This window comes from Leptosomus discolor, chromosome Z, assembly GCF_034619465.1.
Source record: "Leptosomus discolor isolate bLepDis1 chromosome Z, bLepDis1.hap2, whole genome shotgun sequence".
Taxonomy (NCBI): domain Eukaryota; kingdom Metazoa; phylum Chordata; class Aves; order Leptosomiformes; family Leptosomidae; genus Leptosomus; species Leptosomus discolor.
The window spans coordinates 48,236,407-48,308,495 of NC_141419.1; the positions used below are offsets into that span (position 1 = coordinate 48,236,407).

General features: G+C 41.3%; 1 protein-coding gene across 3 annotated transcripts; it reads right to left on the reverse strand.

Annotated features, from left to right (window-relative positions):
* Positions 1-6,019: 6,019 nt before the first annotated feature.
* Positions 6,020-58,274, reverse strand: ZNF462 (zinc finger protein 462). 3 transcript variants are annotated; one of them, XM_086479605.1, is made up of 12 exons: positions 58,055-58,274; positions 54,556-57,476; positions 50,936-51,100; positions 48,245-48,348; positions 45,004-45,122; positions 40,545-40,736; positions 25,087-25,351; positions 20,673-20,809; positions 14,954-15,177; positions 12,437-12,569; positions 7,479-7,593; positions 6,020-6,246 (listed from the first exon to the last, which is right to left on the reverse strand). In XM_086479605.1, the coding sequence occupies exons 1-12, from the start codon at positions 58,272-58,274 to the stop codon at positions 6,045-6,047; spliced, it is 4,797 nt and encodes a 1,598-aa protein (XP_086335731.1). In that variant the 3' UTR covers positions 6,020-6,044. The 3 variants fall into 3 exon arrangements, with proteins under 3 accessions (XP_086335731.1, XP_086335730.1, XP_086335729.1); XM_086479604.1 differs by having other exon boundaries at positions 51,979-57,476; XM_086479603.1 differs by having other exon boundaries at positions 48,245-48,519; positions 51,979-57,476.
* Positions 58,275-72,089: the final 13,815 nt, after the last annotated feature.

The window sequence follows — 72,089 nt, forward strand, 5'->3', positions numbered from 1 at the left end:
CTCTTGCTTCTGAGCATAAAGGTATCATCAAAACAGATTAAGATGGGGCTTTCATTAGGGACAGATTATTCCCTTCCTGGTCACTATGGGATTTCCTGCTTTTTCCTTCAGGAGTCAAGACACTGAACTAGGCAGGGAACAGACCTGATCTGATCAATTCTCACATTCTGCTAGAACAAAATAGATCTCAAACACAGTGAAAGAAAAGCCAATAGTGCTACCTGACACTTAGCTGCACGTGCCGTCTGTTGCTACACAATGGAGTGCGTTGCATGAGAAGTTATTTTATTTTGCTTGATTTTCATGCTGATTTCCTCATTTTTTTCCAAGTTGACAGAACTTTGGATTTGGTTCCTCCAGTTGTAAAAAGTAAGAATACTGGCTCAATTGCAAAGCAAAAGCAAAACCAAAAACCACCACACTGACGCTATTTTGTGGCGTATTTCACTTGATTTGTAGCATATTGTGGCAGTGCTGCAGAAAGGGAATTGTAGGATTCAAGTCAGAACTTATTAAATAGTTTGGGCCAAGATGAAACACAGAAATATAGATTGACATCTTCTCCCACATGATAGCGTTTTTCTACATCTAAGGGCTGTTAGGTGCTGTCCCCTGCTAATGATGCATAAAAACCCACAGAGAAAGTCTGATAAAATTTGCTTTGATCCTGCTAAGAGATCATTGCTTCAGGTACATCATGTGTCACTGAGCATACATTTAGATGGAAGGCATGCCTTTTGGTCAAAAATGTTTGGACACAGGACAGACAGAAATGCTGGTCAGAGAAGAGTCTATGAGTCATTGAGCACATCCTTAAAGTAGTTTACACTTCACCAAAAATATGGGCTTGTAAAAAGTCAGAGACAGAAATCAAAGGTTAAGAGAACACCTAAGAAACAGGAAAACAGGAAATTGAAATAGGAAATGGGCCTAGGAGGGAGTTCTGGAGGTCTCTGGTCCAACCTCTTGCCAAAAGCAGGATTATTGTCAACACTAGAGCAGGTCAGTCGTGGCTTTGTCTGTCTAAGTCCAAAAAAACACCAACAGTGCAAAATATGGACTATATTTCCACACAGAGGTAAGTAACTGCAAACACAGCAGGAAAGACAATGCCTTCAGCTAGGCTTTCCAAACACCAGTTGATCCAAATAGGCATCAACCTCCTTTATCAAGACTTTGGCCAGGATGCTTGCTCTGTGACATGACACCCAGCCCCACCTTTAGTAGACAGAGTGTTTGCACCCATCCGTTTGTCTGAGAACAGTTTGGTACATGACAGATGAGAAAACAGTAAAAGGTTTACAAGCTGCATGCTGGAAGGACTGTAGCCTTCAAGGCTAAACTTTGTACTCCAGACTGCTCAAACTGAAAACCCCTGTTTCCAGAAGTGGCTGGCATGGAGGGCGTGGAATTAACCATGCTGCAAACAAAGAAATGTTTCTCTAACATCTTAAGCGTATCTTGAAATAAAACACTCCCTTTTCCAAAATCTTCTTACCCAGAATAATTTCCTGTTCAGTAATCTTGCTGCTTTGGAGCCAGACAGCTGGCTTTCATGGTGGAAAAGTCCTCTGTTATCAGAAAAATATTGAAGAAAGACTTCAGGGTGAGGAAGAGTGGAGAAACTTGGGGCAGTTTTCATTGAAATGTACTTAACATCTGCTTAGATATTTTCTTGAAGCCCAGAGACTGACTTTTGCTGCTTACATTCACATGAAGTCTTCTGTGCAGCACCAGTTTCCAAGCTAACTGAACCACAAGTACCAACATTTCATGAAGAGCAGACATTCCACTGGAAACCTTACAGTTCTGGACCTATAATCCTTACTTACCGTGACCCTGCCAATCCTCAGTGTTGACCCATGAGTCTCAGGGTAACCTCAGCTGCTCAGGTCTTTTCCAGGGAGGTTGCATGTTTGCAAGGGAGGGAGATAGCGGTCTCCCTTCCCATAGCAACTCCTGAAAAATCTTTGCATGAGTGTGAACACGAAGGCAAGATCTTTGCATGGAGAGTGTTCAGGCACTGTACCTCTAGACCAAAAGAAAATGCCAGCAGTCAACTAGCAATAATGTAGCAAACATTTACCCAGACTTCTTAAGAAAAGGAAGGACAATGAGCCGCGGAATACAGTGTGTGCAGAACACCAGTTGTCCCACGGCACAAATGCTCCCTGTGAAGCCCAGGGCTCCCAGTTACAAGAAAGGGAATTATCTGGCAAGGCAGAGAAGTAATGTGAGTAAAGTTAGTATAGTTAGTAACTATTTCCTCTGCCTCTTCCCTCCCACCCCCTTGTTGTATTTCGGTTCAGCACAGGAGTCTCAAGGCAGGTGATCGAGTCATGTTCAGCCAGAAACCTAAAACTGGGAAGATTGAGGGCTTTGTTTCAAGCTCATACAATCTTGCCACTGAAGCAAATGGGATAATGTGACTGTAATACTCTAGAAACCATCCCAAGGTCTTTCATTATATCAGTTACGTAATTCTTGTTAGTGACGTACCACTGAGCAATCCTTTCTCTTTTTAAATTGGTGGAAGTGCAGGTTAGCTCTGGGCTAGAACACACAATGTGCAAATTAGTTGTATGTCTCCCTCATGGACAAATGTTTCCAGACATCACTGAGAAGAGCCAATGCCTAACAGCCTAAACCACATCCTTTTCTTTTCTTTTCTTTTCTTTTTTCTTTTTTTTTTCTATGTAAACAGAGGATAAGGAAATAAGTATTTTAACAGACAAGTATTTTGACTTCTAGGGAGAAAGGTGGAAGCATGTAAAGCCATCAGGTGTTCAAAGCTTTCATACTGTTTAACATCATACACATTCAGTTGAGATCCAGTTGAAGCACAAACAAAAACCTACTTAAAATTGGAAACAGGATCTGATTAAAACACACAGAGAAAAAAACCTGACATCTTCTGAATGTGTATTTGAAAATTTATATTTAGCAAGGAAAGGTTCCAAGACAACACCACAAGCATAATTTTAAGTTTTCAATAGAGAAAGAGGAAAAAATAATGCCTCCTGCACCATCTTACTAGCTATATATTTAACTTCAGTTAAGCACAGGGTCAGTGCTGGATCCCGTAAGTCATCAGATACTGGAGCATACAGTATCCCAACTTACGAAGAGACCAAGTTGATAATCCAAATACCAGCCTGTCTCCATCTATTTTGATCTTTCATGACAGCCTGCAGAATTTCTTCATTTCTGTTTGGGTTCAGGAGGAATCAGCAGGCCGTGGCAGCATGCCCTTGACCTCTAATGCATGTTGGGCTGGTGGATATTCAGGGATGTGGTAGACCCTAGACCTGTGTGAGCTAGGGGAAGTCACCTCCCCCTGCCTGTAAATCCAAAATTCCCAGTGAAATAGGGGAGGAAAAGGTGCAGAGGGGAAAAAGGGTGCTTTGCTCCCTCCCAGGCCTGTCAGCTGCAGAACCAGTGAGTCATTTGTACAGACCTATCATCAGAGTAGCCAATACAAAACTACACAGACACAAGCACACACTCTTAAAAAGTTTTTATTAATTTTCATTGTTTTTTTTTTTTAAAAAAAAACAAACCCGTCAGTGCAACAGTTCAGTATCCCCTTCCTATCCCCCATCAGTAAGCAGTAATTTTAAAATCAGGAAATACCGAGTGCTGAAGCCAATGGGTTAGCATTTTGCTATTATTTCCTTCTGTCAAACTCTGAAAAAGTCCTCTGTATAAATTAAACAATGAAAAAAATGTTATTTTCAATTCTATGTCATTACAGTCAACAGAATCATAATAATGCATCTAAAATGTGTGTCCACAATACATCAGGTATACATTTTTGGGAAAAGAAAAAAAATGAAAAAAAAAATATGACATTCTAGGCTTGTTAAAAGGATAATGGTCCCATATTCTTTATTAACAGGTTAGCAAAACAAAATCCAATGGATTACAATATTTACATGTTATTTGAAAAATAAAGTAGTGATAAAAGCATGTCACAATCATTATTTTTTTTTTTTCTTTTTAATTTTTGGTAACCATTACAAACACCCAATCCAGGTATGGAACTGTTTAAATACATTTGAAATGAGGCCAATTAAAAAAACAAATACAGACACAAAATGTGTATTTATACTTGTCCCTCCAATGTGTTTTTCCATGACATTCCCTCCCTACTTCAAAAAACAAAACAAAACAAACCCAACAAAAGAATCAAAGGAATCCCCCTAACACACAACTGATGAATCCCCAAAAGCAAAACACCATGCTTCTCAAGTAGCACTTATCACAAATGCAACATTTTTGCCATCAATTTTATGTGAAGCTCTCTAGGACACCATTTCCTCAGCAGCTTCCTATTTTCCCCCCTCCCCCTCCCACAGTTTCCCCCCAAAACAAAAAAAAACAAACAAAGACACATGCATTTCTAAAACTAGGTTTCAGTCAAGTACTTTCTACTTTTTGGAAAGAAACTCTTTTTTTTTTTTTTTTTTTTTTTTTTTGTTGTTCACAATCAGGACATACCATGGGCACCAGATCCTGTATTTGTGGCTCAGGCAAAACGCCTGTTGCGTTCGGTAGGCTTTCCACCCAAGAAGTAGTGCAGGATCAGCCACTTAGGTATGCAGGTTCCTATTCATCCTACGCTGCTCCCCTCATGCTAAAAGCTAAGGAGGAGGGGAAAAAACTTAGCAACTCCATCTTGAATCGAGTAAAAGTAGTTCTCCAGGCTCAGTGTTGTATGTAACTATTTCACCTTCGCTTGCAAAAAGATGTGTTAACAGACACCCCTCCCTCCCACCACACCAAAACAAAAAGAAAACACACACACCACAGACAGAAGAAAAAAAGGCAGCCAATCTTAACGAAAAGTTACTGGTGTGAGACTGATAGATGTTAATATGACAAGCAACAGAATGGTTATGAGGACCTATATGTTTGGCCCGCGAGCTGCATAGCTGTGCTGTAAGTTTGGTTCTTTAGTTTTTTTTTTAAAAAAAAGTTAAAACTTCTTTGTTATTTCCATATGTTTAAAATTAACAACAACAACAACAACAACAAAAAGTTCTATTCACAAGATCTAGTCTCCTTTCCCTGGCCTCCCCTCAAAAAAAAAAAAAAAAACACCTCATTTTACATGAGAAACTTAATTGTGCTGTATTTGTAACACCTCAGGCTGACAGAAAATAAACATGTGGCAAACAAAACCGCACAATCAGTCACATGAAATCTATCAAATCCTAAAATTATAACTGAATACTAACAAACAGCTTACCTGGAATAAAGGATGACGATTCACAAACAGTTATCTAGGAATTAAAGTCTCTCTCTCTTTTTTTTTGTTTTTTTTTTACTAAAATAATTAAAAAAATCACAGTATTTTAAGAAATAAAACCCACACTGGGATTTTAAGCACAATTTGTTTTCCTTTCTTTAAAACTTTTTTTCTTCCTCCATTCACCACCTTGCCCAGCAGTCTCTCCACATTTAACCACAACAACAACAGGTAGTACTGACAAATGCAGAGATCTCCCTTGGTTAATTCTGAGGTACTAGGAAACAGGTGACTGTTTTAAGCAAAGCAGTTTCTGTTTTGTTTTTGTTTTTTTTTTTTTTTTCCTCTTTTTTTTTCTTTTCTAAAGCAGTTGCATTCAGTCTGGAAAAGCGTTACGTATTAAAACTAGAAAAACGCACACAAATTTGTGCGTCGAGAAGTTATCCCCCCCCACTTCTTCCATGCTCACGACGCTTCCATTCACAAACAATCCAAGTCTCCACTGCAAAGCACGATGTGTAATGTAGGAATACGGGAGTTGCTTCATTAGTCCAAGACGAATGTAACTTCCCATTGTCAAGATCCAGAAGAAAAGATGCAGTGATGTAATGGAGCCACTTATTCCATCACTTAAATAACTTTAATATACACACACTCACACAGGTACCAGTGCTTTGAAAATAGATCATTCAGTCCTAAAAGCAGCTTTATTTCTTCCTTCTGCCCACCCCACCACCCCACCCCACCCTATTCATCACTGTTCAAGTAGGTTGATTAGAATCACACCAAATGCTTATTCGTTTTTGGCCTCTGAGTTGTCTTGGAGAGGTTTGTCAGCAGCTACCACACTGACTGCTGTTTCACTGTTGTGGGAGTAGTCCACCACTGTTTTCTCCATGCCTTCTTTTTCTTCTGGCAGTGTGCTAACAGTTTCTTCCACATCCTCCTTTGGCTGGCTGTCCTCACTGGTTCTGTGCTTGCTTTCATTCAGTGCCCTGGAAAGCCAAGCGGCAGAAAACAGAAATGCCTACAGTCAATATAGAGAACAATAAAGCCAATCTGTGGTATCACACGAGGGAAAAAAACAGATCACCTTCTAAAAAGGTAGATGCAAGCAGCCACACCATTGCCACCTCACACTCAAAAGAGAAGGCAGTGGAATGAAGCTGCCAGCGGGACCCAAGACATTGTAGCTTTGAAACCAAATCTTTATTTGGTCTTTATTTGCTCTACACTGGGACAGATATGAGACAGAAGAACCCCAATTCCGACTTTTAAAAGTTTATTTCCCCTTCCCTAGCCCCTTTCAAACAAGACTTACAAGGCACCAAAGGCACAGAAAAAAAAAAGGAGTACTTTTCCCAAAGAGTTAATGATCCAATAAAACTTTTTATAGGTTGCAACATTTCAAATACTCATATTTAGGCAGACAAGATTAAGATGAAAGAACCAGTATTTCTCATTCACTACAGTTAACCTACAATACTGTATTCAAGTATCTTCCACATGTCAGGAACCTTGAATGGTATCCACTCTTTGAAGAAACTCTGGTCAGCAAAGAGATCTCTGCTACCAACAAGATCTTCATCAAAAGAAGGAAAATGATTGTTCCAGAGATCCCTATCTTACCTGTGATGCGTATCATCCCACAGTGTGCAAACTGCTACAGAAAGGCAAAGATCTTCACTACAAAGAGGAACTAATGAACTTCACTATGCACATTTTAGGAGGAGTTTCATTCAGATTGATTCTACTTCCCTTGAAGGTCTTGACATTTCTTTGCACATAATTCGTTGCAATGCTATGCAAGTTTAGCTGCAAGCATTCGAAAGAGATATAAAAGGGGAAAAAAACTCAGTTCCTTCCTAGAACATTCTGTATAATTTTCTGTCATTTTTATACTGCTCTGCTGGCAGGCAAAATCAACAGCACACACAGGTGAAGTTAAGCCTGGCCAAGTGGTATTCACCTTTGGACAATCTTAAGTTTTAGAATCACAGTTAAACCCTACAGTCTACAGCCATCCTGGGCAGCAGAGTTAAAAAGGATGAACACAAACTTCCCATGCAGAGACATCTGATGACTGCATCCTCACTTATGATGGACAGAATTGCTCTTCATAGAACTGTGTTTGCCTTCATCACAGGTGAGACGAGGGGGTGGGGGGAATGCACCGAGATCTACTGTTACCTTTGGCTGTTTGGCAAAGGAATGTCAACAAACTTACATGCCATGTCTCAGCACGTGTCGCTCCCACTCAGAGCCTTCTGTAAATGATCGGCCACAAAACTCGCATGGGAAGCGTTTCTCTGGAGCACCACTGTCAGGAAACATCATGGGATCTGGAAAAAGACAGCATAGCCCATGAACTCAGAAGTGCCAGGGCAAGAAAGGACCACTGTGATTCTACTATGATCCCCTCTGCTGTACCTTCTCATCCCTGAGAAGCAAAAGGACTTACCTATCAAACAACTGTGTATGTGAAAATGCAAGTCCCTCAAAGCAAAGAGGCACTGCAAGTGACAAATCCCATCCTAAGACTAAAATCATCTCTGCAAATAAGGCTAAAGAGTTGCTACTCCTGTTCCTTTATTTCAACAAATGAAGCGACTGCAGAATCCTAATTCAAAACCAAAACTGAGAAGTTTAGAGCTGAAATGGCTTGAAAGTAGTATCAAAAAACCCACCAAAGTCCATCTATAATTTTTGAATTGGTAGTACAAATTTTAGGACACAAGGATTTGGTATATTTAACATGCGATCTTCATAATAAGTAGACATCCCTTCCTCATGAAGTCTCATGGGTTAAATCCTGCATCTTAACCACATAGGTGTTTCATCCCATCCTAATCTTTTATACGAAGTGCTGGGGCCTCATTTGCAGAAATGTCAAGCACCTAGTAATACAAGTGAAGTCACTGGCAGATCAGGGAGCAGTATTTCTGAAAGCCAAGCTCCATGTGAACACAGGTGGCTTTAACAAAAGATGAAACATTTTCTCACAAATTAAGAAGATCACCACACAAGCCATTAAAAATAATTGCATGGACTATCTCACTTGATTTTTTTGCTGGAAATGAGACAGCACCATCTGCTCAGAGCATTAATTCTTTAGCAGGGATTATCTTAAGCAAGAAATCAACAGAATGTTTTTCTGACTCCTCCCAAACCCCATAACACAAGAAAAGAGATTTTGCTTCATTTTGTTTCTGATCTCTGCTCACTTGATTTCTTCATACTCAGATTTACTCTGTTCAGGATCAGCCTATGAACTTAAAATTGCCCACACACTCCCTACTATGCATATGCAAGTCCTGCAAATGTATTTTTGTGACACACTTCCCACTAGTTAGCCTTTACTAAAGTGGTATATGGAATGGTTCTTAACAGCATTTTTTGCCTCTTACCCCTGAAAGAAAAAAAATATTTTGTATTTCTTACTCTCAGTGACCTGTTATGTGGTTAAATGTGGCAAAGCAAGGTGCTGTGTTAAGATGAACACCAGAAATTGTCAATGCCACTGGTTCAGTTTACATCTGGATTTTAATACCTTATGTGTAGTACAAATTTATGAACACACCACAACACACAGACTCCTCGTGGTACAGGGACAAATATTTATGGAGTGTAAAAGTTTTAGACACAAATACTGCTGTTCTGTACAAGAACATACCTACCATATAGTACACAATGGGAAGCTGCTTCTGGGCTTCTGCAGAGAGGAGATAGGCAATATAGAGGATGTTTTGCTCAAATAGGGAGGAGTTGGGGTTGTTCAGACTGGAGAAGAGAAGTCTCTGGGGAGACCTCGTTGCAGCCTTTCAATTGATAAAGGGGGCTTATGAGGAACATGGAAAGAGACCTTTTACCAGGGCCTGTAGTGACAGGACAAGGAGAAATGGTTTTAAACTGAAAGTGGGTAGGTTTAGACTGGACATTAGGAAGAATTTTTTCAAGTTTTTCCGGTGTTAAGACACTGGAACAGTTTGCCCAGAGGTGGTGTGGATGCCCCATGATTAAAAGTGTTCAAGCTCAGGTTCGATGGGGCTTCATGTGACCTGGTCTAGTGAAGGATGTCTCTGCTTGTGCCAGGGGGGTTGGACTGTGTGACCTTTAAAAGGCCCTTCCAACCCAAACCAGTCCTTGGTTTATACTTGCAAGTCCCACTAAGACTAGCAAGTGCTACTCTAGTAAATCAGTTTTGCTTCTAGGGCTGTGAATCTGGACTGCTTCCCTTGAGGAATATCAGAAGCTGCTCTTCTCTGGGGCCTGCAGAAGAGAGGTAACAGACCGCACAGACACCTGACCTCTTTGTGGTTTTCCTGCATCACACATACAAGCAGTCATGGACATTTATTTTAATCTACTGTGGAAAAACACTTCTTGATTCCAGTTTCTAAGACCAAAACATAAAGGTCAGTAAAGACAGACAGTCCCTCTGGGATGCAGTCCCTACCAGGGGAGCTGTTCTTCCCATGGTGTACGTCAGAGACCCTCTTTCCCTTCCCTCATCTTCTTCCACCCAGGTCAATGTATTTTCTACTATCCTTTACCAGCAGCCAACAAATCCCTTCCTTTCCCATCCAAGACAGCAGTTCAGCTCTGCTGCTCAGCTCTGCTTGTTCACATGGGCAATAGCCCTTCTTTGGTCCACTGTCCAACAGCCCATTTAGAGAAGCAACACACTCTTCTTTGCACCTTCAGTACTGCACATCCCAGCCTGAAGTCAAAGTGTCAAATCTAGGCAGCTGTTTGACTCATGGGAAGAAAACCTGGTTCTGCCAAAGTCACAAACTTCAGAGGGTTCAGACAGCATTTGCTTCCAGATATTCAGAGCACACAGAGGCACTCTCAGCAAATCCCACTTCCTGCTAACACCACAAAGGCTAGAACTGTCAAAAGCACCCGAGTAGCATACAGGATTACACAGTTTGATGTGGTTTGAAAGCTGTGACAGCTTTAGCTGCTGTAACAAGCTATATTTAAAACCATAGGTCTGGTCCTCTGCTAACATGGCAAACCATTTCTGTGTAAGAACTATCTTCTGAAAATCCATAGGCAGATGTCAGTATGCAACTCAGCATCCAACCACACCTTCAGGTCCTGTCTCACTTGGACATTTTCTGAAAATATACCTTGTATCTTGTACCTTTTAGTGGTAATACACAACTTGTCCAGAAAATTATAGTCAATACAACTAGATCTTTTCTAAATACCTTTGCTGTAGTACACATAAGGGTTTCCTGCATTTTCTACCTATTTTAGTATAGTATATTACAAATGGTAACAGATTAAAAAGGAGAAAAAATAACAACAGTGAAACATTGACCCTGCAGGCCAGTCAAGAAAGAACAGCTGCAAAACAAACTTGGAAATACGCACGATTTTTTTTAGACTGGTCATCTGAAAAAGCATGCAGAAATCATTTTAGCGAGTCACAGATTGAGAAATCAAAGACACGGGTGAAAAAAAGTAGACAACAAAAATTAGAATTATTGAGACACTATCGCTTGCTTAACTACTGATCACACGAAACATGGGGATAACACTTGCTTAGCAGATAGCACCTTCTTCTCCTTGGTCTAGATACCATGGCTTCCAAGGTCACTTCAGCACCTGTGCTTGGATGTGATGCTAAGGTAGTCCTCACAAGGACAGCATGAGCCTTCATCCCCTGCTAGGTATGGGCCTATACAAAACATTAATAAGCCTGCTACATCTGCAACTGAAGTGAGATGGTCCTTTAGTCAAATTATTACACAATCATTGTTCAAGCCTTGAAGCTCTGAGGGTCGAAGCTGTCCTTGAACAGACACCCAAGCATGTTTCCACATGAGTTACTAATGTTGGAACTTCGAAATGCATATAGAACAAACATCCCTTTTGATCCTTTCCTGATTTTTCTACTGCTTTACCTAAGATCTTGTGAGGGATCTTTTTCATTAAAACATAAATTGTTTCCTACCCAATTCGCTTCCTTTCTCATTTAAATAAAAGCTATCACTAACCACACTTGAAGTGAAATGCTGGTGATAAGCGGAGACTGAATTTATGCTGCAGGGATAGTAAGCAAAAGCCAAGATGCTGGGGTCTTGCTATTAAAAGCTAAGAAGCATGATCTGAGCTGTAAACAACAGCTCCTGTTCTGTAAACAATCTGTGAATCCTGAAATCAGAATTTTTCAACATCTGAAAAGATGTAGGGAGTCATATTTTCTTTTGTGAACAACTCCTGAGTGAGTTTGAAAGCTGAACATTCAGGAGCAAAAAGGTAAACATGGTGGCATACCTTCAGGTAAAGTACATACAACTCGGCTAACTGAGGTCATCAACATGAAGAGGGTATGTGACCCCAGGAACCTGACATTCAGAGGTCACAGGGCTAAAGAGTTGCAAACATACTGCATTTGACTGATGAACTGTGTATCAGGGCAGACAAGACAACACATAGGTTACACTAGCTACTGCAATAACCTGGTTTTCATGGGAGAAGGTTGTTGGAAGGAAAAGACAAGAAACCCGTAGTTCAATATATAAAGAACTTACTTTTTCTCTGCTGACCTAATTGCAACCAAATCGAAAGTATTAGCAAGCACATGGCCTAGCCTTGCTGAAGTCAGTGGGATTAGTCTTAGATACGAACCTAGGCACATATTTAAATACCCAGTAGTACAGGTGAGGCATGGACCTACCCTGGCCCCAGAGCTGCAGCAACTGCAACAGGACTGACGCCATCTGACAATGAATGCTGGGCACAGAGTTAATAACAGCCCACAAAAAAGTTTGGCCACAACCCCTTCAGCCCTCTCTTGAATGATACTGAGTGAAAAGCTGAAAATTGCTTACCAAAACAGAAAATCTGACAGACCACTAAAATACTCCACTTATGTAGTTTTCCAAGTCCTTATAGATGTTATCTGCATGGTCAGATAAGTCACAGATGCTATCTGTGTTTTCTCATAGTATGTATTTTTTTAACAGACAGAAAACTTGTAATAAGGATTAGAAACACGAGATTCCCCCAGGAGCAGTGTCTTCACAAAAGCCCCATTCTGCTTCTGCTGGCATGCCTTTACAGGAATGTGCTGTAGAGTCAACAGCTGACCTTGCTTGGTGGGACATGTTACAGTCCCAGAAAGAGAGAGAGGAAAAAAAAAAAAAAAAAAAAAAAATGAGCAGCACTGACCTCTCTCTTCAGTCTTGGGGCTTAACTCTTCTTCTTTTTCTTCTTCATCACTGCTGGAGCTCTCTGTTTTCCCCTTCATTTGTTCCAGCTGGTCCAAGTTAACCCGTCCAACCAGCTCAAAATTACGACTCACCTTTGAAAGAAACACTCGTGTCAGCAATCAGCACAATCATCAGTTAAACATAAAAATCATCACATAGAGTACACCTCAGCTAGAGGCGACATGCAGTCACCTAATCATATCAACACTCATTTCTTTTCAATGATAGTGATTCTTCTTTTGCTGTTTATCCTGCATTTCTCATTTTTTGTTTTTCAAAAATTAAAGACATACAGTAAATCCCCTCATTTCTTCCTGGTTTTGATGTATTAAAATAAAACAAACAAACAAAAAATTCAAGAAATGCAAACCACTTGCAATTGTATCCTCTTTTTATGGTACCATTCAACCGCTGTGATCAAACACTGCTACTGCACACCCACACTGAAGGAAACTTCTTTGTGACTTGGTTCATTCAGCTTCATTCATGAAAGGATGGGCCTTTTACTAAACACAAGTCTGCTGTATGCCACATACACTTCCACTCATTAATAACAGATTAATTTTCATTACGAAGGGCTCCAAAGCAGTTTGCAAACTGATACACAGACTATAATGGGAACACTTCAAATTCAGCTAACCCTAGGGTGAAATGCACCAGCTATTTAACAGCTCACAACAGCAGTATGAAAGGAGCAGCTCAGGGCATGGAAGTCAGGAACTCCACCACATCCAACAAAACCAGCAGAGAGCAGGCCAGATTTACAGTAGAGGCAGAGAGCATGGAGCATGACCAGAACACTAGGGCTAATACTTTTTGGATGACAAGCGCCCTCTGAGCTCATTGATCACTGCTGGGAAGGATTTTGGATCCATCTTTCATGCAAAGAGACAGCCCTCCAGCAGCACAGGCACTGAGCCACAGAGGCAGAGAGGATGGAGATGGAGGAATGAGTGCGGTACAACATCTTCTGCAAGATGCTGAATGAAGTATCAACACCCACTGACCATTTTTTATCCCTCTGTGGGAAAGGGAACGTGAATCAACCTAAGGAGTATGTGAATTAGACTGCAGTACATCTCCAAATAGAAAACTACCCTGAATGTGGTAGTGTGCAGACTCCTAGCACCACTCTGTACAGACAGCTGTGATGAGGTTCTCTGACTTAACACATTACTCGCTGAGATTTAAACAAACAAGAACATATGCAAAGCACTTAATTCAACTCAGCCTATGCACAGGAACTCTTTAAGGTGCAACATATCACTCGGGTATCTGAGCCTGCAACTTGGACAAAAATGAGCGAGACATAAATTACCAAGGAGAAATGGAAAAAGATACCCTAAACCACTGGCACCATCACTGCAGGTCCAGCTTGGAAGGGAGAGCTAAGTAAGGGAATAATCTTCCCAGCCTGATGCACTATGTCAAAAGAATGAGGAATACTGCCTCCTGGATATGCCAGGCACCTTGCTGTGATGACTAGGAGGTGTGGAGCACCTCACTTACCGTGTGAATTGAAGAAGAGTCTCCAGAAGTAAAAAAGAAGAGGCCAGATAAGCATAGCAGGCCAACATAAGTTTACAGAGTTTGTTTTTATAAGACAGCCAAGTATTTTTAAGCATGAAAGGTTTTGCTGGGACTTCTGCTGCTAACACTGCAATTTAAATGTATTTGCCTGTATGGAAAGTGACAGTCAATGAAGTAGAAGTGAGCTTTTAGTGAGGACCTGGGGAACTCAGCTTTAACAAGTGGAGGCATATAGCTGCCTCCCCTGGAAAGGTGATGAGAAAGTGCTCTAACAAATACTCCTGAACGCATCTCAGTTCTAGAACTTAAGTGTCTCTCAGCTACATAGCTCTCAGTTACAGAAATTGACAGCTAACAGTCTGTGGAAAGCGTCTAACGACTTCTCAAAGACTGGATCAGGTCTGCTCGAAGGCACTCCACAAAAACTCCAAAGCAGTCTTAACTTAGGACCTGGTTATACTTGCTGTTTATCTTTCCCTTGTTAAATGTAAACGGCCATGTATTGTCCTCTTTGTTATTAAAATACGCATGGCATGTCGTGCTGCTGAAGTTGCCAGAGCAATCTTAGGTTTGGAATCTCCTGCCTTTTAGAGAGGCTGGATCACACAGCCTTAATATTGTTTCATAACCCTTATTTTTCCCCCTCTTTAAATAAACCTAGCATAGACAAGTGCCTTTTCCAGATAACCATACCTTGAATCAACAGCCTGCTAATGCTGATCAATCTGAGCAGCTTTAGAAACCCTCAATTCTGAGTTTCTAAAGAAAAAAAGAAATAATAATAAACAGAAGAAGTGAAGGCCAACATGGGATTAGTTTTCAGATTTGAGGAGGGAGAGAAAAAAAGCCCAATGACAAGCTGGCCACTCAGAGTTGACATACAAGTAAACTAACACAGTATTTGCAAAGAGTATATTGCTACAAATTAAAACTATTTGGATGTTACCTTGTGCTCATCTCGAAGGTGAGCGTCCAGCTCTTCTGTGTGTTTGGTCTCATAGTAGCAGAGTTGGCATTTGTAAGGTTTCAGTTCATTGTGCTTCTCTATGTGCTGCTGCAAGCTCTCATCACTGGAGCAGGTAAAGGTACACTTATCACAGCGGAAAACAACTCCCTGCAAGTACTTTGACAGTTTGGAACGGCAGACTTCAATGGGAACGACCCGCTCTTCTGTAGGGACAGGACAATATTCACTTAACAAATTTTATGAAGTACCAGGCTCACATGTCAACAGTTTGGGCACTACCACCCACACAAGGAGTAGGATAGGATATGCTGTTATCAGTAAGCAGTCCATCTATAAAGCAATGGGAGCTGAGCTGGACCGACAAAAAAAACCCAAGACAATAATTCTTCCTGCAATGACAGGGTTAATCCTCCAAGACTACAAGTGCAGGTGTCCTCACGATGTAACTGCTTATTGGGTGAAGAAGATGGGAATGAAAATTTTGGGGCAAATGAGATTCCATCTGTGCATCAGAGTAGTTGAGCCTGGGAACAAGAAACCAGCCATAAATCAGCCAGACCAAAAGTCCATATTGGTTCAGCATTTGACAGCAACCAGAACGGCTGCTAGAAATGTAATAAACAGGGAAGCTGCAGGGTGCTTCCCAAAGCATTACCCTGCTGGCTCTATAAAAATCGGAACTGATATCCTCACCATCACATCTAAAGCTACTCTCTGGGGACTGAGAAGCTAAGCAAGGCAGCACCTTTTCCTGGAAGAGGCTGTGCAGTTCAGCCAGGAGCAGAAACTGCTCAACACACCCACAACTTCCAGGAAGTTCAGATTAAAAATCTGCACACGTGTCATGTCATCATGACATCATGAACATTTCACAGTTCAGATCATGGACACAGGCATGTACTGAAAATGCGCTTGCTGAGTTTTTAAACTCTCCACTTCTCAAATAAAGCATTGACATTTAACAGAGTGGCAATTAATTTCAGTCATTTGACACAGCCAGAATCCAATGTGCATAACACTCATCCACTGTGGTTCCTGGAGTTGTGCGCAGAAGGGACACCCCAAATTTGACCCTTCAGCTGAGGGTCACCAAAAGATCCTCATTATGGGCTTTTGTTACTTAACTGTCCTTTTGAACTAGAACATTGAAATTTAGTATTGTTAGTCCTTAGGGACCACAGATTAGAGAAGGAGTTTGATCCTCCTTGTGCAGGTTCATTCCTAATGAGAGATTAAAAAAAACGAACAAAAAATACAGGCCTGAATCTCAGATGGTAGACATGAAGGCTAGGGGAATGCGAAATGTGGGAATGCGAGATGTGGCAATCCACATATGGATCTGAGACAATGGGCCCTTTTCTTTAGTGAGGAGGGTAATATCACATCCAAAGATAACTACAGAAATAAAACTCCCTTAGGGTTTCTGGAAGGTGGCAAAAGCTCCACTGTTCACTTTTGGCCAATCCACATGCTACTGCTGTTCACAAGACTTCTTCTACAGCCTAACAAAATATCCCATCCTGCTTAGCTTCTCCCTGAACAGTTATCCTATTTCATAACTTCCTCTTTGGCCACTTCAAAAAATTGACGTTTTCCCCAAAGCCGTGTCTTAAAAAAAAGCCCCGTGGACTTGTAATTCTTTTCTACACCAACAACAGCTTCTCCAGCAATAAAGACACCAAATTGTGGCCATTCAGGGTGGGAAAAGGGGAGGGTAGAATAGGGTCTAAGAGACAACAGAATTTAAAGCTGTGATTCTGGGGTCATAAGAAGACTTTTTACAAGGTTGTTACAGCTGTGCTTTTGAACTCACTGAAGTAAGTGATGAAACTGGTTTCAAAAGTGTAAAAGTGAAGTTTTCAAAAACAGAAAGAAATAGTAACTAAAACACTTGAAAATTCACTTTTCCTCTAGTACCAGGCACACATTAAAAAAGCTAAAACATGTTTTTATCTACCAGTTTGCAGTAACACAGCATTCCCTAATTCACATTAGCAAACCCTGTTATCTCACAATCATACACACACTCCCCAAATCAAAGGCAGCACAATAACACAAGAAGAGCAAAATAAACATAAACATAAATTCTAGCTGGTAGGATTTCACTTTCAGGGGATGATTTAAAACTTTTACTTGATGTAGTCACGTCAGTGAGCTTCCTCTAAGCAATGATTTTGGAACTTGCAGGGTTATATGGATCCAGAACCTCACATTTTGTAAGGTGATGCTCTCACCTCCAGCTTCTCCCTACAAAGCTCTGTAAACTTAATTACTGATTTAGAATGAACTTATATCTCTACAACTGACAAAATCAGAGCAAATTATAAAGCCCCAAACACAAAATGAAAGAGGTGGCTTCTTTATCCATTTGAAAACTTCTTCAAAGTTCAGCAGGGTCTCAATAAAGCCTACTGTATATGCCTCACAAAAAGATGTCCTGGATTGTGAACAATTTAGCAAGAGGTTTAATTAAAAAAACAACAACAAAATAAAACCTGGAAATCACCATTTTGGTTTAAGAAATCCAATCGTTCTATTAGACTGAAATATTCAGGCTAATTGTAATGCAGATCAGAGATTAAATTGAAAGGCCAATAATGCACTAGGTATTTGCAGTACAGTAACTCAAAGCAGACGTACATTTTTTTCCTCAAGGCATAAAAGAGCCCATAACTCTATCAGTCCTTAGTTGTAAGGAAAAATCTTTACCCAGCAATATATCACAGCATACACACATTATTTCCTTCCCTTAAAGGTAAACCACATACAAACAAAACAGTCCTACTATCTAGACACAGACCAATTATTTGCTCATGTTGGATGTTTGAAAATACGCATTTTTGCCTGCAAATCCAAGCTACAGTCACACAATATGTAGCATTTACATTCCAGTAGCCAAAAGCAAGCACAGCACGAGGATTCTGCATGTATCAATGAAGCTGTGTGTACAAGGTATAATGCCAGAAACAACCACGTGCAAGGAATCAGGATATGTAGCAATGAAGCCTTTGGGGAGTAGATGAATTTGAAATCTGACTTTTTAATCTTAAAGTTACTATTCAAGAGAAATGCGTGTGATTTCTATTAAATGGAAGAACAAAATCACTATTTGTACCAGGAAGAGAATAAAATGATCACTAAAAAAAAAAGAGAAAAAAATGCCTCAAAGATTTTAAAGCAGATCCAAAAGCAATCTTGTTAAGTTGCATTCAGCCCTGGAAAATACCAATGTGTTTCAAAATGTGTGATAGGAACAGGATAATGAAAACTAATTGCATTGTCCAGACTAAATTAAAGGTCAGCACCTGTGCTGGCTGCAGAGCAAGAGTTCACTGTCTCCTCTGTGTCTCCTTTCCCCAGACCTGCCTGTCACAAAGGCCAGGAAGAAGTTGAAAGCCAAACTTCTTTTCACCTACCTCCATAGCAGCCTCTAGCTCTGTCAGTTCCCTGCTACAGGCCACCTGTAATGTATCTGTGCTCCATCTGTACCCACGGAAGTGATGGTGAACCACTTTCACACTGATGAGGAATAGGCAATACATGGAAGAGGGCTCTTGGAAGCTTCCCATTTGACCTCATTCTTAATGGGAAGCAAATTCCTTGCCTAGTTTTCTTCTCACTAGGTATTCAGGCTTCTAGCTAATAACGCTTTAGGCCTGTAAAACGCAGCTTCCGTAGCCACTCAGTAGAGGCAAATACACTCTCCATTTCAAGCACATGCTGTTTCACCAAGGATTAGGGGAGCACCAACTTGGAAGTAATGTTAAGTCAGACATCTGTAAACATGTCTTTTTACACAGGAGGAACATTAACTACGGATGGACCAAATCCTTCACTCTTGATTTTACACACTGCACCACTCCACCTACTCAAAACCTAATTTTCCTGGACCACAGCTCCAGGCTATGCCCTTGTTTTACCAATGCAATGCCTACAAAAAAAGAAAGGCTATCTCAGACTATATTCACCACCCACCTGTTTCTCCTTCATTGCATGTTGAATCTTGTCAAAAGTGTCTGCCTCAGCTGCCACATAAACACAATGTCAGAGGTCTTTTTAGCTGGATATATGCACGAGTAAGAACTTTAAGGAAGGACCCTTCTTCCTTTATTACCTGGATGCTTGATGCCAGAGAAAATCCTTGTCCTTTCCTCAGTGGCCTCTGAGATTCTTTATCAGCTATAATCCCATTTGCATTAAAACTTCTTTCACTCTGTTTTACCTCTCACAGTACTCTAATGGGTATACCATTATGTCCTTTGCTATCAGCTTTGTTTCAGCAGCACAAAGGCTAGGGGTTGTTTTTGTGCCGCTGAAGCAATAGCTCTACAAAAGAACAGATCCACTGTGTCACTTACAGAGGAGGTAACCACCTCCTTGCAACGGGTCAGAAACAGGTCTGCACAGGCAGTACAGCTGCCTGAGCTCATGAAGTGCTCTTCCACTTCTGCAACTGGACATTCCCAGTGTTAAGTCTATGTACGATGGAAAGTATCCTAACTAAGCCCATCCAGTTCTCCCTCAGCCTGTCCATCTGTATTGTAAAGGTCTGGCAGTGTCCACTGGAGGCCTGGCACAGCCACCAAAAAGAGCACACCTCAGCAGCACCTGGAACCACACGGTCCCCTGCACAGGGTTTAACTAAAGCCTCCTCTCCTCTCTAATTCTGGATTATGCCCTGAAGCTGGGCAAAATCTAACAAAGCAAAACCTTCAAAGACAGGAAGTAAAAGCTAAAGCATCTAACACTTACAACCAAATATGGCAGCTTTGTAATGTACTTTCTGAATCAATGACAGGTCATTTTCCCCAGATATTCCCTCAGAATAGCTCTGCTAGCAAACAGAAATTTGTATGAACACTGCCAACCTCATTGCTTTGGTACAAGAAGGACTTTAAGCTACTAACACTGAAAAGTAGTATGTTACAAGGAATCACGATAGCACTTGTCACACCAGGATCTCCTCCAAGAAAAAGACGGCATGCAAAACTTGTGTTTGCTCACCACCAGTACCCTACTGTGAAACTGCCCAACCTGCAAGCAGGCAGAATGCCACCTCAACACATGGGTTTGCATTTCGGCAGCCAACAGACCATCTACAATCATCAAGTGTGATAGCTATGGGCAGGAATCCCATTCCAGAGAGCCCAAACAGCTGTTTCTTCTGGGCTACCAAGCCTGCAGTTAATAGAATATAGAAATCCCTAATCCCACTTTTAGCTGGCTTAAAAAAAAAAAGGGAGAGGTGCAGACAGAAAAGGAGTCTTAAAGAAAAACAAAAATATAGTAATTCAAGAGAAAAAATTCAAGCAACTAATTAAGGGATATTTTAGGGCCTCTATGGCAAGTTGATACACCTTGTCACAGAGTTTATGACAGCAAGGCCTTTATGGAAACAAGGACATATGCAAGTCTTGCTAAACAGGTGTTTGATGACTGTTAATCTCTCTACAGGAAAAAGCTTAAAAACAATTTTAAATCTGCTCTGTTTCAGCTCTGGCTAACTTTGAATTTTACAAGAAATAAATAAGAGGCACCATTTATAAATGAAACAAACGATACTAAGGGCTGATGACTTATTCAACATACTTGTTCTCATGGACAGAGAGTGGAAAATTTAATGAAACCAGTCTGAAAGACAAGGGCGTTGTGCAGCATTCCCCTCATCAGATACAGTCACATACAGGGATATTGTTACCTCTGTGCAGAACTATATGGTCAATCATGTTGCGTTTATATTTGGTGTGATATAGGCAAAGAGGACAGCGAAGGTCTTTGGGTCCTTCCTCAGGAACTGCCGAATGCCCAGCTTCCACGTGCATAGTAAAAGCAGATCTGTGAAACAGGAGGGAGAGATGGAAGCAGTCAGAAGAGGTGTGCAGGGAATGATGAAGTGTCACAGCTCTGTAAGGGACGTGTCATGTACAATGGTACAGATACCACTCAGCCTTGTCTTCACAGTGCCACATGGCATTTCAGTGGGGCTACTCACATGAGTAACACATGAGCAGAGGTATTTGCAGGCTTGTATCCTCAAGTAACAAACACTCATTCTGACACGATATTCTTTCGCACGGGTTGCTCTATAGTCACATTGCTGTAGTTCAGACAGCAAAAGAAATCTCATCTTTCATGCTCATTATTTGTCTTCAGGCTGAAATAGTCAGTGTACTTTCTCTGGCAAAGATTAAATTTTTAGCAAGTTGAACAAAATCTGTGAACTGTTATGGACTTGCAGAGGTGAAGACAGACTTATTTCTGGAGGCAGGTAGCATCCTTAATCACCTATGCCTTTTTAGGACAAAGCCAAAACCAGCTAAAATGTTTAGACTGAGGATACAAAAAAAAAGACTTGCGTTCACAGTGAGTTTAGCACCGAGTAGTTCAGTTTTATAGCACCAGCTATAAGGATCTGAAAACCCAACACTAAGAATACTCTGCTTATTAATGTGGAGGAATAAATGAATACTCCACAGTACTTTTGAATAAAAAATTTCATGCTGGCATTAAATTGGCTGCATACTTAAAAGTTGCAAGAGACATGCATACAGAGGAATTTAACTGTACATCTACCTAACCACAAGCTCAACTACTGAAATGAGAGGTGTCAACTTGGGGCACTTGGTCATTTTTTGCCTAAAGCAGTGGTAAGGCTTGCAACAGCTAAGGAGATGGCCACATTGAACTAGAGTTAGAAGTCTCTTTGAAGTTCTTCAAAACTGCTAGCTTGAACACAAAGCAACTTACCAACACTATTGGCTTTGGGCCTTATCCAGCGATCGCTGAATTCTACAGGTGTATTTCTATCAACTTCAGTGACTGCCTTACTGCATCTAAGTTTCTATGGTGAGTTGAAGAGGGGATTGGTATGGGGTGTCCCCCCTCTGCTTTTTTTAAAGACAGAAAACATGCTGCACTTCTAAAAGAAGCAACACTTAATCCCCAAATGTTTGAGACACCATATGAAAGAACACTACTCCCTTATGCAACTACGGATGTGCTTAAATGCTGCTTGATATAAGATTAATTCATCTAGGTAGAAGAAAATGGCACTCGCAAGACAAGAACAGATTGAACAGACCTGGCAATTGATGGTAATCTCTAAGACAGATAGCAATCAGGATATATAGCACAAGCAGCAAACTTTACCATAGAGGCAGCAAGGGACTGAAGCAACAGAGGCTAGAGACATGTAACTGGAGGTTGTTCTTGTGTGGATTCTCTCAGGTTTGTGCTCAGTATTTTCTTCAACAGAACTCCTCCCCTTTATCCAGTCACACTGCTTACTGTCACCAGTCTCCCAAGAATTTAACAAGTTTGAGACCTCAAATGCCAGCTGAGGAACAGCACAAGTGCATAGGCCTTTTTTTTCCTTACAGAACAGCAGCTAAAAATACACACACAGCACCGAGTTTTTAAATTTTGTACATCTAATTGGATATTCTGAAATATTTCTATATGCTATCAGATACGCTAGAGAACGCTTCACTTCAGCTACACAGATGGTGGGAGAAATAAAATTACATGAGAGCAGTTTCTTCAGAAAAGTGATATAAAGTTTCCCTAGGACACTTGATTGTCCCATGCTTCATGCAGGTTGCACCAGGAAATTACCTTTTTTTTTTTTTGTAGAGAATATTTTCACACTTGAGGAGAAGGACAGCTCTCTAATTGCCTATGCTGCAGAAAAAGTACTACCTGTACCATTTCCTCTAGTGAGTAAACTGGCGTCCCGCTGGATCTGTTGTTTGCAAACAGAGAAGGACTTGTGGGTAATCTGATGGGTGGAGGCCATCTTGGACACAGTGATCATGAAATGATGTGGTTTTCATTCTTGGAGAAGTAAGGAGTGGGGCCAGCAGAACTGCTATCTTGGACTTCTGGAGAGCAGACTTTGGCCTCTTTAGGAGCCCAATTGACAAAGTCCCCTGGGAGGCAGTCCTGAAGGGTGATGGAGTCCAGGAAGGCTGGACATTCTCCAAGAAGAATGGGCCTTCAAGAAGATCTGCACCTTAAAGGTGCACAAGCAGGCCATCCACATGTGCCAAAAGACAATCCAGCAGGGAAGACTACCAGCGTGGCTGAACAGAGAGCTTTGGCTGGAACTCAACGAAAAAAAGAGAGTTTACAACCTTTGGAAGAAGGGGCAGGGCCCTCAGGAGGACTACATGGATGTCGTGAGTTTATGCAGGGAGAAAATCAGAAGGGCCAAAATCCAACTAGAACTTAATCTGGCTACTGCCATAAAAGACAAAAAAAAATGTTTCTATAAATACATTAGCAACAAAAGGAGAGCTAAGGAGAATCTCCATCCTTCACTGGATGCAGGGGCAAACACGGTGACAAAGGGTGAGGAAAAGGCTGAGGTACTTGATGCCTTCTTTGCCTCAGTCTGTAATAGTAAGACCAGCTGTTCTCTGGGTACCCAGCCCCCTGAGCTGGGAGACAGAATGAAGCAGAATGAAGTCCCCATAATACAAGGGGAAATGGTCAGCAAGCTGCTGCTTAGACACACAGAAGCCTATGGGGCCAGATGGGATCCACCCAAGGGTACTGAAGGAGCTGGTAGAAGTGCTCACCAAGCCACTTTTCATCATTTACCAGCAGTCCTGGCTAACCAGGGAGGTCCTAGCTGACACGAAGGGCAGATCCTGCCTGACTAACCTGATCTCCTTCTATGACAAGGTGACCTGCTTAGTGGATGACAGAAAGGCTTTCTACCTTGACTTTAGCAAAGCCTTTGAAACTGTTTCCTACAGCATTCTCCTAGACAAACTGGCTTGTGGCTTGGACAAGTGCACTCTTCACTGGGTTAAAACCTGGCTGGATGGCCAGGCCCAAAGAGTCGTGGTGAAGGGAGTTAAAACTAGTTGGGGGCCAGTCACAACCGGTGTTCCCCAGGGCTCAGTACTGGGGCCAGTTCTGTTTAGTATCTTCACCAACAACTTGGATGAGGGGGATTGAGCGCACCCTCAGTAAGTTCGCAGACAACGCTAAGCTGGGTGGGAGTGTTGATATGGTTGAGGGTAGAAAGGCTCTGCAAAGGGATCTGGACAGGCTGGATCGAGGGGCTGAGGCTAATTGTACGAGGTTCAACAAGGCCAAGTGCCAGGTCCTGCATTTGGGCCAGCCCCGTGCAACACTACAGGCTTGGGGATGAGTGCCTGGAAAGCTGCCCAGCGGAAAAGGACCTGGGGCTGTTGGTCTACAGTCAGATGAATATGAGCCAGCAGTGTGCCCAGGTGGCCAAGAAGGCCAACAGCATCCTGGCCTGTAACAGAATTAGTGTGACCAGCAGGAGCAGGGAAGTGATCGTCCCTCTGTACTCAGTGCTGGTGAGGCCACACCTCGAATAGTGTATGCGGTTTTGGGCCCCTCACTACAAGAAAGACATTAAGGTGCTGGACCGCGTTCAAAGAAGAGCAATGAAGCTGATGAAGGGTCTAGAGAACAAGTCTTATTGAGGAGCAGCTGAGGGAACTGGGGTTGTTTAGCCTGGACAAAAGGAGGCTCAGGGGAGACCTTATTGCTCTCTACAACTACCTGAAAGGAGGCTGTAGTGAGGTGGGGGTCCCTCTCTTCTCCCAATTAACAAGCGATAGGACAAGAGCAAATGGCCTCAAGTTGCACCAGGGGAGGTTTAGATTGGATATTAGGAAGAATTTATTCAATTTACAGAAAGGGTTGTTAAGCATTGGAACAGGCTACCCTGGGAAGTGGTTGAGTCACCATTCCTGGAGGTATTTAGAAGACATGTAGATGTGGTGCTTAGGGACATGGTTTAGTGGTGGGCTTGGCACTGCTAGGTTAACATTGGACTTGATGATCTTAAAGGTCTTTTCCAACCTAAATGATTCTATGATTCTGAAACCTAATGCAAGGACTTACTGTGCTTTTGTCTGCAGCAGATGGTACCGGCTGTTGTAGGAGAGAGGAAAATGGATTACATGGATGCTGCTGTGATCTGGCATGGCATTTCCTATCTTCCTCTCCCTGGTCAGCAGTGGCCATGTTTCTGTTAGCTACAGCCAGCTCTCAAAGATCTCAGAAGTCTTTTCAAGTGTTAAAAAACCCCTACCGAGTTCAGTTTATCTGTTTTGCACAGTACTTACTTAAAGCCTGTGTAAAAGGAACAATCTTTGCACTTGAAGAGTTTTTTCCCTCCGTGCTTGTCACGGTAGTGACGTCGAATGCTCTGTATATAACCCGAGGAGAATTCACAAAATTCACAGTTAAGGATGGCTTCCATTTTTTCAACTCCTGCAGCATTCCCAGAAAGTGGGATTGGGCTGATGTTGTTGTTGTTCCTGGCCAAAGCTGCAGACTGGTAGTGGTTCAACTGCTGCTGAACATCAGGAGGCTCAGAGTATGAAGAGTCTGTAGAGAAAAAGAGGGAAGCTGTTATTCTAGGTGGATCAACAAATCTAAAAAAGTTTTGGGTCTGCTCCAGCACCTATTGGCTTTTAGAGGGAGTTGATCAAGATGTTGGTTATGAAATCCACTGACAGCTTTCTGAAGGTATTAGGAAAAAGAGGTGTAGCACTACTTAAGCTAATCTAATGTGTATTATACAATTTAAAAGCTGATCAGCACAAATTACGCTTTTTAGATCTGATTTGGGGAGGAAAGAAGTGACAGATTTAAATTAAAAATAGTCTAAAAAGAAGTCTGATTTTAAGACACTTTTAATTTGTGAAGGTAAAGCATATTAATCATACTGCAAAGTATTTATGTGTTTGGTGTGTGTATCAGGCCAGATCCTCTCAAATATCTTACGCCAGTATACACCAGATGAAGATCTGGCATAGGATACATGGAAATAGCCTGGCCAAAAGGAAAAAAAAAAAAAGAAATGAAAAATAAATGGATACTCTTCCCTACTCATTCATGGAACTATTTAGGAAACCCACACCAAACTTAACTTCAGCAAAAATTATACTATTTTACTTTGTCACATTTGAAGCAGTCTTCACAAAAGGTAAACTCAAGTTTTCCTAGTTGATGATGTCTGAAATGAAGTCATCAATAGAAAAAAATGTAATCAGGTTTCAGTAAAGCAAACTTCAAAACCACATTTCCTTAGAAGCTGCTACGTTTTCCTATACTGAGAAAGAGACCTAACTTTATATAGATATGTCTATATAGACGCAACCCTTCTACAACCCAGCAGAACTCTGTCACATCATTTTAATGGCATGTGGAGAAACACAGTCCACAGACATGTCTCAGTACTGAAACAGAAAGCTGTAATACTTCAGTTGGAGGGGGGGACTGTGGTGTTGAACCTTTCCCAACGCAGTGCTTGAATGTGGAGGTTAGGAATTCATCTGCTTTGTCCTATATAACCCACAGCTGCCCATGAATGGCATGAATGAAAGTAGACAACTAAAGCACAGATGAATTTCAGTGTAACTTTCCTGAAAGGAAGACAAAAGGCTCTTTTCTCAAGCTTTCTGGAAGAAGGAAAAAAAAAAAAAAAAAGGCAAGGGGAGGGTCGGATACAAGCTGTACCAGCCATCTCCTGCTTTGATAGGTACTTCATTCTCCAAAGCTTAATTCCCTGAGGCTAGATATGTAGGAATTCTCTAACAGGCAAATTTGTGGGAACTTAACACCATCTATTCTAACCAATTAGTATAGAGAAACAAAAGGGAAACAGGCCTATACAGCACTCAAGTGTGGGGACTTCTCCACCTGTCTTCAAAAGAGTAAAACACTTGCTCTCTTTTCTCACTACCACAGAAGGGGGTTATACATGCCCAAGAAACAAAAACCAAACTAACAACAACAAAAAAACCCCAAACACACAAACGAAACACAAGCAGGAGATAAATGTCTCCGAGCTCCCCTGGCTTCATCACCAGGTGTGATAGAGACAGGAAAGCTTCTGGTAAAATGAACGAAATAATTTTTGGTTTTCCTGCCTAGGCCTCATGAACTGAGGCTGGATTACAACGCAGCATTTATCACCTCTTGTTTCCACCACTTCTACAGCAGGTTTGCTCACCATGAGGGCTCACAGTGAGCTCCTCCCTGGGCAGTGTTCAAGGCCAGGTTGGACGGGGCTTTGAGCAACCTGGTCTAGTGGGAGGTGTCCCTGCCATGGCAGGGTGTTTGGAACTAGATGGTCTTTAAGGTCCCTTCCTACCCAAACCATTCTGTGATTCTATGAAATGTCAAGGCTTTCTTTTCCTTGTGTTTGAAACAGGCTCCCTCTTCCTTTACTTTGGCACAGCACAGGCCCGAGGAACTGCAAACCTCTGCAGAAGTCTCTTCTGTTCAAAGGCAGAAACCATGCACTCACCCTCTTTTGGAAGATGACCTTGAGGCCCCAAACGATGCATGGTTCAAAGCAGATTTGCTGACTTGCATATCTGCAGTCTGGTGTCTAGGCTACTGGGTTCAAAGCTTCTAAAAGCTCAAAACACAATTAGACTGATTTCCTGACAAGGATATGACAGGCTAAAAAAAGTTCATATACTGGAAAAAGTTCTTTTTGTATGTGTACTAGTCAAATTACTTGTACAGTACTGATTAAATTCTAGTTTGTGGCTTACTGTTCCCTTCGTTAGGAAGAAGGCATCAAAAATTTCCATCACATCATCAATGTTCCTAGCCAAAGCCTCTGAGAAAGTTACAGGTTTAAAAACCATTTTCAGAACAAGTAAATTTCATTGCTGTTTGGAAAAGTTACTATACTTCAGATGTTTTTACTTCCCCTATCATCTGGTGTCCATTATTCCAGCTTTCTAACTTTCAAACAGATATTTACATACTTCTGTGGAATCTCGTATGTTAAAAAACTGCAAAAGTAGACAGCTACGTGCCTAAACCCACAGGAAAAAAGTACACAAAGTAGCTTGCCTTGTCATCAGGAATAGCCAAAAGCAAATTCTACCTTTAAAATTTGAATTCTTACTTTCTTTCAACCAGGATTCATGCTGGCCACCTTACAATTTTCAGTATATTGCTCCATTAGTTACGATGTTCACAGAAAAAAAAAAAAAAACCATCTGAAGAACTTATACAGAGAATCTTTACACTTAAACAATGGTAGCATGCATGTCCCTAGCTCTGCTTGTGTATTCTTCCCCTTTTCCCTTGCCAAATGCTTTCATTATTTTGCAATCCTTCTTGAGTGCAAGATTTAGCACTTCTTGAAGAAAAACACCCAGGATTACAGATGTGTGCAGGGCTTCTGTTGGTTTCTGAGAATCAGCTTGCCAGACAGCTATCCTAGTGTGCAGGTGCAACCCAGCTCCACCAGGAACACTTTGGACAAGAGTCCAAAGCCGACTAAAGGCATGGGAGGTTTTCCACCAACTTCAGTGAACCACACTTTGTCATGCCCACTCCAAAACCAGTGAAGGCAGTGGAAAGACCGCAACTGACTTGAGTTTGCTTCCAAACATGCGTTTTAGCACACAGCACAGAATGAACTGCGAGCACATAAGAAACAGATGAAGGGGTTGAGGGTTTGGATTTTTTTTATTTATTATTTATAGGCAAATCCACTAGTGAGGTCAAATCCAAAGCACTGCCTTAAACTGGCAGAGCAGTTCTACATGGGCACCTCCTCTATTCCTACTGGAAAAGCAGGCTGATATTCCATTTGGAATACAATACACTTAAGTACAGCTCTGCAGGTACTTCAGTGCTGGGCTGACTTAAGATGTTGACCAAGCATTTACACAAGCCTCAAGCTGCTGTGCACCAAACTGCTGTATACCTTTTGTCAGTGTTGCTGCAACAACAGGATGCCTGGATGTAAGAGCGGACAACAAAGGAGGAAGAGAGCAGAGCTTTTCCCTCAGAACTGACCAACAACTGAGTCATGGTTGTACACAATGCAAGTTCCACCTCAGTCTTTTTCCTGCACCCCAAGCACAAAGGGTTGGGAGCACTCTGGGAAAATGTTAACAACCTTAGCCTGGAGCAGGAAGATGGTTTAGCCATCAATGTCTGAAACAAGTAAAACTGCCTTAGAAGCCTACATCAAAGTCAGCAAGCAGAAGAGAGACATTAAAATAAGCAAAGGGAAGAGTCAAGAGAATTTGTATTAAGTAATGTAAAACACGAAGGCAAAAAGAAAACACGAAGGGGAAGAAAAGGAAGAAAAATTAAACACCAGGAAGTACTGATTACATATGAAGGAAAAAATGGCATTTTCTTCTCTGAACAGCCTTGAGGCAGCACAAGAAAATAAAACCATGTTCATGGATACAATGCAACGAAAGAAAAGGGAATACTTAGCCCCAACTGATTTAAAACAATGAAACAAACAAAAAAGCCCACACCAAAACCACAGAGATCCATTTCTAAAGGTAATTTTATCCAACATCAATAGAAGGACTTCACCGTGCAACTCCAAAAGCAAGGTAAGCACATGGGATGATGTGACATAAAAGGAAGGACACTTACAGTCATACCAAGTGGCAAAATTTAACAGTAATTCATGTAGTAAAAAATGGAAGAACAGCAGTGATGCTGCGAGTCTCAATTTTGAGATTTTACATATCATATCTACCTGTACAGGAATAACAAGGCTAGCAAGTAGTGTAATCCTGCCAGTATCCATGGATCTAAAAGACCACAGAATCTACCCTCAGTACACAACAGTATTCTCATATCCAAATGCAGAAATGACCAGTTGAAAGGAGAGAAGTAGAAATGACTGTCCACATGACGACTCATCAACACAGCCATTATCTAAATTAGCACTGTGTGCTGGTAATAATACATAAGTCTCATAGTGTCTCTGCACAGAGTGAAGAGATAGAGTGCCTAAAACACTTAAATGCCTGGTAAGTGATGTTGCCACCCTGAAAACATTCTTCAGAGTATAGACAAAGACTGGCACAATGAGTCTTTCAACAATACTGGAAGTTATTACCTCATCCAAAAGAGCATTCACAGTCTCCGCTACAATGCAATGCAATGGTGAAAACGCAACTTGATACACAACTGCATACCCTGGGAAAAAACACACAGTGAAAACCCACCACAAAAGCAAAATGAAATCAGAGTTGTCACGAATCCTCTGCAGCACATAATGCGTTTCAGATACCTAAAAGAAGAGAAACTTGGGATCTTTTCAGAAGAAAAAAAATAACTAAAGAATCTGATCCGGATAAATAAATTTAACTCAGACATTTTAGCTATTCGTAGGTATTTTCAAAGCTATCAATGAACATATATGCAACAGTAAAACACACTAAAACAAGACACCTAAACCGAACAGCAACAGGCCAGAAATACACCTCGACGTGTCTAAGAAAGAGATACTGAGCAGCAGTTGAGAAACCAGAAGAAAAAAAATCCTATTAAAGGAAAGAAATCAAAGCATTACTTCATGCTTTTAGGGTGAACAGAACTAGACACATCTAATACTAGCATTTGCATGCCAGCACAACGAGGGATAGAGATGGAGGGAGAAAAACTGTTCAGGAAAAGCAACTGTTTGAGTACACTGGAAAGTGAGCTTATTGCATTTGCAAACTACTGATAATTGAACAGCTCAATAACCAGAAGGAGACAGAGGGAGATAAAAATGAAGACACCATGCTTTCCTGGTGCATCCACACAGAAACATCAACCGAAGTCAAAATAAATATCAGCATATGTATGACAAATGAAACCGGGCAAGGGCATGTTTGGCTCCTGAGATAAGGGGGGAAAAAAAAAAAAGAATGCCTAAATAACAAAAAGTGCTTAAAAATGCTTTAGCAGAAAAAATGGAATGTATTAACAATACAGGCCTAGGACATTATGGATCTGTAAGAAAAACTCCAAAAGAGATTGAAAGGAAAATATCTGGAATGCTATTTAATTTTCTCTGAATTCATTCACATAAAGAAGATTTCTGTGAAGAATGACAGAAAAATTCCAAGGAATAAAGAAAAGCAGCAGACAAATGGTTTTCTCTGGACAGAAACGTTATTTGTGAAACCAAATCAAGATGCAATACCACACCAAAATATACCTACAAACACAAAATACATGGCCAGAAGCATGGAGGGTTGAACTAATAATAATTATTATTTTAAAAGGCATAAGATAAATCTAAGTGGAAGTTAGGAGATTTAGAAACATGATCCCTTCTGAAATTCAGTGGGACTCAAAATTATCAGCTCACTGAGTGTTAGGATAGCGTATACTCATGAACAGCAACAGCTTGAAAAGTGGGAAGGTGGCAAAGCAGGGTGTCATACAAAGATTGTCAAGACTACACACATTTGTTCACTTTATGCCACACAGCACTGACCTGGAAGGAAGAGTATGTGGGAAGGTGAAATGTTTTGGCAATAAACTAAGCTGAGGGGAGGGGAAGATAGAAGAGAATAAGATGCAGAGAGCTGCAACAAAACATTCATGAAGAAGATTAGGGAACCATGCAGTACAAGGAAGTTTTTTTTATTGCATGTTTAAAAAACAGAATATGAACCTACTCCTCTACTTAAATTCTGATTTCTACTAAAGAACCTTTATGTTGCTAGGATGTTGTGAATGAGATGTAACAGAAACAAACTTTGTGTCCTTGTTTGCACATTCCAAAAGACAAGAGTAATCACAGAGGAAAGAAAATAAAGCTCTGGAATAAAATTGTCATTTAAAGGATTTCCACAAAAAAAAAAAAATCCAAACAAAACCCAAAAACCTTGCAGGAAGAAATTTATTTCAGCATTATCTGTAAAGGCCACTTTTCGGATCATTTTGGATCAGCTTTTGTGAGAATGATATTACATATATGTCTAAGGCTCAGAAGAGGGCAACCAGAAATATACATGGACTATGCAATCTTGATTATTCCAAACAGGTGAGAAACTATATCCATGTTTCCTTATAACTTCAAATCCCCTTTTGACTTACGTGCACACCCATCTCTGAATGGAACTGAGACAGGATATATGCTATGCAGCTTCTTGTGCTAATACCGAAATCTTTCCTAAGTGACCTGAATTTCATCTAAGAAGAAAACAATAATAATTTTATCATCTGAGAGAGAGTCCCATACTGCTGCCTACTGAAGAATCTTGGAGTTTCATAGTTGAGATCAAGGAGAGAGTGGCTACAATACTCTGTATAAAAGTATTCAAAGGAAAGTAGTAGGGATTATGTAAGACACAGGAAGGAGTAACGTAGTTGATGAAATAAGATATACCATATTACTTCCACCGGAAATAAGTTATATCATATTACTTCCACCAGAAAAGAAGGATCAGTCCAAAAGCTTCCCATGCCCTCCTGTTTTTGAGTAACCAACACTACCAGGAATTCCTATTAGCACAACATGGTCACAAACACTGTCTGAATCATCACCCTGCTCTGCTAATGCTGTGATTCGGAAGGATCAGTTTTAGGAGTCAGAAAACGTATCATATAGCCATTTAATTTCTAGTTATCCCTTCTTTTCATCTGTACTCCCCACCACAAAATTTCTTTACTGGCTTCAACTCAATTTAACTTCCCTGCAGCTGTTTAGGTGACTTGGACACTTAACTAGTCACATTTAGGCTGCACACAACCCTCTCATAGACTAGGCTCTTTCAGTAGCTGCTCTACCACCTTCAACCTTTGCAACATCAGTGCCAAGCCACTACAGCTTTCTCACCCCACTGATTGCCTTGCCCATTTCGCTTACAACCCAGAGGTGATGCACAAGAAGTGCATCATGTTTCCCTTGCTCTGGCATTCATGTTATTTCACCTCTGTTTATCCACTGCTTTCTGTTTAAAGAATGTTACAGGCTGAGAATCTGTTGGTCATATTTCAACCCTATATTTTTATAGTTTGTTATTGAAGGAATAAAATTCCATTGTCTAAATACAGGGTGGCACTTAAAACAAGATTTCCTTCTCCAGGTCAGTCACTGGGTTCTCCACATGCTTACCTGTTTCCAAAAAATCCATAAAATTAAAAGTTGCCTAGCTATTCCTTATTCTGTTGAGCTAAACTCAAAACTCATTAATCCAAGTGCACTTACACACATGCGTTATACAATCGGATCTGGAAACATCTTTAGCAAGATGCTGATTTGACCAATCTCCCAAAAGGACTTAATGGTAACGGGTTCTTTTGTGAATTTACAAAGATTTTCCACTTCGACTGATTCTTCACTCAGACAATAATCTACCGAGCAACTGCTTTTTTGTTTTGGCACAGGTAATCGAATTACCCTTGTGCTATTATGTTCCATGATTTCCTTCACATTTTTAAGGGTAATTCATTAGATATATTCAAGGAACACTCCACATTCCTTCACTATTGCTCTGGCCCTTGAAGTGTTTGCATTAGTACAAACACACAGCCACAAACACACATGCGTCTGTCACCTAAATGCTCAATTGCCTCTAAGTTTGAAATGAAGACAATTAAGGAATGCAGCTTTAGCAAGTGCTACATTTTTGCATTCTGCTCTAAAACTAGCCCTAAAATTACAGTGATGATATATGGGTACTGAGGATCCATTTAATCACAGAGCTCAGGAACTTGCAATTTGTTCTGGAGACCTCCAGCATACACCTTGACATTATTATTGCCAACAGAAAGGCCTCATCTCTATCACCAGCCCTCACCTCAGATCACTTTGGGCAGTATTTTCAAGCACTGGTTCCAATATGTAGTAACAATGTCTCTTGAAGAAATAAAACCAGAGACTTAAACAGCAAACTTTGGGCTGCCAGTTAGGATGATGACATACGTCCATTTCAACAGAGCTAAAACGATCAAAGGAGTTTTACCTCTCCATCAAGCACCAAATCCCTCTAGCAAGTTTTAGATTAATAGAAAGTAACTGGAGTCTTAGGGGACAGGCTGAGTATCAGTTAGCTTACACAAGCAGGCTACTAACATGTGGAAACGATAGCCTACATTAATGCTGTCTTGCACAGCTTTGGTCAAGCCATACCACGTATCCCTTCACAGCAATAGTATCCTTTGTACTTTATATAGTCACCACAAATTCCAGGGACAGCAGTAGCATGTGACAGCTAAGAGAGCATCACCCTACCACTTCCTACCCTATCCTGAATATAAAAATTGGAGCCAAAAGAAAGCAAAAACCTCAAAAAAAAAAAAAAAAACCAAAAAAAAAACCAACCAAAACACCCACAAAAATCACCACCAAAACCCAACAGGAGTCTACATATGTTTCTTTCTTTCCCCCGTGGGTGCAATCAGGTCATTTCTGTCTGCCCAGAAGGAATCCAGAAGATGTTTTCCCCTTTATTTATTACTTGATCCATCCAAACAGCTTATTCTGTCTTCTCTTTACCCTAGGCAAGTCTTTCAGTATCATAGCAATCCCATCGCAGCAGGCTGGCCAAATACATACAAAGACTGACAGCAACCTTCTCCCAGCTGCATGAGTTCCTGTCTCCATCATGTTGAATCTCAATTTTGCCTTTACTCATTCACTCCAAGAACAAAAAGCTCAGGACCAGAAAAAAGCACAATGAACAGCAAGTTGACACCCCCCTGAGCACAGCCAGTGACAGAATAAACATGTCCCTTTGTTCCACTAGCCACAAAACTGTTCTCAACACTGTAGTAAAAAGCCAAAAGCCAAACAACTACACATCAGTGGAAGAGAGCTGCAGAGAACAAGGTCATCCCCAGTGCCCTAGGTCTTTGAAACAGTAAGGGGTTTGTTCAAAAAACCTGGAGGTGAACAAGCCCTGCACTTGTTCCACCAGTCCCTGCCAATGGGATGCAGGAGGAAAATTCCCATCTGATTCAACATCTGATAATTAGTTTAACGCTGACCACAAGAAGTAAGATACACCAGTAAGTACTGGAGAGTTCTAATAAGTACTAGCAGGCAGTGTGGTCACTGGCAGCACCTCTGGGAAGCAAAGACAGGCAAAGTCTGAGGGGAAAGCAGAAACTTGCTCTAGGTTAGAGAATGAAGGAACAAAAAGCAGCCTGCAAGGAAGAAGGGTTAATCTAATACTTCAGAGTGAGCATGCAGCATTACTCCTATGGGGTGCAAAAGCAGGGAAAGAGGCAGAACAAGTACATGGCTCTTTGCAGCTCATCTGTAACTACAAAAGCAGAGGCATCTTCTGTTCTGCAGTATGCAGATCACCATCTTGCATCCTTAACATGGATGCCATCCTTCCAACTTACCTTGCAATTAAAGCAATTAGGTATTAAAGCTTTGCCAGAATTTGCCCTGTACTGACTACTGGATCTCTGCCTCTGCAGTCAAACAACGGGCAAATAAAACGGTCTCAAATGTCAAAAGAGTGGGGTCCGACCCCCCGACCCCCCAAAAAAAAAACCCAAAACAAACCCCAAAGTTTAAATACAAAGAACAGGCCATTCTGCTCCACTATAAGGTTTCCGGGCTGTGAGGACTATGACCATTGTAGTCTTCCACAGACAACAGCAGCCATAAAATGCTAAGACACAGTAGCAACAATGAGAGAGAAAAAGCACCAAAGGTGAAGAGTACAGTCTCTCCCCTGACTCTAAGGCTAGAAAAATATCCCTTATCAAAAGTAAGAGTGCACACAAACAGAAATAATCAAGTCAGCCACAAACTATGGTATGGATTAAAAAAAAAAAAAAGATAAAAGGGGTAGCATGTCAGAGCATATGGAAAACTTGTCTTCCTTCTGAAAGGTAGAAGGAAGAGAGAGATGGGTGGCTCTAGGGCTGAGTGCATCACTGTAACAATCCAGCTGAGAGGATTCTGTTGAAAAGACTCCTTGCACCCCACTATTCTCCTCTCATTCTGGTAGTACATGAAATTGCTTTAGCAAACCTGCTAAAGGTCCTCTGCACGCCTCAGGATTTCATCTGTCAAGCAGCTGAGAAGACACACATCCTGATTATGCATTATCCACTTCGAAAAGAAGTGTACAGAAATGGGAAGGGATTTACAGTTCTTAAACAACAGTCCAGAACTAGGACTTAGTCAAGCAGTACCCAGCGTAGATCTGGCAAAGCAAGCAGATGTATTTATATTTCAGTCTCTAGATAAGTTAAAGTTCTTTTCCACTGAAAAGGCTAAAGTTCAGAAAAAGCTGGAACAGGGCATTTAGCAGTTTTCAATGGATTTGCTGCTGCAAGTATCTAAATTTAATGAAGATGATGACATATCACGTAGTGGGAAACAAAAAATCTTCTAGTTCTGACCCTACAAGTATTTTGTGATATGTGCTGGTATTAATGATATATCCTGTTTGGCTTCCACAAGAGTGAAAAGCATGACTATTGAGTGTCAAGGACACACATAAAGCTTTCTACATTTCAAGAACTAGTCACCATTAAAAATGAATGATCTTGTGCAACAGCAGCATGATTGAGAAGACATTAGAAGCCATATTCAGGTCTGTCTAGTCCATCACTTGCATCACTGTTTCATTTTGACAACTCAATATTCTTAATCAGTAAAATTAAAAAACTATTATTTTTAATTACTGCACACAGTCATGCTACAAACAAATTTATGAGGCTTCAAATCTGCCAGCTGTATGAATAAAGAGTAGTACTTTGTTCTACAATGCAGTCAGGCATTGTAGAACAGGTATTTTCATAAATAAAATAAAATTCTTTAGAATAAAGAGCTACTCAAAAAAGCAGTAGTTCTAGCCAGGACAATTTAGGGCAAGTATTTTACATGCTCCCAAGAAGCTTTTGCTGAGGGTGAAGTCATAACATGAAACTATTTATCATTCTATTGAGTCATTCTGCTTTATGGGCTTTATGACAATAGGTTGCACTCATGGATTTCTCCAGTTTATAAGAGGAAGGCAGGCCACCAGCTGCACAGCTTGAATATCAGCAAACGTGCATAACTCCAGTGCTTACACAAGCAGCGTCTGTTGCCATATTTCTCTTTAGGTGATGATCACTTTGCAGATAATGGTGACAATCACTTTGCATCTGTTGCTATTGTTCCTATTCCTGTTTTCTAGTGTTCAGTCACACAATTTTTGTGTCTCTGCCTTGCTGCCAACTCTACATTACTGCAAGAGACAACAGTCTTCTACTGTTATGTAGATTGTGGGATTCCACCACCTTGCACTCAAGTCAACAGGAACAGAGCTGACCTTGCACAGTGCAACACTGGAAACCCTTATCTGTAACACATACTGCCCCATAGAGTGACAAATATCATCAATAAATCCATGCAACCCTTCTGGGCAGAGATTAACATGAATATAAATTCTGATTCTCACAAAGACTGTGAAAGAACATGGAAACAGATCTTGTTAGGGGGTTCATCCAATCCTCCTAGCAGTTTGTAGTATTTCAATTTACACAAAATTTTTACTGTGTAAGTTCTCAAAAGTGTTAAGCCACATTTCAGCGTAAAGGGCAAATAAAGTAAATCCAAACAAACAAAAAAGCCAACGACACAAATGCAAATAAATAGTCAAACACCAACATTTCTTTCTTGCAAGAGTAAAAATACCTGTAAACTATAGCGAGAGCAAAAGAACATTTTACCACAACGGCAACCTTAGCATTTCAACAATAGCTGGACACCACAAACCATTCCATGCCTCGATGTTTGCAAAACAGAGAAAAGCTGCACTGGTGATCAACATTTGCTGGGTTTTGTTGGCTGTTTGTAAACACCCCCAAACCAAAATATAGTCACCCCACACCCCTCAAAAAAACCCTGGTTGTTTTACTTCTAGTTAGATAAGCATACAATGAAAATAGGTTCCTTACACATCAAAACATCGCCCAACACACAGAGGTAGGATACAAAAAGCAGTATCTTCCAATGATGTCTCTGTCAGCCTTCTCTGCTGACTCACTGACACAATCACCTTCTTACACTACCGCCCTGGGCACACAAGCACTAAAGTTGTTATGCTTTCTAATGACAACGTAATTGCCAGGGATGGGCCTACCTAAAATGTTCAGCACCTACTTCACTTTAACTTCACTTCCATGAAAAGTTTATCAAGCACCCAAAACAACTCCAGGATATACAGTTGAACACTTCAGATATGCTTGTTGCTACCAACAGAACTAGAAGAGATGAGTTAGAAGTGTTCTAAGAAAGGACCCTTAGGGAACCACTTCTGCAGGAAAAAAAATATCAGCAGAAGTGCAACTGGGCTGTAGTCCCAGAACAGTTCTATTCAGACATGCACTCTGCTATTACAATTTAGTACTCTTTTCCCTTTTCTCCGTTTTTACAGGTCTCAACAATTGGCAAGATGAGTTCTGCTAGCTCCTCAAATCTGCTCAAGTAATCCTGCTCTATTTCCTATTAAAACCACAGTATTTCTCCACAGACAAGAAACAGACCCTTTCTGCAACCATTTCAATTATACTAGCCCGATGTATACCCACCAACCTGCAAAACAAGTTCATAACAATGTGAGGCAACCTTTTGTTTGCCTTTCACCCTAGCCCTAGTCCAACTTTGCATCCCCAGTGAATTAACTTGATCACAGCCTGCATTGCAGGTTATTTATACACACTAACACAGGCAAAATCCAACTACGCTACACCATGGGAGCCTCACTTAATGTTGGCTCCAGCTGAACATATAGTGCCTGTCACACAGGCCTACATTTCCTATTATTTGGACCAGTATCTAGTCCCACATATCACCTGCAACTTGCAGGCCCAGGCCACACAGACATTAATTTATTCCCTTATAAAAACAAACAAAAAAATTATGTCCTAAGAGCAGCCATCATTAACTTGATCTGCAGACAACTTCCTAATGTAAAAAACTTACTTAAAACAGGTTATTCCTTCTTCAAACAATGCTGAAAATGTTAACACAGTTATAACACCTGTATTCGTCTGACTAGGTCCCCAGTGGGTGGCTTCTATCATTGTCAAAGTGACTTAACCCTGATTAAGGTTGATCAAGCTAACTGGGACAAATTCTGCCTTAGTTTCAGGCTGCAATAGGCTGAGTCAACCTCATGAAATGGTTTTGTTAACAGAGTCATCATTTTAAAAGGTTGTAAAATTATCTTGTGCAAATACCTGCACTCGAATTTTAACTTCAGTGATCATGACCCTGAGCTCCTGGGATAAGTTAAAAAAAAAAAAAAAAAAAAAGGAGTAAAGGAACTGTCCTTCCCAAATTCAAATATTGTCCTTCTGTATCTCTCAACACACTATTGCTACCAAAAGGTTGCTAAGATGCACGGAAGACTAGGACAGCTACTGAAAATTATTCTCCATTTCTCAGTCAGTAATGGAACATTTTTTTTAAAAAGTAATAAAAAAGCAGCATTTGCTTGTTGGGTTAGTTTAAGCTAGCATTAGCAAAAATAAAAGCTCAGTAAGTCTTCATTGCACTGTTCCAGACAAGCCTTTGACAAACGGTAGTCTGAGAGTAGCTGGTCAGAATCTTTTGATAAGATTCTGACCCCAGAAGTGACTTGCTGAACCACAAAAATATTATTCATGTCTTTCTTTTTTCTTCAACAAAGTATTTCTACGTGGATTACTTTTTTCTTTAAATTCTTTTCTGCCATTTTCTTAACTTATTTGTTATCTTTCATTCTTCCTCATTCCACACTTTTTTTTTCTGGTGAGAAAGGAAAGAAGGGAAGATGTGAGACCAAAAACGCCAAAAAATGATTACTGATAATATTTACCTCCCATTCTCAGTTCACCAGTAATCCAAGAAAAACAGCAACAACAAAAAACCCTAAGACCTGCCAAACTTCTAGAAAAATGTTTTTTTTTCCCCTCTTCTAATACACCCTCCATCCATACCAGTTCCTTGAACATCTGCAGGTCTGAACCTTTTATTTATAGCCACCTACATTCTCCTCCCATGTCAACGCATCTCACCCAGGAACGAAGATTTTTTTTTTTCCCCAAAGACCAGCTTTGTTCTTAATTGGCAGGAAGTGACAGCCAAAACATGCCTCATAAGCTATCACTTAAAAAGCCTTAACACTTGCTGTGATACCACACAACACCTCTTCTATGAGTCTGCATTTTCTCTATTAACAGTGTCCCCTCATCTGCTGCTTTCCAAATATCTTCTGCATGCTCCTCCAGCACAAGGGGATTACCAGCTTTCAAAGAAAGCATGGAAAAGGAAATGGTTCTCAAATTCTCCTTCCTGCAAATGCAGCTTAATATCTGAAGGTACTTTTGGTGTCCTCTGTAGCAAGGACAAGAAGAACAATTACTTTTACTATCATTACAGGTTCACATTTAAAACTTAATCATGTGGTTTCACTGAAGTGCTCTGCTAACAAGATAAAGGGTGTTTTCAGGAGCATGGATGGAATTAGATGATCCCTTTCCCACTGGCTATCAATAGAAGCTCTGCCTTTGAAAATTTTCTACAATTTAAATCTCTACTAAGAAGTAAAGCCAGCATTGACAAATTCCAAAGTCAAATGGTGACAGGGCAAGTTAATGTAGTATGAACTGGTGAGGATCTAAGGCAGATCACTTCCTACAACACCACGTTTAGTCTTGGTTTTGATGCAACTTCTGGTTTTTCTTAATAATCAAATGAAGCTGCTTTTTGGCCAAGCTGCCTGTTCTAATTTTTTTCTAAGAAAAATATGAAGTGGCACCTTAGACAATTAAATTCTTGCTTTGAGGCACCTCTTACCATTAGAGTCCTCCACTTCTTCAGCAGGAGTATGGTTCTTGGAGGTGTGGTGGGCGTGTGAGGCTGCAAGGTTGACAATGCGGGGTCTTGGTAGTGTCAGTGCTTTCCCATGCACTTTCAAGGAGTGCTCTTTCAGCTGGCTGATTGTCATGGTGGAAAATGAGCAGGAGGAACATTTGTAGGCATGTTCACCTGGGTGAGCGAAATACAGGCAAGTCATCAGCTCACAAAAGAAACAAAATGGGGCCCCCATACTTCTCTTACTGAACTCGGCAGTAAATTTCCCATGGACTGTTCAGCTAAGGACTGTTCCCAAAGAGAATAAGCTATGCATGTCTCCTTGTTGGAGCAGTCTGGAGTCTGCAGGTACAGTCACCTGCTTTGGACCAAAGTATTGCTTTCTGACAATTGCAGATCCTTGCAAAGTGACCGACGTCAAAAAACAGAGACCAGACTCTTAGCATGCCTGTGTTGCATGGTATGAAAAGAAAACAGACTCTGGGATGAAAATCGAGCCGCTTAACTATAGCACTTCCAAATTTCTTTGGTAGCAAAGCAACTACAGAGGGTGAAGTCATCCGTTTCTGCATGCAGCACATCCAGCACCGCTATTAATGGAGCAAGAAGGACACTACAAAATGCTAACAAAGGTCTCTCCAGAAAAAAAAAAAAAGGGGGGGGGGGGGGGGGGGCGGAAGCACCAGGATTTACATTTGGGGAAGGTCCCATTTTCCTTATGAAAAACCTGCCATTAGGCAGGAGTACTCTTCATAGAACTGGTAACCAAGTCAAGGCTGGTTTACTACAAGAAGTGAACACAGCAATACCAAGAACATGTATCTGTAAGGCTATGTGAAAGTGTGTTATGAAAAAGCACTAAAAGCAGTGAAAGAACAGATGTAATGAACAGTAGTGAATTTAATTTTGAATACATTCCAAGCCATAGAGACAGCCAACAAGGGGAAACAAATCCTGAGACAAGATTTGTTTTGTATTAAGCATGGAGGCAACCGGAACACAAAGTGAAACTGTCCCAACACAAACAATGTGATATTATCAGGTGCCAAGTGATTGTTTTGGAAGTGCCACTTCCATGTACAAGAGAAACACCGGTCACATATGAGTTGTACATAGAGTGCCAAAACTAATACAGGAGTGAAACATTCATGAATAGTAACAGAAGAACAAGAGTTCTGGTAATGAATGAAGCAGAACATGTTTTCCACCTCTCAACAAATTTAGCGAACAAGGTTTTCAAAAAGCATTGTTTCCAGCACTGGACATAAGTGAACCAAAAGAGAATGTGAAAGCACACATATTGCAGCAAGTCAGAATAAGCACACCTGAAAAGATTAGCAATCATCCTACATAAAAGTAACTCTCACCCCTCTCCAAGAAAAACTATGCTAACCATGGGGACAAAAATACAAACAAAAAGCCTCTTTTGGTTCGTCTGAAAAAGAATAGATCTGAAATGATGAAACAAGAAATTGTCCCACATGTTTCTTCAAATGGCATTTCTCACCTGCATATTAGATCAGTTATATAATACCTTTTCACAATCAGAAAGAAAACATGTTTTGTATAGCACGTACAACAAGTTGCTCAATAGAATACGATAATACAGGGACAAAAGAAACTCCAAGGTATAAGATACCAGTGAAATACAGATATAGACCTTTATGGCTTGTCAGTATTATGAGATTCCTGGATGACAGTAGACACCAACCAACTGTTAACTTAAAAGCACCACAAGACATTAAAGCAAATAGAGAATGATCATCTATTAAGCAGTCTAGACACAACTAATAAATATACCCACTATTCAGCCATAACAGTTCAGGTGGACATCAGCATGAAAGGACGTGTTTCATTGCAGAGAAAAGGCTACAGTTTGGCTTAACAGAAGCGTTCTGCACTTTACTGACTGCTAGTTTTGAATTTCATAAAATTATTATCTTAATACACCTACAAATAAATCTAAAAATATATGTAGTGGGTGTCAACACTCCATATGTACTCAAAAGCGTTATGTTCCAGATCACATAGAAACAGAGCAGGGCCATACTCTTGTCTTATAATCACTCATTCGCGCATTCAGTGCATCCGGTGTCATTACTAATGAAGCAAGGACACCAGAAAATGCTATCAAAGGTTCCTCAAAAAATATAAGAAAAAAAAAAAAGAGTGGGTGAAAAAGTTCACATGAAAATAACAGACAGCCCATTTAGAGACACTGTAAACTGTTCTGCTCCATGCCAAAGGAGTTGGCACATATTGGATGAAAAAAAAATGCCAGAAATACTGACTGATACCAGCTGTTAGGCAAGAACACATTTTATAGTCCACTGAATTTTGACCCATGCCCAGAAAATAAGGGAGAGACAGACCGAGTAAAAGACTTCAGGATTCAGGGTTTGACTTCAGGATTCAGGATTTTACTTCAGGATTCAGGGTTTTACTGAATTTTAAAGATCTCCAGGAAACTTAAGATAAATTCAGGGGGATTGAAGTTTCCACATCTAAATAAAGTGATAATGAGATGACTGACATGAGACCAAAAAATGCTAACAGAAGAGGGGTTCAGAGAACCGCCACGTTATTGAAAAACTGTAGAGTCTGATGAAAAGTCTTCATAACATATTTATTCAGTAGTATATATTTCTGAAGGTTTGATTCAAACACAACAAATCAAAGCTCTGACTGAAAAACATACAAGCAGTTTTTCTGTGATGTCAATATTTGTTTGGTAGAAACGGACTGAGGCAGAAACAGATCATAAGCCTTTGGAAACTATTACACAAGCCATTGTACAAGCACTTTCTAGGCTACCATGAAATTGTGTTCTTGTATGATGCAAAACATAGTCTTTCAAGGAGTGTCCACTAATCAAGTTCAAGAGCACGAATTCATAATAAATAAATCAATGACTTAGATTAAGAGGAGTGTGAAGTAAATATTAGTTGCATGCTAATTTTGGCTCTAAAAATCTGGCAGGTTCAAACCAGGTAACACAAAGTAGCCCAACTGTACAATAACATAAAAAAATATTATTTTACGATTGGCAAAGATAAAGAACCTGTACAGGATGTGGGACTCTGTAAACTGGAACTGCTGAATATGGTTGGACCTCCTAGAAGGGACAGAATGCCATAGTCCCACACAACAGGAGGCTGGCAAAAGTTAAGCTAATCCACCATACTCATCCAAGTACAGAAAAGGGTCCTGGCACAAGCTCTGTGAAATCGGAAATCAATACAGGAAACGAAGTACAAGCAACCATCAATCCCTTCTACATTTTTGTAGATTAAAAGTGCCCTTGGATCAATGGTGGCAACTACTTTTTTTTTTTTTTTTAATCAGCAGACAATTCTAAATTCCTCCTGCCTTTTCTCCCCATTTTCCTATCTTCCCCCTCCACCCCAACCTGAGTATATGACACAGTATAAACAAATAATAAAGACAGAAACATACTTCTAGCCCTTTTGTCATCTGTTCCAGGCATTTCTATTTGCAAGGTTTTAACAGCTGGGCTAGTTTGCAGTTTTTTAGATTGGTCAATATTCTGCTATTTGCATCAGAGTGCATGTTTGTTTTGAGGGTTGACTTTTTGTTCTTATAACGACAAAAATGCAACCAATGGAGGCAGTGGTTTTTGACTCTAGTCTTCTGAAAACCTTTCAATGCTTGATGAGTGACAGTGCCAAGACTCTATGGCCAAGGAATAAAGATGAGGAAATTCTGAGTCTTCCATTTTTTAATAATCAAAGGTGCAACACTTTGAGGTGACCCATCTTATATGACACATCACCTTCCCAATTCTTGTTCATCAGAAGCATGTCTGTTTGCTTGCTTATATGGATTCCCCACTGCAGTACAGAGATTTGCAAGACAAATTTCCATGTACAATAATGCAATTGTGCCATTTTCAGTCTGCAGCACACAGACCTGACTTCTAACGTTTGCAGTGTTTGGTTTTAACATGAAAGCCAGAGTAAGACTCTATCAAAACCAAAGAGCAATCCACAATCCTTTTCCCAGAGTCACCTAATGCATACATAAAATACAATAAAAAACACAACCATAAATACAAACATAGCAGAGCAAAGCTCACTACCAATCCATTAAGACACTGATGGCATAAGTGGGCAGATTAAATTCCCTTGGAAAATGAGCAGAAATAACAGAAAAAAATTAATTCATATAAAAGAAAATAGAAGTAAAGGAAGACATTCTTGAAGTACTCATCACAGTTTTAAATTCCTGTCCTTCCAAAAACATTATCCAAACTCCCACTGATTCCAATAGGTGCATAGGCTGGCCAAACCTGACTTGCCTTTGAAAACCTTACCCGTATTTGGTGACAAAGTACGTGGTTCAAACCAGCATCTCTGATCAGCAACAAGAATACACGGGCCATTTCAGCTGCTGCACTGCAAAAGTGAGAGACAAAACTTACCAGCATGAGCCTTGAGTATATGGGTTTTCAGGCGGCTATTATAAGAGGACTTGAATGGGCACAGTTTGCAACGGAACGGTTTATGGTGTCCATGATGGGTCTGCATATGACGATCCAGACTTGAAAAGAGAAAGAGAGAAAAGGGAAACATGAAAGAGTAAATAATTTCAACTACTCCTTCAGATGCAAAACAAAACACTTAACAGCAATACTAAATGAAATAAGAGGCAGACTAGGCTTAACTATCCTTTCTCATACTCTCTCTAAAAATTCAATAGGTCTGCTTACAGAATAAAGTAGAATATAATCTGAGGAAAAGGAGCAGAGCTGACACCAGTTCTGTTACGCAGAAAGCAAGCCACTTAAATAAACTTACAGGGCAAGATCAGTATCAATTAAATTATACCTGATCCAGACTTAAAGGACCAGTTGAAGAAACAAGAAACAGACAAGAACAGTAACATTATAATTGCAGAATTTTTCTCCTGGCAAACATTTTTGTGAAAATATGCCCCCTCTTGTCCTGTTATGAAGGGGAAAAAAAAAGTATTTTTGACCAGCTTTACTGAGGAAGGCTTCTTCTGGTTACAGCAGTAAAAGCAGATTAGAGATCCTGCTCTGGGGAGGGTGCCAGCAGGCTGCAGTTGATGAGTTCCAGGATTAAAAGGCAGCAGAGTTTCCACACTAACAGTGTGGGAAATTCTGCATGAACTTCAACAAGAGAAGAAGGGGTGGCAAAGATCAGTCCCCACTTTCTTCAGGTAAACTGGAAGCTACTGACAGCCTGAATAATGGGAGATGATCAGAACCTGCTCTCTCTCCACAGTTTCTGATAACAAGTCAGTAAAGTTTGGAAGGGAAGAAAGGATGTTTTCCCCATTTTCTAACAGAAGATCAAATTCATTCTATCTGAGTGAGTCCTACAGAACTCTGTGGTTCCTACACTGTGGCTGACAGCCATGAATTCACAGTCTACAGGTGGCAGGTAGGTAGTTTCAGCTCACGTTGTAAACATTTCCGCTACAGCCTCTTCTTTGGACACATTCGTGCTTTGTGATCTAGTCTTAGTTTGAGTCATCTTATGCATGGTGATGGAACAGTAACAGGGCAGATACAGCACGCTGGATGACTGGCAATTTGCTAAAAGTACCCCCCCCCCCGCTATCTTAATTCTAGATGTGTTTCAGGTGTATTTATTTTTCCTAAATTGTCCTGTTCTTTTTTCACCGAAGATTACATACAGATCAAGTGGCAGTTGTTCCAGCCTTCTTACACTACACAAGATTGTCACAGGATCCTTAGTCCCACACTGGCAAAAGCTTGAGCCAGAAAATCCCTGTTTATGAGAACTAACACTGAAGTCTGTGTATTCAATGATCTGATGACAGCAAAAAAAACAAAAAATGAACTTTTGTCTCCTCTCAGGGCCACTTCATACAAACACAATTTAATATAAATCTGGGATGGAGTTTGTGGCAAGATAAAATACACAGCTTTGCCACAGAAATGGGGAAAAAGTCTCCTAAATGGGCAAGAGATTGAACGCCTGCAGTGAATACTTCATATAACAAAACTTCTTTTAAACAGCTGCCAGGGAATAAGCTTACTTAACAATGAAAGCAGACTACTGAAGATGTATATAATACATATTAAGCTATTCTAAATATATACCTTAAGGTATTCTACACTGTAATAATTGAAACTATATTCACAACCACATACTTTGCCAGCAAAATTCTTCTAAAGGCAAGTTTTTAAGTTTTGGTCAGGTTTGGGAGAACCGTGGGCTGTTTAAACATTTGGATTGGTTTCTTTCACAGGCTTTATCTCCCAAGAGAGTAATTGCATCAGAAACAAAAGATGAAGCAGACAACAGCAACAACACCTATTATCAAGTTAGGTGATACCTGTAGAATTCTTCCCTGCCATCCACTACTTTCTGACTTACCTTTCCCTCTACTTGTAGGACATGACTTTGTTCACTTCCTAGGTAGGAGACAGAGCGACTAGAGACCAAACTCAACACAAGTCTGATTTCAGGAGCAAATCACTTTACTAGGTAAATAGCAGGTTCTGCAAGCTGTGTGAGGCGGGGGCATCCTCCACTGTCAGCCTTGCCAAAGTAGGGTGGGATACACCCAGTAGTACCCATCCTTCACCTTTTCTTACTGTTGGCTGCTCAATCTCATGGACCTTTTCAACAAAGCAGACCAAACTGTGGCATGAATATGCAATGCTGTGACACTAGCAGAAATCTTGCTTTTTAACCTAAATAGTTAAAAATGCTTTTTATCATGCTTTCTCTCCAACATGCACTTGATTGACTGCAAAACACTGACATCTTCACCAAATTTAAGAGCACTACTGACAGTGCTATGAATACCTACATCAAATTAGCACCTGGATCTCTCTTCTTTTGTTAAAAGAGTAAATAAGCAGCTCCCTCCCCAGAAATTATAGAGGAATGTACCTGTGACTGAGTCCAACATGCCAGTGGGAAACATCCCACAATCCCCATTTTTGGAGGTCAACCCATGTATATATGATTATGATTAAAATAATTTTAAAATTACCCATCTTAAGGCAAAGTCAACCTTAGGGAACCAAATCATAAGAAACATGACTATTAATGATGTCTATGTATTTTTCAAACACTACATCAGACAAGGAAACAGGCTGAGAAAGTCCCTTGTATACCACACTAATGGGAACTTGAAATATTTGTAGACTGAAATTGCATACCATAATTAAGAAAGGAGAAAAAATAATTTTAAGCTATGTTTATGACAGTTACTTAACATTAGAAATGAAAACTTAATCATCAAAGAGTTGTAGTAATTATAAACAGTGTAGTTATATGCAGCAGAAGTTCCCTATATATGTAAGAATAATGTGGAAAATACTTTTCTCTTCTTGGCTTGTTAAGTCTCATGCATTTAACGAGGTTGCGTAAGTGGTAGGCTTCACTGTTTGACTACTGAAGGAAGTTTTATTAATTTGCTTGCATGCTTTTTCCCTACATGCAAAAATATAAAGGGTTTAAATACTTTAAAGAAGATATAAAGATGCATCCATTTATAAACAGGCACTCATAATGGCCAAAGATTTTGCAGCATGGAAAATACCTGAGAAAACCGTTGCTCAAGTTCAAATTAAGTGCACTCATCTTCAGTGTCAACCTACAAAACAGTAATGCTAGTTTGTGCTTCTTTTGAAAACAAAAATAAAAGCCACAACTTACTTGTGCCTGAAAGCAGAGACAAAGGAGCAATACTGGCAGCTGTACTTGTCTTCCCGGGTAAACATAGCCAGAGCCAAGTGACTCCTCTCGTGAGATCGCAGACCCTGCATAGACATCAAAACCCGGTCACACTGGCTGCAGTGGTAGCCCCCAGGCCTGGTTTCATCTTCCAAGGATGCTCCAGATTCAGCTTCTGTAAATTCCACAATGCCAGGGTCTTTGGCTCCCTCACAACCCTCCATCAAAGTTGTGTTTGAAGAATCTTCAGCTTCCTGCTAAAAAACACATACCCCCCCAAAGCCATCAATTCTCTCTCCCTTCTGCCTCTCAGTCTTTCCCATGTGTTCACTATAATGCCTAGGCTTCCAACTGCATTATTTTTCTAAATATATCCCTACATGAACTCCATACCAATGGCTTCCTGAAGAAAGTGCCTACTCTTGGGAAGGAAAAAATGTAATTATACCTACTATATACATACACGCATATGTAAAAAAATAATCTCACTCCTTGATCAAATTTGTGTCAAGTAATGCAAAAAAGACTAGAAACTGACTCAACTATCCTTCAATAGTCTTGATATGAATCTTCTGAACTCGATCAGCTAAAAATTAGTAAGATGTAGAGCCAGTTCATTTTAGTTTATTTTGCTCTAGCTTACAGTGTAGCTACTCTGCAAACTAATACATAGTCTAGTCTACTTTGTTCACTGGTGTCAAATTCACAGGAAAGAAGCTGGTATTCTAAGACCCTAGAATGCTCTTCAAAAATAAAAGGCAAACAGAAACAGTTTTTTTACTCCCTTTCCTAACTTTCCTTTCCCTTCTCTAACCAGAGCATGCATTTTTGCAAGAACTTTAATAACCTGTAAGAGTATTTCCATCACATCCTTTCGGCCATGGATTTCAGCTTTTATGATAGAATCATAGAACAGTTTCAGTTGGAAGAGACCTTTAAGATCAGTGAGTCCAATCTTTGTCCTAGCTCTATCAACATCATTAAACCATGTCCCTAAGTACAACATCTACCCATCTCTTAAACACCTCCAGGGATGGTGACTCCACCACCTCCCTGGCCGGCCTGTTTCAACGCCTGACAACCCTTTCAGCAAAAAAATTCTTTCTAATATCCAGCCTGAACCTTCCCTGGTGCAGCTTAAGGCCATTTCCCCTTGTTCTATCGCTTGTTACTAGGGAAAACAGACCGACCTCCACCTCACTTAGAGAGCGATAAGGTCTCCCCTCAGCCTTCTCTTCTCCAGGCCAAACAGCCCCAGATCCCTCTGCCGTTCCTCATATGAGACATGCTCCAAATCCTTTACTAGCTTGGTAGCCCACCTCTGTACCCTCTCCAGCATCTCAATGTCCTTGTAGCGAGGGGTCCAAAACTGGACACAGTACTTGAGGTGCAGCCTCACCAAAGCCAAGTACTGGGGAATGATCACTTCCCTACTCCTGCTGGCCACACTATTCCCGACAGAGGTGAGGATGCTGTTCGCCTTCTTGGCCACCTGAGCACACTGCTGGCTCATGTTCAGCCAGCTGTCAATCAACAGTCCCAGGTCCCTCTCTGCCTGGCAGCTCTCCAGCCCCTCCTCCCCAAGCCTGTAGCGTTGCATGGAGTTGTTGTGACCCAAGTACAGGACCCAGCACTTTGTCTTATTGAAACTGATGGAATTTGCCTTAGCCCAGAGATCCAGCCTATCTAGATGCCTCTGTAGAGCTTCCCTACACTCAAGCACATTGACATTCCCAATTTCTATTTATTCAAAAGAAAGCATTGACCCTGCACAAACTTCACTTGAGAATTAAAGAGAAGAGGAAATGGTCTCTTAGGAGGGAAGCATCTGAATCTGCCAGTAGTATCAGGTAAGGTAAAGGAAGGTCAGTGGTAGGGCAATGAAAGCTCTCTCAGGTAGCATAAGTTAGGCTATGAAGGACTTGGCTTCCGCACAACAAGTGGATGATGTCATGAAAGAAGCACCCTGAGGCAGCAGGAATCTTTGCCAAGAGCTCACTGCAGCATGAGGGGGAATACACAGCTAGTTCCCACAGCCTTGTTGCACTTTCACTGTGCTGATACCCTGGAAATTGGACTGTGGAGCATGGCCTGTCCTTGGAGATGTCCTAGAAGGCATCCCTTTTCACAGGGAGTAAGGAACAACACATTTACACCTAATCACCTGAATGGGACCACTGTCTCAGCTGGCCATTGAATGTTTTGTTTGGAGCCAGTGGGCATATTTCACATGGAAAGGTGTACCACAAGCAACTTTGCACATTTGCATGTGCACACTTCCTCTTCTTAAAAAAAAAAAAAGGAAAACAAGCAGCTCTTTTAGGGTTTAACAAAGCAGAAAAGTAGCCCAGAATAGCTGAGAGAAAGCCTCCTGCTCATAAACCAAGTCTTGCGGTCATCAACGACATCAATTCCTTTGTGGCTGGGAAGAAATGAGAATTAAATAGTCTTCATGCCCCTGGATCAAGAGTGGAAAAAAGTTAAAACATCTTAAAATAAACCAAATGCACTTCAGAAACTTAGTGTTAGATTAAAACGTCATGCTGGACTGAAAAACCCAGTTCAAAACCCATTCCACTTCACAAGAGCACTCCACAGGTTTTCAACAAATCTTTTATTTTAAACAATGCAAGAAGTTGCAGTCACTTTCCATTACCTTTTTAAATTTCTTACCTTTACTGTAGCTGACACAGAAGAGACATTCCCATACTGGACATGCTTGCGGAGGTGATTACAGATAGCTCGAAGTGTTGGATGGACTTCCACACAAAATTTGCATTTGTAGCCAACCACCTTCCTTTCCTTAAGTTTTGAAACATCTTCCAAGTGTCCAAAAGCCTGTTGGAATACACAAGCATAAATCACTTTAGTTTGCTTTGTCATCTCGTTTTTAGGAACACAGACCAGATTTTACACCCAAAGGGAAATTACGCTTGATGTATACTTGTCCTGTTTTGCAGAACTGCAAGGTCAGTTTTTGCTGACATCTATCAATGCCTCCAGAATAAGTGGAAAAGACATCTGTGCAGAAGAAACCTTCAGTTTCTGCATAATAGTGGTCTTCTAGAAGACCATTCAGTCTGGCCTGAAACTGTGCTCTTCTGTGACGCCATGACTTCCCCAACAGCTGTGTGGAGTTTTTCCACAGAAGTGTATTTCAAACTGAAGCAAAAGGAAGGGGATAAGCAGGCAAGAAAAGGAGCATAATTTGGTCTTCTGTTTGTTAGGCACTTGCTCAAGGCTTGGGTCACCAGATAGTCATGTCATGTAAACACTGAGTGCTTCATCAAAGAAAGTACTGAGAAGAAGATTGAGAAGGAAACTTCTGTGCTATTCAGAGGTACATAGAAGAGGGGGATGGGACACTTTGTAAAGAATCTGCAACAAAGTACATGGCAGCATTGCAACAAAAGAACAAGTAACTATGAGATACAGCCGGCCTTCCAGAAGGGTGGGAAGAAGGAAAGAAGGGAAAGAAAATACTGAAGGAAGCAGTAGGAAGGACCAGGGCTTCCTACAGAACCTAGGGAGATGTAGAGGACGAATGAGGAAATGAAAGCAGAACGTGTAATTGACTTATGGAGCTCACTGGCAGGCTGAGTCATTCATTACCCTGTGGTCATTTGTCTGTCAAAAAGAACATGCAAGTGGGCATTAGTGGGCTCCCTCACAGGGAATGGGAAGCAGGGAAAGAGACCAGACACACAAATCCTTACCCTTTCTTGTTTGAAATCTGCAAAAGCACCATCTGCATATTTCTGCTTGCTCAAAAGCTGCTTCCTCCTTTCCTGACGTTTGGCACGCTTCTGGAATTCCTCGTTGTGACCATTCAAGTGAACGGTCAGCTCCGCAGTGCTATGCAATTTTGTATCACAGTGCTTGCACTGGTAGATAGGGTTCTGAGAGCGGGTGCCACTTCCCAGTATGGTAAAGTCCCTCTTCAAATCCTTGGTGTGGTGATCGGTGTAATGCATGCACAGCAGCTCTGCTGTGCTGAAAGACAGCTTGAAACATTTTATGCACCTGAAGGGAAGCCACTCAATTTCCTGAGCCTCAGTCTCCACCTCAGGCTTCTCAAAGTCATTCCTCTCCTCAGCTGGAGTTGGCTTTTCATGCTCATCAGCATACACAGCAGTGAAGTAACCCCCCAGCTTGCTTGCATGCTGCTTCTTAGGGAAAACACCAGGGTGACGCTTCATGTAGTGTGACACAATACCCTTTTTGCTGAAGGACTGGAAGGAACAAAGCGAGCATTTCTTCTTCTCTACAGCCCTCCTCAGCTCCTCACTTAACTGAGGAGTGTCATCCTTGGGAGGAGATGGAATGATCACTTTATTGGGTTTGTCGCTTACCGTCCTGGAGGCTGCTAAGCAGTGAGTGTAGTAAGCATCAATGTCATGTCTTTTCTGGTAGTGTGCTGCAAGCCCTTTGCGGATAGGGTTGGTGTATGAACACAAAGCACATTTGAAGAGGTTGTTCTTGCCCTCTGGCTGTGCCCGGACATTGTTGTGTTTAATGCGGTAGTGCCTAGCTATCCCCTTCCGGGTGGAACAGAAGTATTTGCAGAGCTGACACCGGAAAACTGTGTGAGATACTAAATGAGAACTGGAGAAATGAGGTGCTGGCACAGAGATTTCTCCAATATCCTCAACAGCAATCTCTGGGGAGGCCTTGATTTCAGTCACCATGTCTGGCTCCACTGAGGCAGACACCTTTGGTGGTGACTGGGCAAAAACATCAAATTCGGGTTGATTGTGGTATTTCTCATAGTGAATTTTCAGCTTCTCAAGTGTTCCATGGGTGTAAGGGCAGAGTTTGCAACGATAAGCACCATAGCCTTGCTTGAAAATCCTACTTGTCTCTTCCACATCATTCTGAGCAATATCATTTGACTGCTCCACATCATGCACAAAGTCTTCAGCAGTGACTTTTACTGATGGGTGCCGTTTCTGGTAGTGTGTGAGAACGCCATGAATACGTGTATTAATGTATGGGCAATGTCTGCATTTATATACAGCCCCTGGGTTAATATCTATATCCTGAGCGAAGTCCGCAGCTTTCACTTTCATGCCAGGATGCTTTTTGCCATAATGTGTCAGGAGGCCATGCAAGTTGTTGTACTCAGACTGGCAAACTGTACACTGATACGGAGTGGAGGAGATGGCAGGGTTTGCAGAAGCCAGCTGGACAGTTTTTTCCTGGGAAAGGCTGGGATCCTCTGCACACTCCGCATCCTGATCCATCTGTGATGTTGTTATCTGGTCTTCAGAATCCATCCTGGCCCCAGCTTCATCAGGCTGTGGGATGGATTTCTCAGCAGCATCTTTCTCCTTAATGATATCTAACAACACAGATTCATCTCCATTCATGGCCCAAGGGTGAAATGCTTGGTAGTGATTAGTAATATCCCAAATGGAAGATGCTTCAAAAATGCAGTCTCTGCATTTATAGGTCTTTATCTCTGTTGGCATCACTAGGGCAGGAGGAGAAGGATCAGGACCCGCCCAGAGTTTAGTTGCCATGTATGTATAGTCAACATAATGCTCGGGATGTCTCCTTTGGTAATGCACAAGCAAACCACTTGGCTCTGTGTGTGAATAAATGCACCATTCACAGTGATAACCAGCTTCTATCAAGCCATCCAAAAATGCCCATCTCAGAATGGATGTGACCGTGGCCTTCAGATTTGGGTGGTCTTTCTTAATATGCTTCCTCAACGCATAGAAGTAAGGTGATGTGTAGCTACACTGCCTGCATTTGAGGGCTCTCAGCTTTGACTTGTCCCGTTCGGTGCTGGAGGTGTGAGCAGGCACATTGCCAGTCGATTTCTTCTGGCTGCGATCACAAAGGCTTCTAATGGTGGCTGTATGCTGCCTAATCACATCCGCGTTAGCTTTGAAGTCACGATGCTTCTTTTGATAATGAATAAGCACGCCTTTCACGGTCCGATTTCCATAATCACAGTGTTGGCAGAAGAACATTTCATTCTCAGGAGGATTGACAGAGGTCTCAGATCCACCCCGGCTCAACTGCTGCATTGACACTGGTGGTCTCTGAATACCAGGTGGCAACTCACCAGCCCTCATCATTGCGGCAGTGGGGGGTGCCTGTCTGATATACTTGGCAGTGACCTTTATCTCTGGGTGCCTTTTCTGGTAGTGGACAAGCACTCCCACAACTGAGCGGTTGCTGTATGAACAATGTTTGCAATAGTAGAGTTCAGTAGCAAGGTCTGGGGGTGGCGGTGGGGGAGGTGGAGGTTGAGAAGCCAAGTTGGACAATTTTGGGGAGACAGGTGTGCCCAACTCAAAAGACATCTGAGCCAGGGCAGAGCCCCTGTCAACAGAGACTACACGCATGGTCTTCTGAATTCTGAAATATGATGCTTTTTCTTCGGGATGCTTTTTCTGGTAATGCACCAGAACTGAATGCATGTTAGGGCTGGCAAATGAACACACGTCACAGTCATAAACAACCACAGTATTGACTGAAGGTTCTTTCTGATTTTCACATTCAGGACTAAAACTCTTGGCGGCACTTTTGTTAAAACCAGCTGGCACACCAGCCCCGCGAGCCACGGGGGTGGAGGTTGCCATAGTTTTTGGAGCAGAATTCAAGATCTCTCTCAGTGTCTGAGACTCTGTGTTCAGCCCTTCTTGCTGCTCAACAACGTAGCTTGAAAATATCATTGCATTGTTAATTTTCACTGTGGGATGCATTCTTTGGTAATGTGGCATCAGGCTTCTAACATTCGGGCTTGTGTAAGAGCAGAAGCGGCAGCGGTAGATCAGGTCAGAATGATCAAAGTTCAGTACATTCATAGCTTCAGGGTGATGCTCTCCATAATGCTGCTGCAGGTCTTCAAAATTTGTGTAGTCAATGTAGCACTCAAGACACCGGTATACTGCACTGTGATCATTGGGATCCAGGATATACCTAAAGCTGAATTTAATATAGGGATGCATTCGCTGGTAGTGGGTGCTAACACTCCTGGCAGATTTGTTGCTGAAATCACAGTGTTTACAATAGTAAAGCCTGCCAGAGTCATTAAACTCTGAATTCTCATTGTTCTGATCGGTACCATACATGTTTGACTGGCTCCCCAGAACAGAGGCATTAGGGCTCTGATGGTCTTTCATGCTGACAGAAGAGTAATAGTCTTCCTCATCTTCAGATAAAGTGAGCTCAATCTCCGCTCCATTAGTGGAATTGTAGTCATGCTGCATGGTTCTAAAGTTTGTCTCCTTCTGGGAATCATTAGCCTCTCTGCCCCACATTTGCTGGGGTGCATAAGAACTGGAAACCTCTATCATTGGTTCCGCTTGCTCTTCTTCTCTGTCTAACTCCACTTCTATCTCCACCTCATTGTCCTCCTCCTCTTCCTCATCATCCTCTACATTTATCACAGCATCTTCTTGCTGTTTGTTTTGGTTGATTTTGCTCTGCAGGTTACTTGCTATTTCATCAATTCTAGTTCTCTTTTTCACTGGAGAGAGATCTAAAGGGAAGTCATTTGACACCTTCCGAGGGGCTTTCGCAACAAAGTTATTTTTAGATGACAGCCCAAGGATGGAGGTCTGGCTTTTCTTCACTGTGCTGGCAGAGGGGTGAGTATCTGCCTCACTCTCTTGTGGTGGGTTCGATGGCGGTCCATCATATTTTGGCAAGTTGTCACAGAACGAATGCTTGTGCTGCTGGTGAACTCTGAGGCCTTTCAAAGTTGTGGTGGAATAGTTGCACATTGTGCACTTGTACGGATGCTGTGAATGGGGCTGGGGTGACTGCTGTTGTTGCTGTTGCTGTTGCGGCTGCACCGGTTCCATCATCCCAGCTGACTTCCTGCCATTTACATTTCCACTCTCATAAGACACTGTGCTGTCATTCAAAGAGGAGGCAATACTTTCAGTCTGAGAGTTTATAGTGTCCCAGTCTGATGTTGTTCCTGTGTGACACTGCTTGTGGGCACCAAGCTTTAATGAACTCTTGCAGGTGAAAGGGCATTCATCACACTTGTACACAGCTGTCTTCCCAGACAGGTGGATGTTCTCAATGTGACGGGAAATGCTTCGGCGGTGCATTGTCAGGAAAGGGCAAAAAGGACACTGGAACCTGTTCATATACCTTCTAAAGGGAATTCCCTTTGTTTCCAATAGTTTGTTGCCATCAGATCCCATCAGCTGCTCTGCAGACATTCCTGAGGTCTGGTGATCCATGGAGTTCAAGCCATTCTCGCTGTCCATTTCATTTAGCTCTTCATCTGAGCTGGAGTCATTTAGCATACTGCTTGTTTCCAGGTCAGCAGAAGAATTCGTCATATCAGCAATTCCGTAGCGGGATCTGTCAGACAAATTAACCATGCCCGAGTTGTGAGGTGACTTAGGCTTCAGCTGAGGGTAAGACACAGAAGAAAATTTGGAAGATGTGGAAGAATTTGGCCTGATAAGGGAATTGCCCATAGAGCTCCTGAAGTTTGAGACATTAGCATTCGAGATCTCACGTCCAGTTGTATTCATGGAGATATAACTAGAGTTTGGAGAGGCATTCTGGGTGCTCTTACTCTGTACATCAGGTGCACTGGTTCCATCCTGTTGCTGCCTCAGGCTTGACAGTATTTTTACCATGCTGCGGTGCTTCTTCATCATGTGGTCACACCAGCGCTCCCTTCGAGGTGTCTGGTAGCTGCACCATTCACAGCAAAAGTTGCCCCTAGACTTTGTCAGGGGCTTGACCATGGATTCCAAAATGCTCCGCTCCACCACCTCTGCAGGCAGCTCCTTGCAGGGTTCCTGCACTGGCACAGAAGCAGACGTTGATTCAGACATAGCAGAGGCAGCAGTAGGAGCAGGAGGAGTTGAACTCTCTTTCAGGTTGCTTTTGTGATACATTTTCTGGTGCTTAATAATCCTTGCGCGCCTGGGTGACTTGTAGGTGCAGAACTGGCAACTGAAAACTTTGCCAAACCCTTCATACATCATGATGTTGTAATTTAGGGAACTAGCAGTTGGTGGCCCCACAGAGCTCCCCCCAGCCTGTGCTCCATGAACCTTGCGTGTGTGCTCTATGAGGAGGTTTTTGGAACGGAAGTAACGCACACAGAACTTGCACTGGAAAAACTTGCTGGTTGGTTTAGGATTTGGAGCCATGTGCTGACCATAGAAAGTCTGGCTCTGGCTATAGTAACTTCCAGTCCCCATCTGACTTGTTGCATTTTGCCCTAAAATGAGAATTAAGGTGTACATGTAAACAAATAAAATCAATTCAAGAGACTTTTTCTCCACCCACTTTGTATGCATAAGAATGCAACAACATCTTGAATAGATAATAATCACAACAGGATACCCTCACCTACTTATGGTGAGATCTACATATCTGGCAACGGTCAGAAAAATAACCATGATGCATAATTTCTACATATATATGACCATGGTGTGCAACTTGGGACAGATAATTTCCAAAATAAATCTTCTTGAGGGATAAAAGAATGCCAGTACGCTAATAAAGTTGAAAATATTGAGGTGGTTCATGGTAATGAAGAACAACCATGGAAATATGAAATCCAGAAAGCTACATGAAAAGCAGCTGGGAAATAAAACCATCCTCCATTCCTGTATTTACAGAAAAAGCTGTGGTCAGAACCAATATGGCTGAAGCTAGACATCTGCTTTGCTGACACAGCAATAAAGATAATGCAAGTTTTTGAAATCACACTAAAAGCAGAAATAAGCTACATGTAAAATGTGGGGTTACAGTTGAGATCTTAGAGTTGAGATCCATTTTAGCGTGGAGATTTACCTGCTATTTCATCTGCAACTGTAAATTCATCCTTTACAGAAGAAAATTCAACCTCAGTCTGGTTGCCAGCATTCATGGAACCAGACCTTGGCTGGCTAGGACTTTCCTCAGATACATCAGTTGGCTGCAGAAAAGCAGTGTGAACATCCTGAATGTGAGCTTTTAGGTCTTCGTAAGATGGAGCTCGAAAATCGCAGCCATCACACTGCAGCACCTCCATGGTTCAGGGATGATCTTTTACATTAGAAAATTCTGCTAGAAAAACAGGGGAACGAGAGAAGAAGAAAGAGCTATGTTTTACATCAATGCCATTGTAACAAACCCTGAAAACAGGTAATAACAAGCTTATGACGACTCAGTCATTTCCAGAAATTCCACAAATACTGCAGCATCAAACTCAACCTTTGCTTACCATATTAAAAGGCACCAATTCAGATTCATATAAAGTCCTAGTCAGGTATCTCATAAGTTGCTGATGCAACTCTACAGTCAACTTTCTGACAAGTGACTATTAATTCAATGGACTTTGTCTTTTTGGCTTTTCCATTACACAGGATAGGGCTGTTGTTCAGAAGTTTGTCTTGTTCAAAGACCACAACCCATATGCTACAGAAACAGCCCATTACTCCCAGTCATGCACTGGAATTTACAATCAGAAGACAGTGGCTTCTGCCTCTGTGATACTCTCTCTAATCTTCCTGAAAGTTGCCAAGTCCTGCCTGATTCACTACCACAGATCAAAGCCTTCACAGGACAAAACTTGCCTTTCTCCTCAACCACCTATCATGATGTCCCAATGTTGGTGGAAAACCTAGACAAAACTGCAAGGTGAGATGCAGCTACATGAAACCCAAGGTAGAATGCTTCGCTCTGCCTTAACTTCCACCAAGCTTTGTAAGGGCATCTCTGTTCTTTGCTAAAATGTTTATACAATTTCATTTTAGCCTATTCTGGGGACATGACCCTTGTGTGTTAGCAGTGTTGGGGATGGAAAGGGCTGGAGGAAGAAAAGGACAACAACAGGAATAGCAATACTGAAAAATACAATGGAACCAAGAGTTACAAAGACTCAGTACATCATGACTTCCATGATGTATCCAAAAGCCCTGTATACGTTGAAGTAGAAAGCAACATAAGATGCAGTAACAGAAGTATGGTCGTTCAGCTTGTGACCAATAAATCCTGCAACAGAGTTCTATGTTTATGCATTGCTATGAAGGAGAGGGGACACAAAGCACATGCAAGACAAAAGACTTACACCTTCCTATCCTGTGCAGTACTTGGGCACAAGAGCAACCTTCCTATGTTAATACAGGAATTACTTCTTCAAGCTTCCATGTCCTGGGCTGGAAAAGGATGATAAAAGCATTTCAGAGGTTCAAGACACAAAGGCAGCCCAAAGGACTTAAAATTCCATATGTTTATTTTATGTAGAGTACGAAGCTGCTTCCACAGCGAGGAGAAAGCTCCGAAGCATGAGGGCACAGAAACAAGAAAGGGTACTGCATCAGGATTTTATATGAAAGAATGCTTCTTCTGATAGTCTGCTAAAATAAACTTCTAGCAAGTCAGATTCTGAGTACAGAGGCTCTCCATGTTTTTACCTACATTACTTTGCAAGCTGCACTGTGTCCTTTCTCTCCCCCCACTCCCCCCCACCACCAATAGAGAAAATGAACGCTGCACCAGCTTCTTTTCAGCTAACAAAGTTACAATAATCGAAATACTCAAGCTTTTATGTGCAAGCACCAGACCAAATTGTGTGGAAGAGGTTGCTATCTGCTCTGGATCAAATTACAGCAGTGAGTGAAGCCCCACCCCACGTCTCCTTTAGCACAGTCCATTAGACCTGAAAACAAATTTTTCCATGGAGCAGACGACTCCTGCATTTAGAGCACTTCACAGAAAAGCAGATCATCCAGTTTTCACTACCCATCCCCCAAGCTTAGTCCTTTCATCTCAGCCAAACAAGCCACAGCTCTGCTGAATGTGTTTATCACACTTTCAAGAGATATGAGCCCCTGCGTCACTGAAGCTTTAAGACTCACTAAGCTGCCCTAGTCCTCTGAGCTTTGGGAGCAGCCATTTTAGCTCAGACAACTCCTGCACTCAGAGGCTCAGAGCTTCTCGCCTGTGCACAACATGGCCTCACTTATCTCAGCTTCATCTCAATCACACCAGGCTTTTTCATTTTTCCCCCTTTTTTTTCCTCCTCCTCCTTGGTAGAGGCTTGAAAAATCAGCATCCCCAGAACACATCTCCCCTTCTGCATGACTTGCCCCACAAATCATGTCGCTGCTGTCCCCCTGCAATGCCCAAGCAGCACCTTCTTTCCCTTAGCAGTTCACCCATAACCATCTCCTCGGGTTGGTTCCCCTGTCCAATGGATAACAAACGTGACGGTTCGTTCCAGAAACACAGCATTACAGCACCAAGACACTGGTCCAAGCTGCCCAAGGCAGAGGCAACACACAGCTGAGCCTCCCAAGAGGGGGGGGTTGAGGGCAGACAGGCGGGGGGCCTCCAGCCTGCCCTGTCCCTGGGGAGCCCTCCTGCTTGGCGCAGAAGACACACCACCCCACTCCCCTGCCAGATTCCAAAGTCTAATGACCTTTGTTAATCGCCAGCCAGCCTGTCTGCATCAGCAAACCCTGCCAGCAGACACACCCTTCACACAAAGGCTGTAGCTATGCCTTTTAAGAGAGGTTCTCTGAAAGCTCCATTGTGTAGAAGAGAGGAAAAACAACACACACAAATCTCGCTCTTCCCCCCTCAGTCCCCTCCGTGTCGTCGTCCGCCCCCCACCCCCCGAAAACTTCAGACCCTTTAGAAACACCACCGCAAAATGCTTTCAGCTCTGTCTCTTTTGGAAACTTCAGGCCAGCTTACAAAATAGAAAACCAGAAGGGAGAGCAAACCTGATGCTGTGAAAAAAGATAATCCTGGCAGCTTCAAGAGGTAAAAACCACCACCATCCCCACTTGGAGCAGTCATGACACACTGATGGTTGGAGAAGGTATCCTCAAGGATGCTGGTTGCTGTCTAGATAATCTTAAACGAACAGTACCCTTCTGCTACAAATCAGATGAAGAGTTGAGAGATTAATAGCTGCTGACTAAAAAAACTGATGGAGACTTTCTAATGGGCTCCAGCTTGAATCTCAGCAGGGTCTATATCACAAAGGCAGCACCAAGTCAGAGAAGAGGTTAATCTCACTGCAGCTATGAAGAACATCAGGTACAGCTGAATGGACTTCAATCTGATGTTTTCACCATGCATTGCACTGAAAGCAAGATGAAGCATTTTGTAGGGAATTCTGCTCTACCATTTCCACATTTTTCTTTAAAATTCAAGCACTGCAAAGGCAAAGAAAAACACAAACTGCTAGTTTGACCTCATCTATCCAAAGAAACTGAAACACAATGTGCATCTTCTTTTTTTTTGTCTGCATGGGATATGAAACTGAGAAAGACCAACCTATCCACTAGCAAAGAGCATTTTCAAGTGCAGATGTTAATACACTGACAAGACACATACCCCAAGCAAAGCAGACAAAGCAAGATTTGCACATTTTCATCATGAGCAGCTAAGGCAATGCATTCCATAATCCTTTAAATTTTCAAACAGCACAATAAGGAAATTTAGAGGGGAATGGAGGTGGAGTGAGAGAGACATTACCAAATCCACTAACTCAACTGCAGAACAGGAAGTCCATTAAAAAAAAAATCAAAATAACAAACACACCCACCATGAAATGAATTAATAAATCCACAAGCCCTCTAACATATTCACAACCAATCTCTTGAGACCACACTGCCTACAGATGTGACTACTAAAATACCCTTACTAATGATGCTAACTTCATCAAACATTAAAATGCCATTGTCTAATTTGCATTTACAACACCTTCTTAAAATATATGGCTTTAATGGTTAATATGGAGGTATTCTCATTTTCCCTATGAGGGGAAAGCTTCCAAAACATTGGGCAAGAGGTTCTCAAAGCCATAGTTTTAAAGACCAAAGGTGAAGTCTCAAATTGTCTTCAACATCCCTCTCTACACTCATAAATGCGTAATAACAGAGACACAGTTCCATTAGATTTCTAGGTTTTTTAAAATCATAGAATCATAGAATGGTTTGGGTTGGAAAGGAGCTCAAAGATCATCTAGTTCCAACCCCCCTGCCATGCCAGGGACACCTCCCACTGGAACAGGTTGCTCCAGGCTCCATCCAACCTGGTGTCAAACACTTCCAGGGATGGAGCATCCACAACTTCCTTAGGCAACCTGTTTCAGTGCTTCATCACCCTCAGGGTGAAGAACTTCTTCCTTGTATCTAGTCTAAACCTGCCCTCTCCCAGCTTCCAACCATTACCCCTCATCCAATCCCTGCAGGCCCTTGTAAAAAGTCCCTCCCCAGCCTTCTTGTAGGCCCCCTTCAGGTACTGGAAGGCTGCTAGAAGGTCTCCCTGGAGCCTTCTCTTTTCCAGGCTGAACAACTTCAACTCTCTCAGCCTGTCCTCGTAGGAAAGGTGTTCCAACGCTCTGACCATCTTGGCAGCCCTCATCTGGACTCGCTCCAACAGCTCCATGTCTTTCTTGTGGGGTGCTCTACAGCTGGACACAGTATTACAGGTGGGGTCTGACGAGGGCAGAGTAGAGTGGCAGAATCACCTCCCTCAACCTGCTGGCCACACATCTTTTGATGCAGCCCAGGATATGGCTGGCTTTCTGGGCTCATGTCATAAAAATCCAAAACAAAAGATAATTGTGCTTGTTGAACAACAGTCATTACAGAATATGACAGCAGCCAAAGTAGTACAAATCATTATGTTTAAGTTTGGTTTTAAAGCTTCAAAATACATAATTAATTGTGAAGCCCAAGGCACTGACCTCAAAATTAAGCTTCTGTGGTTTGACTACCCATCCGTTGTATTTTGAGATGGAGTCAGCAGAGCTTCTAGAAGTTAAGAATATGCACATGCACAACCACAACTGAAAAGGTCAGTCAGACCACACACACTATGTGAACTTCCAGCTCAGCATTAGTAACATTGCATGTAAAACAAAGAAATCTCCAGTTCTCCAAGCCTTCCTCCGGTCAGATAATCAGAGGCGTCTTCATCTCTACCTCATACACACAGGTTGCATGCATAGCTTTCACATGTTACTCTGTGCTAAGGTGGAGCTGAAAGCAATTTCTCTACTGAAAGGGTTATCAAGCATTTGAACAGGCTGCCCAAGGAAGTGGTTGAGTCAGTGGTGCCTAGGGACGTGTTTTAGCAGTGGACTTGGGAGTGTTGATTTTACAGTTGGACTCAATGACCTTAAAAGGTCTTTTCCAACCTAAACGATTCTATGAATCTACCATTCTATGATATTACACACCCCAACACACCAGCAGAAATACTGCCAAACCCCTTCCAACTGGACGAAGTCCCCCTGGAGATGCAGTCTGTCAGGGTCCTGAGGGCACTGACAGGCCTCACTCTTCCTGAACAGCTCTCCTGGGACTCCCCCACAGCCCAGGACCCCATTTCACTCCCTGGTGCCACCAGCTCCTGCCCCAGCACTGCCACCCTGCCCTGGGCCCCACTGAGCCAGGCTCACAGCCTGGCCATGCCCCAAGGAGGTTCCCAATGCCCAGGGCTGAGGCTGCCCCTGGGCCTGACCTGCTCCCTGCTGGGCTGGTGGGACAGGCCTTGGCTGCCAGGCTCTGATCCACCTCTCCATGGGGAGGCCCAGCAGCTCCTCCATGGTGGTTGGGTCAAAGCAGATTGGCAGGAACAAAATGTCTTAGCAGAGACTGGAATCACACACCAAAGTCATCTTGTTCCTCCAAAACACACAGGAAGCTTTAGTGTTGGTGTAACCTCCCTGCCGCCGTTTTCTTCCTGTTGGAGGCCAACCTACCAGGACTAAACTACCAAACACTATGGCAATGCGTTTCACAAGCAACTAATTACAGATATGACAAGTTTTCAAAATTCCCATGAGTAACACCACAGGCATTTTTTGCTGCCAGAGAAGTCTGGATTTTACGAGGCACCAGTGCCTATAGCTGTGGTGAGGACCTCCCAGCAGTGCCACCTGGGCTCCTGGCCAGGTTTAGCTCACATACGATGGAGCTACTGCTCTGATGTCCTTGGATTTGGGGTTGGTTTGCCTTTTTTTTTTTTCTTTAAATGCTTTTTATAACAAGATCACAACAGGGAACACAAGGACTAAACAAATAAAAATCACAGAAGCAATGCAAAAATTTATACATTTGAGAAACTGGAAACTTGAAGGCTATTCTAACTGAAGGAAGCCAGCCTCTTCTTTCATTTATGAAAAAAAAAAAAAACCACCAAACAACCCATGATTAAGGAGGAATTAAAAGAATAAATTCAACTCTCAACTACATTCAGGCTAACCTACTCAACCAATGGGTCTTTTTCAATGATCAAATTCCAGACAAGCTACTGGGATTCTTGGTCCTCTGAGGGTTGTCTTTGGAGTTACTCCTCGAAGCTGGTATCAAAATAAACTTAATTGAAATACCATTTCTTTTTTCACTTTTTTTTTTTTCTTTTTTTTGAATTTGATAGAATTGGATTTTGGTAGAACTCCATGGGTTAGAGGCTGTAACTGTCCACACTCCAATATACTTTGTGGTTCATATATTCATATAAAGGACTTACTTATGGTAAAATTTTATCACCAGTAACTGATTTTATTATCAGTATCTCCATACTGATGTCCAGTTTTGGTCATTTATTACATTGTGAAAGTTAACAGTTATACCTGTGAGAGAAGTATGTTTACTGATACTTGTGATCCTGTCACCCATTTCTTCCAGTAAATATTTCTGTTGGCCTACCCAGAAATATGTATTACAGTATAATATATTTTCAGGAAAGAACGTCTGTTAGAGATGCATTACAACAATCAACAGTAAAAATAACAATCTAAATAGAGCAGAAACAGACTTATTTTTTTCCTAAAATGTACTTATCCAGCCACCTGGAAGACTGAACCTGAAGTGAGCTCCAGGTCCAATTCCACAAAAGGAGGTCTTCCTACTAGACATTCTTTGTACATTACATTCCAAACTTTTCAGAAATCTCCCAGTCATGGAAAACAAGATAACCAACTTTGATGATCCCTATGCAGTTACTATTTACTTACGTTCCTGAATACACGCGTTCATTTAACATACCTGATACCCTACTATGTATCACTGTAAAGCTAGCGCATAGCTTGCAACATCGTCTACATTTTAAAGGAAATATAAACCACATTACTTTTAAAGCTTGTGGAAGAGAGGCTACACAGTGCTAAGAGCTGCCAGAAGCATAGATGGGTTTTTCAGTTCAAGAAGAGAACAAGAATTCACAGAACCTCTTGATTATTTTTATTTTGGGCAACTTAATACACAAACACATAAGTGACTTGAAATGGGTCCAAATGGTAGATACATGGCTCTCAGCTCAACTCGCTCTCCAAGACTATGAATTTTCCAAAAATGAAAAAAAAAAAACCCAAACAAAACAAATGAACAAACAAACAAACAAACAAAACCCACAAAAAACCGCCATGGTTACTGAACATCAATGGCTATTAGCCATCTCAGTGCAAGACCCTAGCAGAATGAAGGCATACCATAGATTTTACAAGGAGGCATGAAAGAAAGGAGAATCACAGATAGGAGCACAATGTCAGCTTCTGCAAGGTATCTTGAGGAAAAGACTGCAGTCCCCAGCCTCAAGCAGACACAGCAAACATAGTTGTCTCACGGCAGAAAATACAGACTTCCTTAGCAAGGAAGACAAAAGTCCAAGATGGAATACTTGATCTTACACTCACATCTGCCTTGCAAGGAAATCAATTCATATATAAGTAACCGAACTATTAAGACCATCAGGCTGGGGGGCTTTACTGATTCAAGTTACCTAAATGCTGATCACCCCATTTCAATTTCTCACAAATAATGTCTCTTCTTTCTTTGGGCTCCTGGAGTCCACATATATATTTGTTCTTTCTAAAAAAAAAATAATGTGGAGAGGCCATCTAAATGCCTAAAGGATACTTTCAAACTTCAAAATTTTAAAATAAAAGCAGATTGCACATAAAATACCACAACTTAATTAAAAGACAAATTGAGAGTGTCATGCAAACTATGATTATGACATTTTTTCTGTCTTTCCTTCCTGAAGGTTAGCTGGGAGACATTACATGGTACACAGCATGAGTAAGTGAGTCTTAGAACTTCACCTATGAGAAAGCTCTCAAATATTAAATGCTTTTGCTCCAATCAAGACTAGGATGGATTTTTCTGACCTGCTGAATTACTTTTAAGGCAAGTTATTAATCCCTACAGAAATCATAAACTTTAAATATATCTGAGAATCTGAACAACTAAATGGTCAGAGCAGAACTTTTTCCCTTAGTAAGTATGGCAGGTACTTAATTTACTGCACAAATGTAGCTGTGGAGGTGCAAATACAGACACACAGACAGTTTTGTCAAGTTTTCCTGTGATTCACCAGAGTTGATAAACAGAAAACTGCTTTGGCCATGTGTTACAAAAAGATGCAATAACAATTTTACTAGGAAGGGGGAATACTTTTTACAGAATAAACTTAGTTTCCTTTCCTACCAGAAGGTTAAGAGGAAGAAAATGAAAACACAAAAAATCATTAAACCCTTTTCCCAGTCAAAACCTTTATAAAGAAAATAGTCGTTTAAATCCTTTGAGGATTTAAGAGGAAGATGGAACAGCACAAGGCAAAACTCCAGTAAAAATGTGGTCTGCCACTTGGTTCCCATACTAAAAGCTTACAGGAAATGAGCCAATTCATCTACCTCACTGACACAACCCAACCTATTAACACTCTTCTGCACAGACATACATGTTCAAGAGGCAAGTGGGCTGGCCCAACCTAGGAAAAGATACCAGAGCCAAGCAACTTGGCTTTTGTACCCTGCTCCCCATATGGCATAATGCAACTGAAAGCAGTGGGTCTGGGGTTTCTAATTTTTAGCCAACAGTGTACTGCTAATTACCTGAAGAAATGCAGTTCTGGTGAGTTAAGAGAAGTGCACTACCCTGTGTACGTGGACTTGGGAGAGGAAGATGTCAGTAGGTGGTGCTGAAGAACACAGCAGCACTCTGCCTGGGTTCTTCAGAAACATTCCTTCCTGTGCACTGCAAATACCTTCTAGGAGCTCTTTACACAAAGGATGTATTGCCAGGCTTACCCTGGAAGGAGCAGGGGGAGGAGCAGGCTCTTCGGCCTGCATAACCCCAGCAAAGATCTTTCTTGCCAAGGAAACTCAGAACTGTTATAAAAGGGGGTCCTGCCAGTAGCAAACCAGATATGACAAACCCAACCACATACCCTGCTAGATCACAAACTGAAGTGGGAAAGACCAAAGCTGTGACTGAAGACAGAAGAGATTATCTCCTGATGGCCATCTGCCCTTAAATGAACCTTAAAATGTAGTGCCTTTAAAAGTAATCTTGCTATTCACCCTGAAGTACATGCTCCAGTCCATGGTCATTTACAGCGCTGTAGCTGTAAAGCTACAAGCATGCTTTAGAGAGCACCAATGTTAGTTTGCAAGAAGTACGGTGTTTTTACAGTGGCTAAATACAGCTTATAAACTGGTGACAGAGCTAAACCATTGGAACACATGAACTGATGGATTATTTTAGGGGACACAGAATTTTAATCTTAGAGATCTGAGATTAGACCAGCCAACACAGCTGGGTTACAACACAAGCAGGAGGTCTCAGTGTAGTCACAGAGGTGGAAATCAACTCACTAGCACTCAGTAATCACAGATGCCAAGGGCAAAGCTCTGCTTTGGGACTGGTACTGAAAGATGTCTTCAAGAAGGCAAAATAGAGATTACCATCTTGAAAAACGGAATGCTGGACACATTCCTCCTTTAAGTGCAGAGACTGGACCTATGTTGTAGCAGTGGTGACACAGACTGAACTCGGCTGGTGAGAGGAGTAGTCTTTCAGCCAGAGATCATTTGCATAATACAGTGCCCAGTCTGGGTAGACATTCAAGACTCTCTAAATAAAAGAAATTCCAGGGCAGTCAGGAACCAAAGAAACATTACATAGATCAGATCCAAGCAAGCCAAAGCCCACTGTCTGCTTTTCATCATTAGTAAGACCTCAGCTTAGAAAGGACTCTGGGAATGATGTAGCCATCTTCCTCTGTCCATCCTGAAGTTTTACATGCTCCAAAGGTACTCCTTTAAAGGGTTAACGCCATGCAGCGAGCATGTGGAGAGGATGAAAAAGGGCATTCGGATGAATGAGTTTAACACTATAAAACTAAAGCATCAGAAGTCATGTTCTGTACCAGCAAACAAAGCTGAGTAGAACAGCATAACATCTCATGCAGACCCAAATCCACCTCATGCATGGCTCTAATTATAAAGCAGATCTATGGCTGAAACCCTACTGGAGGACAAAAAAAAAGCTAATTAACAAAGTCTAAAGATTGTTCTGCCTTCCCAGTCTAGTCAGAAACAGTCTGAGGAGCTCCACTGACATCCTAGCTATTTCAACACCACCTTTGTCTCCAGCTATCCCTCCCCTTCCCCCAAGCTTTCTGCTGTATTTGACATTTGCTGGGCAGCAAGCAGAAGCCTGTCAGCCAGTTCATTTCCTCAGGTAATACAAATCCATCACTGACCCATTTATAATGCCAGACAGAATACAGTTTTATTTGCCCACTGACTCACTCACCCCAGGTAGAAGAATATACAGTTTTCCAGTATTTGACAGATCTCAGACTAGTATTACCACTAGGCTGCCACCCTTCTCCCTGACACCCCTCTCAAAAGATCTTTTCCACCTGTGCAAGTGAGGATCTTGTCTGTTTGGGACGGTGGCAGCAAGATTTTGGTCCTATCACTGATGGCTGAAAAGCGATACTGCTGAAAAGGAGGAACAAAAAGTTGCAGCTAACACTTATGTTGTCCAAAATACTTTACTTTGTCCCAAATAAATATATATATTTATATTGATATATTCCATTGAACTACATGTTAGGATGCAATATAGACACACTGGTATCCTGGATCCAAACAAGAATCTTGCTTCTTTTACTTCTCCTTCAACCTCCATCTCCACCCACTTGGTCCTTCCAGGCAACAAGTTTTTGCAGTTGGTGTAATATATAAAGCCCAAGTACAAAATATTTAAAATAGCTTACTGTCTCATTCATCATTACTTATGTGATACACAGAGAGCAGACAGTCTCTAGAAGAAACTAAGTGGAACATCTAAAATACACTTCAAGGGTAGGGTGGGAGGAAGGAATTGAGAGTGATCCTAGGATTATGGATCACAATATCCATGAGCTGACCAAGTTTAATGGAAGTTCTTCAGCCAGAAAGTGTTTGGATCAAAGAGGCATTAGAAATCATTATATTAAAAATAGGGAAAAGTTGTTATTCCCTATCTATAAAAGAGATATAGGTAATAATTAAGAAAAATCTCCCTGACAAAATGAAAAAAACCACCTCGTTAACCTTATTTCTCATCTTTCCAATAATAAACAGTCCTTTCCCCTGACTACTCTAGACATATTCAAATTAAGAAGAAATCTATTACTAAAGCTGAGTATCAAAAGTGGTAAGATGCTGAAGCTCCTAATGGAGTTCTTCTGTCCTAGTTTAATCCTTTTTGCTTTAAGTAAGCTGTCTGAGGGTCAGCCACCAAGATCCAATTTCTTTTTCTTCCTCCTAAGAAACACCCAAACAGGAAATGGGCCATAAAGAAGTAAAGATAACTATTACTATCTTTGTAATCAGTCCCATGGCTAAGAGGGACTGCAATTGTAACCACCTTGGTTTTTTCTGCTGTGTAAACACTTTACATTTAACCATTTAAAGCTGAAAAATGTTCAAGCACTTTAAATAATTATGAAGGTACCAAATCCAATTTTAGAACAAGATAATCAGTTCCCATTGTCAAAAGATTACTCTAATTTTTAAGAAAGTGGAACCATTCTCACTTTACCCTAAAGATACAAGGTGAAAGCTGATAAAAGAGAGACTAGTTGCCAAAACTTAATCCCAGAACAAGTAAACAATTGCCAAACTACATATAAACAATGTTTCGTCATAAGAAAAATTCAATTAAAGACTTGTCAATCAACATAAAAAGTATCTCTTTGAAAAAAAAAAATTAAAGGGAGACCATGAAGACCGTATTCTTATATTTTCCAGCCACCCACTCCTCCTTCTATTTAACTCAGTTAATTAAACTAACAACTTCTCATAATTTACAAGTAGTTCACTAAAGATTTTTGCTACCTTAGGTCATCACCAATTTGAAACCTGGACATCATGTTTTATTCAAACACTCTGAAAGAAGATGGCATATCTTCATTATGGAAAAAGAAAAGCATAGGACAGAAAGTCTCCAAATAAATCAGTTTCCTTAACCTTTGGAAATCTGTGTAACCTGGAAACTGAACACAAATCCTTGTTTTTTGTAACAGGCAGGATGTAGAGAACGCCACACAGGTCCCCAGAGAGCACTCTGTCTAAAGCAAACTGAAGACTGGAAGAGATTTTCAGTTTTCCTGGCCTAAGAGACTTCTTAGGTAAATTCAAGGTGGAAGGTCTTTTTAGAAAGCGCTCATGTATGTGCCTAGTCAAAAATGGGACCTTCTCCAAATAGGAAAAATGTGGTCTGAAGAAAACCACCAAGATTCTTAGGCAAATTCAAGAAAAGGAAGCCCAGTGGTGCCTTAGACTTCACCAGGATTTTGGTTTTGCACATAAATGCTAGGAAGCAACAGAGGGAAACCCGAAGACAAGCGTTAGATAAATGGCCAAGAAATGGCCTTCCCATAACCTTTGTCCTGAGCAAATCTCTTATTTCATTGCAAATGCAGGTATGTATTGAAAATTCATGGGACAGTGGCTCTTTTGGCTACAACGAGAACCTCATCCACACTTGGCTTTAGGAAAAGCAGTGTGGGCAGCAGTTCTCTCTCTCCATTGGTACACTAGCCATTGCTTCAGCTGCAGAGAGTGCAACTGCTCCTGGGATACTTCCTCTCTGGTACAGAGGAGACAGAACATCCTGACTGCCAACAGCTCCACAACCAAAACACAGAAATACAATGAGCTCATTGTGTATATGCATACAGAGCAGATCCATTTTGTTCTGAAGAATCCACTTAGTCAGAAGCCTTCTGCAACTGACCTCAGCATGTCTTCCTACAAACACTTTCATCAAGCCTCCAGCTCATCCTGCATGTCACACCAAGCCATGTGTGTGAGAAGAACCACATATGACATTGCATCCACACTTGGACGTGCTTCTGGACTTAAGAAGGGTTATTTGAAACTGCAGTAGCTCTGTCTAAATAACTCCATGGGTAGACAAACCTTGACAATTCCACTATGTGCAAAGTAGATGGAAGTGGGTAAGATATATTTTAAGCTAACGAAGATGACAAAAACATTTTTAAAAATATCTAAAAGAACCCAGAAGATTCAAGCCCCATAACGGTTTAAAACACCTAACAGAACTTTCAACCTGAGGTGATACAAACAAAACTATGCAATTTAAAGTGCCTTTTAATTAATCTGAAAACTTCAGAAGTAATGTTCTGAAAGCAACGGAAGGGTACTCTGGCTCACAATGTTTTCAACAATAGAAAGAATACTGACTTATGATAATGACAAAGACACAGGTGCTATGTTCTACAGTTCCACAGCAAAGGGGTACATAATTTAAATTGGTTTTAATGATGATTATAGAACCACTTAAAAAAAGGAACCAAAGTTTGACTTAAAGGGAAGAAACTTACCACCTTCCCAACTTACTGTGTTTCCAAGAGGTACATATAAATACTTTAGGTAGATCAAGTATAATTGAAACCTCCAGCTCAAGAGGTTTTAAAATCAAGCAGGATTACTTCAAAGCAGAACCTTATGAAGAAACTCTTTTTTCTTTTTCTTACTAAAGGAACAAGATGGAAACATGCAAGCGAGGAGAAAAAAAAC

Coding starts and splice junctions, on each gene's coding strand:
- ZNF462 (XM_086479603.1), bottom strand. CDS start 58,274: ATGGAGGTGCTGCAGTGTGATGGCTGCGATTTTCGAGCTCCATCTTAC. Junction 45,123..48,244: donor GTCTCTGCTTTCAGGCACAA/GTAAGTTGTGGC, acceptor TCTCTTTTCAAG/TCTGGATCGTCATATGCAGA. Junction 15,178..20,672: donor CCATATAGTTCTGCACAGAG/GTAACAATATCC, acceptor CTGTCCCTACAG/AAGAGCGGGTCGTTCCCATT.